This window comes from Magnolia sinica, chromosome 5, assembly GCF_029962835.1.
Source record: "Magnolia sinica isolate HGM2019 chromosome 5, MsV1, whole genome shotgun sequence".
NCBI lineage: Eukaryota > Viridiplantae > Streptophyta > Magnoliopsida > Magnoliales > Magnoliaceae > Magnolia > Magnolia sinica.
Genome location: NC_080577.1, coordinates 113,816,910 through 113,888,998, shown reverse-complemented (window position 1 = coordinate 113,888,998; position 72,089 = coordinate 113,816,910). Strand labels below are relative to the sequence as shown.

The following is a 72,089-nucleotide window of genomic DNA, read 5'->3' as shown; positions in this document are numbered from 1 at the left end:
CGAAGGTTTCAACGGTGAGGGTCACCGTGTGGGACCCAGGAAGGCTTCGATAGTGGTGTCACCGTTCCTACTGTTTCCTGTGGTGTGGTCCACTTGATATTTGGATCTGCCCAACTTTTAGGAACCAGAGCGGATGGACAGCACGGATAAAACACATACAACACGATGGGCCCCACAGAGCTTTGCGCCATCCCATGTAGCCGTTGCTGCAGGCAATCGGCTTACCCCCGTAGCAGTAGAGGTGGTAGGAAACTCGAGAAGGGATTATTAATTAAAATAGTTCATGATATAAGCGCTGACGTGAGAAATTTTGGCTTTTTCCTTACGAAAATCTTATCTACTTTGGGAAATCTTAGCTGCTTCCTGTCCTCTCATTCGACAAGTAACTGATCAAATTTCTTGAACTTAGAATTTCAAAAATTATTATCAAGTTTCTTGCTAGAATTATTTTAATCTATCACCCCATAGTCTTTAATTCACAATCTTACCATGAAAACGCAAGTATTACTATGAAAAGAATCATGCAAATTCAATTAGACACTCTTGGAAGCCTAACAAATATGCCCAATTATTTAAATCTTATGTTTAGCATTAAGATATATTCATTTAGGGCCAAAATCTAGATGACCCACATCTGATTAATTAGGATAACTACAACTTAATAAAAATATATCTAAAGTTAAGATAATTAATGGTTTAGATCTTCACTATCCCACACAATTAAATAAAATTGACCCAATTACTCTTTTAGCCCAAAATTAATGATTATTTATGATGAATAGTAAAAATCATTATTTTCACTAATTAAGAATAAATCATACTATGAACATATCTAATCAAAATCCTAATCATTGCGTACAAAAAATATTACCGCTTAATTCATTTAAAAAATTTCATAATAATCAAAATAAGCTTTACTGCTCCTTAGTGAGTCACTGAATACAAAACTTTTTAAAAAAAAATTAAAAAAAAAAATGTTCGTCTATCGCAAGACATTAAGCTGAGCTCACGTCTCTAATCGTTCGTATTAGACTTGCAAGGCGAGCGCATGAGTTATGCGAATGTCCTTAAAAAGTGTCAGGAACTTAAAGTTGTACCTTTTGGACCATTAGAGCACGATTAAATTAAGGACACTAACATAGGCTAATATCATACTCATATCCGTAAAGCCACAACCCCAATTGATAATCGATGACCGTCGAATTGATCTCTTGTCAGAACCATTAATCGGTGTGTCCAATTTGCAAGGCCATCAAAGCCTTGCGTAGATCATCATTATGGCTAATTAACCTATAGCATGGATGTATCGATCCCTAGTTGGGGTGGCTAACAGTGAAGTGTGGAATTGATAGTGGGGTGTACTAACAAGCTAACAAAAAAAAAACCTACAACGTGCATCGACTCTACACTCCGTATAGACCCCAAAAACTAGAAACAACTTCCCATGGGATTATAATAGTAAACACTTATCCATTAGAGCCATTTACACCACTTTTGGCACTTTATAAACCTAGATTTTGGGAGCCCATCCATTCCATACGAGTTTACCCTGGGTTTTGGGAGAAAGAGGAGAGAAATGGAAAGAGAGAAATAGAGAGAGAGAGAGAGAGAGAGAGAGAGGGAGAGAAAATATGGGTTTGAGTGATTATGTTCTAAGGGGGAGTGATTGCTACAACGCAACCCTAATAGCCACCCAAACCTCCATCGAATCCATCTCTACTCGTGATCGGAGGTAAGAAACGCTTCTTACCTTTCGCTTATATCACCTAATGATAGTTTTTATGAATCTTATATTAGTTTTCTTGCATTCAGTGTCATGACATACATGCATCTGGTCAACTAGTTTATGAAACTGATTGTTTTGTTATGTTATCATTACTTACACTCAATTGTGTTCATAACACGTATAACTTAGGGAATGGTATTACTGAGTTACCTACTCACTCACACCTATGACGGTATTTTAAAACATAAATTAGATGATATTATTGATGCAGGTACTACTGAGATCTCAAATAAGCATGCTTACACCGGCTTGGCACCATCGTTGTGATATTTTAGGAGTGTTGGGCGAAAAAAAGAAAACTTTACATTTTATTCATTTTGGACATGTATATACATTTTGGACATATATATATATATTGGAGTCTGCAGCTGGGGTGAACTCCATGGTTTGGTTTTGTTAAATATATATTGTGGCTCGTGTAGTCTCCATTTAAGTGGATATCATACATTTTTTGAATTTAGTTATCTCTGCTTAACTTTTAATACCGCTGATTTAAAACTACTCTGATTATTGACCACAGGTGAATGTTAACATAACTGTACAAGCACGTGCGAACTTGCCCAAATGCATTTTTACTAGGTTCACGCCTAGGAGCTCAGGATCGGAGTCTCCGTACTCGAGTGTCGAATTTCGGGGCGTGACACAGCGATAGCTTTTCACAGGAGACAAGAGGGCCTTTTGAGAATTGAGGTGTAAGCCCCAGTAAATCAACGATGATGATCATCCCTTGGGCAATCTGATTTGTTCACTTTAATTGGACAGCCATGAACCGATAATAAGGTCATTTCAAAAGAAATTTTGGAGGCATCTGTGGTCCACAACTATATATGCATTGTGCGTTAATTTTAGACTGTTTCCACCGGTGTGGTCCATCTGTAATGAGTTCTATCCTTAAACTTGGGCAGAGGGCATGAATTTAAAACATTTTTCATGTGGACAGCTTGGATCTGCTACAAAATGATCTAGTGGAGCCCACACAGATGTGGAATGGGGTTCAATTGGTGAGTCTCTTGTGCGGGAAGGCCATTTAAGATTTTTTTAATCTTTCTTATTCATATATATATATATATATATATATTCATGAGAGTGGATTATTTTGGCCGTTAAGACCGTTGCCACATCCGTGGTAATGACTCCGGTGAGCTTCCGATGTCATTCACTCCATTCTAACGAGCTCATGAGTTTTTTATTTTATTTTATTTCCAGCCACACTCTTCAACAGAGAAGCTATGATCGTCAAAGGTATGTTTAGGTTAGAATAATAGTAACTTTTGTATAGAAATTTTTTTATGGGAATCAATGGTGGGAGTTTGTGAAAGGGAGGATGGTGCAGTGGTTCTTTTTATGATGATTTTTTATTTTATTTTTTTATTGTGTATGAATGGTTAGAGTTTGTGAAATTGATGAATTTTCTAATAAAAGAATGTTGTAACGTATGAATGTTGAAATAGAAGAATGTAATAATAGATGAATGTTGTATGGTTGATCGTCGATATTCACTATGGATCACTGATAATTACTATGGATCATCGATAGTCACTATGGATTGATGATATTCACTGTGAATCATTGATATTAAGTTACGATCACTGATATTAACTGTGGATCATTCATGTTATGGGTAAAAATAGACTAAGCAGATGTAAGACTCGAAGACTATGGATTGCTTGAGGGCCGAAAAATCACATTGGCTTCAGGTATCAACCTTGGCCTCGGAGGTCAGACTCGACCAAAGACTTTTACCTCAGAGGTCGACCTCGGATACCGACCTCAGCCTCGGGTATTAACATCGACCTACGAGATTAGCCTCAGATATTGACCACCACATCAGAATACAAATATACTTATAATATATTGAGATAAGATCTTTCCGAAATTTTCACCGTGGATCTCGGGAAGATAACTACGACACACCGGGAGGCAGATCTCTTTCGTAATGCACAATTACCATCCAAGAGGCATTGTCATATACATATCTAAGACCAAAAGCCTATAAATACACTCACTGTCATAAGTAAAGACACATTATTCCACTCCCTAAAACCCCATGTTCTACTAGACCTAACTTGTCCACCTAACTTGGGGTCGAGCAGGTACCCAACTCCAAGTTTCAATGCATCACTTATGCAACATAGATAATGATGATTTAATGTTGTCCATGTTAGAGCATAAAACATGAATGAGATTAAGCTAAATCAGCAAATCATACTACAGGGACACTTGAATTTACGCAAGCGGAAGACTGTGATAAGTGTATAAAATGTATAAACCATTGTAGGTCCCTAAAGTATGAACGCATTGCCAGTCAAATAGTTACAAGTATTGTTTTGAAATACAAAATATCAAAAAGTGATGGTCCACTACAAGTATAAGCCCGGGGCTTGACGATCAGAACGATCTATAGAAACCCGCCCGAATCGCATATATGAGAATGCCTCCTCATCATCCTCAAAGTTTGGCTCCGCCTCGCGCCTCGCCATCATCCGAAACTACAACAGGTCTAGTTGGTGTTTAAAACACCGTCCCGTAACATGGGAGTGAGTGATCAACTCAGTGGAATAATAAAGCAAAGGTTAACATGTTATCAATTCAATCAAGCAGAATGATAACGCAATACAACAATTAGGTCCTAAGTACTCTTGTTAATGCAAGAATGATATATAATAATGATACATGCCCTCACTGCGCTCCCTTGGCGACTTCATCTCACGGTCGCGGCATGTCAGTCACTTCCTCAGTGCTCTACTCAACGCCAAACGACACATGCAATGCTGTGCATGAGCGTGATTACCAAGTTCTTATTAGGCCTTTTTATACAGCAGGATTGGAAAATTAAGGTACATCCCTTATATCAATTCTCAAACGATGATCCATTCTAGGGTCGTCAATCCTAGCAGTCACATACGATGTTGCGGTTACAGGTCGCTACAAAGGGCTTGTCACCTCGATGCATGCTTGGTTTATACTCTTGTTTACTACGGTGAGGCTCGTCACCTCAGCGCAGTTTTAGAATATGCTCGAGGTCACTATGAATGGCTCGTCACCTAGACGTATGCCAATAGTTTGAATACAGTGTCCCATACCACCATATTCGGCTCACGAGTTTGGGTTGCTTACTAGTCACTACGGGGAGAATCGTCACCCCAGCATAGGCCAACAGCTCAACCACGGTGTCCCATACCACCATACCTGACTCATGAGTCTTAGCGGATCTAGGTACCAAGGTTAGAGGAGTTTTCCACAGGTAAGTTTGGTACCTTAGATTCAAGCAGTAGCGTCCATACATGGTAAACATACATCGAGTTAATGGGGTTACTTGACGAGCTCGACTGGTATGAGCGCACGTTGACTTGATCGATATGGAGTGCGTAAGCATTCCGCATGGCCTAACCACTGCCGTCAAACGACGTACGACTCAGATTCATCGAACTTATCCATCGTGGCTAATCAATTCGGCCACCCATCGTAAACCATTACCGATTACCTGGACTACATCGTAGCCCTACTCACATTCCAAACAATCGCACTCACATATAATAATCCAAAACAGCATGTGACAACCAGTGTAAATATAAATCTTACTTAAGCATTTAAACAACCACATCATACACATGTTATCACACATAAGCATTTCATCTATAATCACATAGTAGTAAGATAGGCTTCACACAGGAAACTGTAACTACGTATGAGGGGATCGAAAATCCTATCTCAACACCCTCATTAGATACATTACATCAAGCATTTTCTCATTCAGGCATTTTATCAAACACTTAGACTACACATATTACATACATGTAATATATTAGTTATAACACATATTATAGCAAATCCTTCCATATAGGAGTTGTCATACGTACAACAATCAAGTATTCCCAATCAGAAATCATGGCAAGCACAAATCATAATTCCATACTCATTCAGACATTTCAACAAACACATGGAATGCATTTAAAATCAACATAGTTCACATATATGTGTAATATACGGAAACCCTCGTATCTAAGCACATGTGATAGCAATCAAGCCAGTCATAAATCATTACTGACATTGAAAGCCTTGAAAACCATAACCTAAACATTTATAGTCCGCACCTTACGCCGATAAACAAGTATCGAACTCAGTTTGTATACCGAGTATTTGTCTACGGCACAACGGCAATCTACAGTACGAAATAGGTTAGTTATTTCATCACTTACACGATTTAAAACCCTAAAACAAGTTAGGGCTAGGTTTTTCTTACCTAAGAACGAAATCGGAATCGCCCGTATAGCAATATAGGGATTGAGGTTAAGCACGTGGAGCGTCAGGGAAAGATCCCGGCAACTAACTCCCACTCTCACTCATTTCTCTTCCCTTTCTCCTTCTCTTTTCTCTCTCTTTTCTTACTAGGGTTTGGAAATTCATATGTAGTGAGAGAGAAGTGGGTTTGGGCCTTTATATAGGCCCAGGTCTGATGGAAATGGCCCCAAGGCCAAGGTATACTTAGGTTATATCCAAAGGGCATCTCTTTCAGCCCAACGGAGCACTTCTGGTGGCCCTTCTTTTGCGTGCGGTCGGACTTAAGCTCCCTGACATTGGATCTAGGTCAGACTAAGTTTTCAGTCCAATCGGATTCTGATCGGCCAGTGGCGGACGGTTTGATTCACGGTCACGATTGATCAAGGCCACGGTGTCTTGACATGTGTTGAAAATTTTTCCCGATCTAAGGGTGTAATTAGGTCAGATTCCAACGGTCCGAATCCTTAGATTTGGCCTGTAAGTGAAATGACTCAGACTCGACCAAAGACTTTTACCTCAGAGGTCGACCTCGGATACCGACCTCGGATACCGACCTCAGCCTCGGGTATTAGCATCGACCTACGAGGTTAGCCTCAGATATCGACCACCACATCAGAATACAAATATACTTATAATATATTGAGATAAGATCTTTCCGAAATTTTCACCATGGATCTCGGGAAGATAACTACGACTCACCGGGAGGAAGATCTCTTTCGTAATGCACAATTACCATCCAAGAGGCATTGTCATATACATATCTAAGACCAAAAGCCTATAAATACACTCACTGTCATAAGTAAAGACACATTATTCTACTCCCTAAAACCCCATGTTCTACTAGACCTAACTTGTCCACCTAACTTTAGTATCGGAGGGTCTCGTGTAGTAGCTAGGGTATCCGTCTTTGTCTTGTTTTGCAGGTCTCAAGTGATCTAAGGAGGATGTCCATATTTTTGCATAAACAACTGATATTCAATGAGGATCACTGTTATTAATTGTGAATCGTCAATGCTCAATAAACATCGCTAATATTAATTATAAATTGTCAATATTTACTGTGGATCGTCGATATGTATTGTGGATCGTTGATCCAACGAAAACAATCACATGTTTAAATTGTCATAACTCCATTATTACATGTTTAATTTGGGTGAACTTGTACTTGTTGGAAAGATAGTTTAATGAACTTTCAAATGACTTTAGAATTTTCTCATTTAGACTTCATTTGATTGTTCAAAAGTAGACCTAAAGTTCATCAAGAATTGTGGATCACCGATAGACACTATGGATTGTTGATTTGCCGAAAACAGTCATAACTCTCTTGTTACGACTGTTCACTCATTTTTACATTATTCAATTACAACATTTATCATTTTTATCAATTACAACATTTATCCGTTTCACAAACTTCCACCATTCATACCCATAAAAAAACAAAAACAATTATAAATAGAATCACCGCACCAACTTACTTTCACAATCTCTCATTATTATTATTTTAAAAAAAAAAAAACACATATAAAAATTCATTATTATCCTAAGCTTCTTTTTTTTTTTTTGGCCTCCATAGCTTTTTCCGTGGATATTTCATTTTCAGATAGATTTCCATTGTATGACCCGCCTAAGCTTCGATTTACTTAATTATTGGGCATCCGCCTTATCGTAAGCCAGCCGAAGGGATGGACAGGATGAATTTTTCACATACATTGCGGTAAGCACCCCATAGAGCCATACTGGGAAATCCTATCCATCCATCTACCAGTGGATAATAAATTGACGGTGGAAAATAAAATAACTAACATTTAAAATATGCCCCCCGAAAGTAGTGGATGTGATAGCCTCAGGTCTTTTTCCTAAAATATGAGCCGTCCTCAGTGCCACCATATGAGTGGACTTGGTCGATGAATTATTGCATCATCTTGCAAACACAGGCCGCCAATAATCACGTCGTGCACTGCGTGGGGAGTGGCGCGTGCACCCACGAGTATCACGGAAATATGTGGAAAGAGCACGTTAACGGCTTCAGTAGCTATCTCGCATGTGAAGCTACGTCACCAAGTTTTGTGCGCAAATCATGATGTATGTGTTGTATCCAGACCGTTTATCCATTTGGAGAGATCATTTTAAGGAACGATCCAAAAAATGAGACAGATCCAAAGATAAAGTAGACCCCACCAAAGAAAAAAGTGGGGATTAAACACCTACCATTAAATAAATTTTTGGCTCCTCCCGTGAAATGATATCTCCAAATTAATGGACGGTAGGGATAAAACACATACATTATGGTGGGACCCACAGAACTTGGTGACGTCACTTCTAGCGACATAGCTGTGAAGCTGTCAGTTGCTGACCCGCATCCCGTGACTGCTATTAAAAATAAAAAGATCGCGAGTGCGTGCGTGGAGAAATACTTTGAGTCGCGGGCAGAGTGAGATGGATGATACGCAGGCAGTTATAATCACCCAAAATTTGCTAAAAAGTCATATAATTAATTCAACATAAACCGTTCAAAATATGGGTAGCAATTTTCATGTATGAAGAACAAAAGGATACTTTTAGTTGGTTGTCTAACTATTAGATTGGTGAAGAATATTAATTGGACGGTTAAAAAAGAAAGATCCAATGGTCTATTTCAGAAAACAAAGTGCCATGAATCAGAGGCTGGGATTCTTCGACGAATCTAATTTTTAGATTGTAACTCATTGACAGTGGGATCTACAAATCAGTATGTTGTATTTTAACTAATATTTGTATGGTGTATCATTTCTAAGTGACCGCGTATCAAGGTAATACGCAGCCCGAGTATCAAATAACTCCCCGAAGGGGAATGGCCGCATTCCGAATGCAGTGTCATTAACATACTGTCGTGAAGTTCCTGTAATCGGAAATTGTGTGGGGCCCACAGATATGGGCGTGACAAATGGACGCGGATTAGCTACCGAACCCAACATTAGCGAATCTCTATACTAAAGTGACGTCACTGGAGCCCAAAATGATGCATGTGTTGTATCTGCGCCGCCCATTAATTTGTAGAGGTCATTTTAGGACATTATATAAAGAATGAGGCAGATCCAAATCTCAGGTTAATCCTACCGAAGAAAACAGTGGGGACAGTAACGTTCACTGTGGAAACTTTTCTAAGGCCAACCATGATGTTTATTTGAGATCTAATCAATTTACAAGTTAAAAAAATATATAGATTAAGGTAAAATACAAATATAAGCTTGATCGTAAACTTCCGTTGCTCAAAGAAGTTTTAAATGGTAGGATTTCAATCGCCGCTGTTTTCTGTTTTCTGTGGTAGGGTCCACTTGAGATTTGGATCTGCCTCATTCTTTGGTTCATGTCCTTAAAATGATATTTCCAACTAGATGGACGCGTGGATATAACGCATATATTATGGTGGGGTCCACATAACGTGGTGACGCCACTTCAGTAGCCGGACTCGCTACAGTCGAGTTCAGTAGCTAATCCACGTCCGTGACAAATCCAGTCACTCCATGACAAATCCGCTCCTACATCAGATCCACTGTGGTGTTTATATTTTATCCAATCCGTTCATCTTATATGCTTCATCAGGATCAAAGAATTACCCAAAATTTTCAGGATAAAAACTCATGCGGGCCATACCATGTGGGCGTAGCAGTTTTAATTATAATTTGTTTGGAGGGGATCGCGTGAGTGTTTGATCATCCTACTTTTGGGGACCAAGGCCCAAATAAGGGTTTTATAAGTGATGGACGGCATGGATTTCATGCATGTAAAGTCGTTTCTCCCACGTTGGTGAAATAACATCAAGTGTTTTGCCTTGTGACTAATGTAAAATCCTCCCTTCGAGTTTGGGTTATTTGCAAGTACCCAACGGGGAGGTATATACAATTATCCTTTACTTTATGAGAAATTTGTGACCGTGGACCCCACCTTTTATCCCATAGTTTTTTCGAAGCAATTTTTAGTTTGCCATGCTCAATTTCTAATTTGACCACGAAATGATTGAAATTGACCGCGAAGTGAATGAAATAAATTTTCGACCATCGACCCAATAGAATCTTGGAAAATAACCAGATTAGTTGGCTAAATTAGCTTCTCCTACCCCAAAAGCATATGTTGTGCGTTAAGTAATTTATTTAAGTTTAGGAGATATGCTTGTTAAGTAATTAGGCAAAGAAATGAATTAAAAGATAGAAAAATATTTTTATATACTTATATATACATATATTAATAATTATGTATTAAAGAAAAATGTAAGGGAGAAAAAGTTCTCCTCGTAAAAAAAAAAAAAATTTAAAAAAAAAAAAAATTTAAAAAAAACTGACTTTCACCTTCTTATTTTTTTGCACTGTTTGTGCTTTTGTGGGTCCCATCATGAGGTTTGTGTTATATCCAAACCGTCCATCTATTTGGAGAGCTCATATTAAGCCTTGAGACTAAAAATAAGACAAATCTAACAATGAAGTGGACCACACTGCAAAAGGCAGTGGGGAATTGAACGTCTACCATTAAAACCCTTTTAGGGCTTACAGAAGTTTTGGATCATTATAAAATTTGTTTTTTCTCTTCATCCAGGCCTTTGTGACTATATGAATAGATTAGATGGAAAATAAATGTTATGGTGGGCCCTACAAAATTTTTAACGGTGAAAATCAATTTTCCCGCTGCTCTTTGTGGTGTGGTCCAGTTGATCTTTGATATGAATTTTTTTTTTTTTTTTGATAATGCTCCGAAATAATCTCGAAATATGGATGAATGTTGTGGATATAATAAATACATAGCTATGGGCCATGTTACTTTGATCTCTTTTGAGCCGTTCGTACAATTCTCAGTTGGAGGAGCGTCAGCGCCCGTCTTCGAACGGAAGGGAGGGGTATTTTCGTCCTCAGCGTCTAAGTTCGCAAGTTAAGTTTGTATTGCTTCAAAAAAAAAGCCAAAAGATAAAAGGTGGGGCCTACAGCCGCAAATTTCGCTTTACCTTCAGGGAAACGTCCGGTGCTTTGCAGGAGTACTGTAAACTATAGTTCACACCATATACATGGCCCAACCTAAGAGATCTGGACCATGCATATTGGTGGATCCCAATGTAGGTGGCCATGGAGTAGAACGTGGACGCGGGTTTCCTTTTAAGGCTTGAAGTTCCTGCCCTAAGACGCTAGGTGGAGCCCACCATGTTGTTTGTGAGAAATCCACTCTATTGGCCCATTTAAACATTAATGCAACGGCAAAAGCTAACTATCATGCTAAGTTTTTTGTGATTTCACTTCATCTCCATAATAAACGTTGCAAACGGTTTGGATGACATATAAACACCAAGGTGGAATTCAGGAATGCTTTATTGGTAAGAAACTCTTTCTCCAATTTTTTCCCTCATATGGTCCACTTGAATGTTAAATCTGTCCACTTTTGATCGCATGCCTGAAATGATCTCAGAACACGGATAAACAGGGTGGATTTCTCCCAAACGTCACGGTGGACCCCACTTAGAGGAAACCCGCGTCCCTAGAACATCCCACTGATCGGATGATCTGGTACGTCGAACATGGTTAAAAATGGACAGTACAAGCGATTACAATTATATCTTTGTCGCATCTACGAGAAGTTTATATGGGAGCTTGGCATTGGAGATTTTTTTTGTCCTCGGCCCATTTAGATGGGAACCATTGATAGTTTGGACCACTAAGTAATGGGCCCCACTTGTACAAACATAAGATCTGAACGGTGCCAAGCATTAGCTAACAACTAATTCCACTGAATAGTGGGCCCCACCCATCAGCCACATTTGGCTAGTCATGGGTGGTGGCATGCATGTGATCATGCTTCAATGGGGAGCCAATGGCCGCACGATCCCATGCCTTTGTCTGACCGTTGATTTCCACCCTGTAATGTTAGGATTGCGCATCCTAAAGCCACGGTATGTTGGAGATTTGTTGGCCACAAGCTTAGATAGTCATAGTCCTACATCATAGACCCTTACCACCATAAACCATTGTTTTGATTATCTCACAATTCCATCCGCGCCGTCGATTTTTCTGACATTTTTTATTTGGTTGAGACCCAGCGGTGGTGGCCCACTTTGATTTGTTTGAGGATTTGATCTTTGAACCCATGAAAATCGCCAGTCCACCCCACAATGGAGCGTGGATTAGGTGAGGCAGGGGCAACAGCTTAGTGGGTGAGGTCCTAACCGTAGGGCCTTTCCGGTGATTCTGTTGTATATCTACGCCATCAATTCTTTTTTGCCGGCTCATTTTAGGTCATGGTTCAAAAATTAAGGTAGATCCAAATCTCCAATGGACCACACCATAGGAAAACAATGGTGATTGAACGGCCACCATTAAAAACTTCCTATGGCCCACTAATTTTTATTCGCCATCCAACCTGTTGATAGGGTCACACGGAACTAGATGAATGAAGGAAAAAACACAAATAACAACTTGATCCAAAACTTTTGTGGCCCATTAAGTTTTTAATGGTGATGGGTGTTGCACTCCACTTCAATTAAACATCACTATATGTGTGCATGTGTTTCAAATTGGTTATGTGTGTTTTTTTTCTTTTTCACTAGGGTTGATTGAATTCTTGGCACACGCACACACAGCCCCACACACTCCTGCCATAGTGGAATTTCACCACCTATGGGTACTAGAACCCTTGACCCGGTGTTGAAACTCTTTAGCTTGTTCTTTCATCAACGCTTTAAGTTTAGGAGACTTTTCAAATGAACGAGATACACATTCAACTTAAATAAAGGCTAAATGTTGTCGATTCTAGTGAGTAATGGAAAATAATATTTATTACAACTGATAACTTGTGAGACCATTAAATGAATAAACAAAAATGAAAAGAAATAAATATATGATACACTTACTGGAACAAACAATTTGAGGTAGGTATAACCAACAAAATTAGAGCTTGAAAGAATCATGATATAAAATAATTCTACTTCTAAGGTACTATAACAAGAACCACTAGGGAGTGGCTAAACTAAGCTAAGTTAAGAAAATAAAAGAGAAGATAAAAGATTTATTGATGTGTTTAGTGTGAAGCATTGAGCTATTCTTCAATTGCTCTTTTAATAGATCAGGTGGTGAAATTCTCATTTGAGTTTCCTTGTTGCTTTTGGATCTTTCACACCTATGTCACTAGCTTGGATATGGATATTCTTTTAATTGCTCTGGAACTAATGGCTTAGATTGAACAGAAGGATTCCAGCTAAACTCGGACTCTGTAATTTCTCGGATCTTGATTCGTTGCGGGGTGTCCACAGTCCATTATGGATCAGGCTTAGATCTATCGAAATCCCTTTGATCAAGACAACCAAATCTGGGATTGTATCCAGATCAATCTTAGCCGCTTCACGTCTTATGATGACATCTTGCAGAATGGATTTGGCTAGAGGTCACCAAGAGATGTCAGCTAGTCTAGATAGTCTAGATTAGGCCCCGTCTGGCATTTTCGCCATTCGTTGTAGGATGGTTTTAGATGCCAGGAACGATGGATGAACAAGATCCAACACATCCTAACCTCCCATATTCCTAATCGAGATGCGACATAAGAGGCATCTGGGTTTGTCTCTTCCTATCTCTAATTTGTTAGGCAGACTAGATCTTGCTTTCTCTTCGAGTTCTCCCATTGCCTTTGTCCCAACCAATAGATGGCTTGAGATTACCGGATGGAAGTCTCTTCCCCAACTTAGGTCTAGACCCTGACTGGGTTTGGCTTGGACAAGGTTTTGATTTCCAGATGTTATTCTTTCCAATCGCTACCGCTTCTCCGAAAGTGTTTGGAGAAATCTCCCACTGTGGAAGAACTACAAAAGATGGCCACGCCGAGAGAATCATTGTGAGATTTATGATAAAATCTGATCTCTCAGAAGGCCTCTTATAAACGTGCTCAATGTGTTTCTTTATAAATGGGCATGCTGATCTTGGCAACATGTTATGGGATGATTCACCTTTTCAACTGTGTACACGAGGGTTTATACCATCACATTAAACGTGGAATACATAACGCTAAAGGTAAATCAATCGAAGATTTCTTAAGGAGAAAATATGCTTCAAGTATGTACCAAGCACATAATAGTACCAGGTAGCATTTTCTTATTGGCCTGACTTGGCACCAAAAATGGATGTAAACAATGAGAATTTAATTTTTACTATGTGGTTGTGAACGCTGGGAAATCAGCGCCCACGTTGGTTTGGCATTTATGGTAGGTGATTGGGCTAATTTGGATTGTTGATGCGATAGTCTTGGAGTCGCCGCTAGCCATTTAATTCAAAATCCTGCAGTCGGCTAGAACCTGCAGAATATGTAAAGCCAGAGAATCCGAGGACTCTCTTGCTTTAAGTTGACTCCTGATCTGCGATTCGGAATTTTGAGTAAGAGACCTTGGTTCCAAAGAGGGAAGTTGTTAGACATCCTCTCTACCCATACGGATATACGGTTTCTACTTCTTGTGGTCAAATAGTCTTAAGGGATAAAATAATGAGATTGAAATGAGACTAGATAGACTTGGATTTCTAATGTGGCAAGGAATAGAATATCGGCAAGCCGCAGAGCGTACGTTCAGAGAATGTCTATAGGAGTTTTTGAACAGATGTGAGTTTCTGATGTGACATGATCTGGTTTTTCGCTAGGTCACAGAGCATACATTCAATGGTAACTTAGAAAAGCAGGGAGGTTGAGAAGGGAAGTAATGATGCGATAAATGCTAATGATGATAGTTTGATCTTTGGTTTGCACTTGAAGTAGCTTGGATGTTTGGATGCACTATGGTTGAAAAATGATTGACCCAATTAGGATTATAAAAGCAGAGGATAGCTGGAGGAGGCTAGAGGGGGACTGAAAAGATGGGAGCTGGAGAATTTCAAGCACTCCCTCTCACTCTCACTCACTTACTTTCTCTCACTCTCACCCTCCTTTTAGTTGGTATTTGTTGGTAATGGGTTGTTGGTTATTAACGATGCCTTTAAATGAGAAGAACTGAAGGCTATTTATAGCCTTTTGGGATGACATTTTGGTAATTATAGGGTTTATGGTGGGTAAATGCTGACATGACAGCTTGTGATTGGTTAAGGGGAGAGTAATGTCACATGACACTTTCTTATTAGTCTTTAGGTTTTGGTAGTATGATAAATATGGTGAATTCTAGGGGTAATTCTATGGGAAAGTTGACTTTTGGAGGGGGAACAGCTGTGTGCTTAAAGGGCACATTTGTCGAGAGAGTGCGGTAATCGGATTACCGCCAGCAGTAGTTAGACTACCGCTCGGGTACGGTTGCTCCCGCAGTTTGGCCGGTGGGCCTATTTCGGGCCCTGAGAGCGGCTTAAAGTCCGTTTTTGGATATTTGGCTAAAAAATGGCTCGAAATTGGCTCGGAAATGAGTTGGAAATGACCTGAGAAATGGATCGATTTTGGGCATGCTCTGTCTTGGATGATGGCTCGAGTTAAGTTAGAGTTTGTGGTAACTTAATGGCTCAGGTTTGGTTATGGTTTAGATCAAGTTTGGAAAATGACTGCGATTTTGGATAGGGCGTGAGGTTTAGGTTTACTTCCTAAAAATCATTCATGTTTTATCAAGTCACTAGTCTAGGTGGAGTGTCTACAATGGTCCACCTGAATTTTGGATTGTCTCATTTTTTAGACCATGCCAAAAGATGAGTTAACAAAACAAATGGAAGACGTGGATATACAATACATACATCTAGGTGAGCCCCAAGGTTAGTTGGGTGTCACCGACCCTCAATGTATGTGTTGTATATCCATGCCATCCATCCGTTCTTCCAATTCATCTTAGGGAATGGTCTAAAAAACAAAGCAGATGAATATCTCATGTGGACCACACTAAGAATTGAATTCCCACCATTAAAAAATTCTGGGGGTATAAAAGTCCATTTAGGTCTGTTTGACATCATAATAAGTTGGATGGCAAATAAAAATTACGATTGTACCAATGAACTTTTTAATGGTGGGCTTTCAATGAATACTTTTTTTGGTGGTGTGATCCACCTGAGATTTGGATCTGCTTCATTTTCAGGACCAAGCACTAAAATGAGCTGGAAAAATAGATGGACGGCATGGATACACAACACATACATCAAGGTGGGCCCCACAGCCAGGGCCGCATTACCTTGCTGGAGGTCGCACCTAATCGGCGTTCTTCGTCTAGGGCCCTGAGCATGGACCCACCTTGTCCATCATGTTGCCGCACAGAACCACCGTGTTGTTTGTCTAGGGCCCTAGTAAAAGCACACGTTCTTACGTCAGTCCGGTATAACAGCTTAGTATGTGAATTCCTGATCGTGGGCCCACCTTAATATATGTGTTGTATATCCACTCCATCCATCAGTTTTACCAGCTCATTTTAGGATATGTAGCCAAAAAATGAAGCAGATCCAAATCTCAAGTGACCACACCACAAGAAACAATGGTCATTGAACGCCCACCATTAACAGAAAGACGGTCACATACAGCCACTACGTTTAAACTTTTTTATACTACAGTCCTTTCTTCGCCGCCACCATCATGATCGATTGACTGGTGCAATATCAATCCATTTCCACTAATTGGATGCAACGAAAAAATCAAATCAATGAATAGGGGTTGGTAGTTGGTACGTCTCAAATGTACAGGTGTGGCCGAGCAAATGAGTGAACGAGCCTGCTTTTCAGGCAAAGCGATTTCATTTGTGACTGTGAAACTAAACACCATGTCGATTCAAATCTAGTGCAGAAAGCAATATAAAATCAAGCCTAAAACCACTAAACTCACGTGATGTGGCCCACCTGAGTTTTGGAATTGCTTCCGTTGAATCTAGCCACTAATCCTGTCGTCATAAGTCAATGAATGGATTGGATAGCATATACACAACATTGTACACGCCCTAAAATCCACCTGGCTCTTTTCACTGGTCGTGCATCCTCTTCCAACTGATCTCTATGGCGTGGCCCACCCAAGATTCTATTCAGGATGATTTATGGCCCCATATTGTAACATAGAAGACAACATCAAGTGGATGGGTAGGATCTGTTGCAAACTTATTGTGGGCTCCACATGAGCCCTGATATACTACATGTAGTGGTGGTACTTGTACCGTATGAACACCCATCTTTCTAGTATTTAAATAATTTTTTATATGTAAATGGGTTGTTGTGTTGTTGGTAGGTTTTGCTAGGATCCGATCGTCCTCATACTAAAGCATCGTATGGACGGTTGGTATTGTCCTAAATTGCACTTTAAATAATGATTTGGACCGTTTATGTTCTAGGTTTTATATTGCCAACGCAACTGTAAGAAACATTCATTGAAATTGGATTATTTTGTATAAAATCATTAACGAAGTTTGACTATAAGATCATAACCTTTAGATGGTTGTGTCGAGAAGATGAACAGTTCACATCAATATAAGAACACAATCCAAGCGTGGAAGTGTCCCCTCAGTCCAAGGATTGAGCTAACTAATGTTACTGGTGAGGCTAAAAATTGAGGAGATCCAAAAAAGTTGAGTAAATAATGCCACAATAACATATACCATTGAGACCTTCAAAGCCCTACCCTCTTGTACCTAATTTTTTTGTTTGTTTTTAAAAGAACCAATTAGGATATGACATGTGTTGTTGTACGAGAAGTATATAACATGCATAAGATCAGTGAAGATACTTCGATCGCTTGTTGCGGATATAATAGCTAGGATTGGTTGAATAATACATGTCAATGTGACCAAGTAGTGAAAGATGGATTTGAAATTGCGTGGATTATCTACCACAACATCCGATTGGATGTAGAAACCTTGTTGGACGTTTCTAGGCACCTTCGATCGATCAATCGAACTTTGATTGATCTCTCCTAAAAGTGTTGTTTTTGGTCTACAATTTACAACAACTCTAAACCTCTTTTAACCAACTTTATTATGTTTCAATCGAGCTTCTATGGCCGAGAGATGATCAAATAAATGTTTAACTATTAAAGAATGGATCATCTAGAGGTTTGGTTGTTTTAATTCTAAAGTTTGAATCACTTACTTCACTCTTTAATGCTTTATGTCTTCATGTGTCTTCGGTCTTCAGCTTCAAAGGCTTCAACCGACTCACTAACACATTGATCCACGTGATTGCCAAATAAAGTATATAAATAAGTGTACTAACATTGGTTGGATAGTACATGTCAGCGTGGCCGAGCAATAAAAGACGGAACATGATCGAGAGAAAAGCGATTACTGAGACATGTGCTCAAAAAGAGTTTGGAAGGCCGAAGTGATACCGAAGTAGTTGTTATAACTGATCGAACGTGGGTAGAAGAATCTAGATGGCTATCTCAAGTCTATAAATAACAAAAGGATTCAATGAAGCAAAGTACTTCTTATCAACCTAATCAAAAAAATCAATCTATCAATTATCCTTTATATTCCTTAGCATCATTTATCTTTTACGTTCCTTAGTGTAAATGGTAGCCTAATCTTACATTAGGAGTAGCCGTAATCCTTAGTTGTAATCTAAGTATATGCCCATATATTAAACGATTTTTACTAAATACAAGCATTTCTCTTAAAAAGTGCTTTGTAGTTACTCCCTGTAGTCGATTGTAAATGTTTTTCTTTTGTTTTGCTTTAATATCTGAAAGTCATTTCGTATGGAAGCTAAGGTCAATCCATTTTTAGAGGACGACCCTACCATCCGATAATCAACTGATCATTTTAAACAACATCTTACGAGTGACTGAATAGGCGACCGTTCTTCTCAGATCTTGGTCATATATGGTCAATTCTGATGTATTTATCTATTTTGGCACTTGGGGTCAAAGTTGTTCAATTGGAATTGAATCGCACAGTCATTTTTGACATGCCCGCATGATCGAATTCTGCATCCCCCCTGCTTCTCATGGCATGCGGTTAAATTCATACCAATTATTAAATACTTAGGCTGCATATAACACTTAAACAAAGAAAATTTAAAAGATACTAATGTTAGGTTATATTCCAAAATTTTGAATATATATATATATATATATATATTTTGTTTGCTTGTTAATACACCTACTATCAGTTCACACTTCACTGCTAGCCACCCCCAGTAGAGAACATACCAAGACGCCGGTGTTGAAACGAGGTATAATTTTTTACATACACCCATGCACTCACAATACACTAGTTTTTCTCCACAAGGTGTACTCGAACCCGTAACCTTGTTTAAACTCTTGTCACTCTACTCTTGAGACATGATTAGAGACCCGAATTTAAAATGGTTGATGCATCCTAACATTTGATTCAGATACTTGTTTGTTGAAATAAGATAATTGAATGTTTTTTTATTATTAATAGTCTAAATAAATGTCCACTAGCATGAGCATCAAGGAATTAAATAAGCTTAATTTTTAAGCCATGGTCATTATGTGAATAGTTTATTGAAATTACTTGTACGAAACGTATACAATTTTTAAACAATTTCCATGTATTATTTATTATACTCCACCTACGACATCAAAAGTTTTTCTTTTGAACCCAAATCCTCTTTTGATGTTAACTCACATCTACTTTTTTCTTTTAGGTGCAAAGGACCGGCGTAGATTACTTGCGGTCAAATTCCAACAACCTTGACGTAGTCCAATGGAAGTGCATTACTAATTGAGTACTGAGTAAACTGTGGGGTCGACTGTGATTTATTTATTATATCCACTCTGTTCATTCATTTTATTAGATAATTTTAGCCCTTGATTCCAAAAATAAAGCATATCCAACGCTTAAGTGGACCACACCACAGGAAACAATGTGAATTGAAAGTCTTGGGGCCACGGAAGTTTTGGATCAAGCTTACATTTGTTATTTCTCCTTCATCCATGTCTGTGTGACCTTATGGACAGTTTAGATGACAAATAAACATCACTGTGGGCCCTAGCAAGGTTTCAACGGTGGAAATCATTATTCCCACTGTTTCCTATAATATGGTGTGGTCCACTTGAAATTTGGAAATCTTCAATTTTGAACTCCACCCCTAAATGATCTGAAAAGATGGATGAACGGCGTGGATAAACCACATGCATTCACAGTAGGCCCAACAAAGTTTACTTAGCAACACACTTCACTTACTGAAAGCCCATGTGAGGCTTTTTCATTACATCACGTCTCTTATAATACAATCCAAGTACGCATATGTACATACGCACCTCATGGCCACCAAGTGGCCAAATCTGTTGGTTTCAAGCCATTCTTCTTGCCATCTCAAAACAAGCTATTTCACTTGTTTGGTGGGCCGCATTTGCAGAGTGACTTGGCTACGGTGTGTGGGATCCTGACCATAGGGCCCACCTCAATATATGCCTCGTAAATTCACACCGTCTATTTGTTTTACCAGCCTATTTTAAGGCATGGTCCAATAAAAAAATAAAAAAATTTCTTTTGTGGATGTTTGTATAACCTTGTTAATAGGTTAGATGGCTGATAAACATTACAGTGGACTTCAGAAAGTTTTTCACGATGGGTGAAGTTTTTCATGATGGGTGTTTAATGACCACTGTTACTTATGTGGTGTAGTCCACCTGACATTTATATAAACTTTATTTTTGGGACCATGCCCTAAACTAAGATAGATGATATAACTGGGATAAAAATAGATGAATGTCATGGATAAAGTGGGGCACTTGGTTGGGTCCCACCCACATGGCTGGTTCAATTACTGTAGTTTGCACGTGATGAGTAGCCTGATACACGTATGGTAATTTTAAAAGGTGTTTTGAAGCCCGTGCTGCAAAAAATTCCATGGGCCCATCCTGACGTACGTGTGACATCCACTCCATTCATCATTTAGACCTGCAACTGTTACTTACGTGGAAGACAAGGCAGATAATAGTAGGGATGAAAACTTTCTTGGGTCTTACCATTTTATGCCATCTGAGCCGTTCGTAAGGTGAGTCCAACCAGGATCGAGGAAAAAATAAATCTAAATATTAGCCTGACCTGAAACTTCAGTGGGCCCAACAAGATTTCAATGGCAGGAGCATTCCTATCCCCACTTTTCCGTGTGATGTGGCCAACTAGGTATTGAATCAGCTTTATTGTTTAGCTCCCGAGCTAACATCATCTGATGCAAATGATGGACGGAGTGGATGTTAGACATATGTCACGATCGGCCCCACAGATTATTTTGTTGCCCCGGCTTCTTACAACCGCTGGTGTAGATATTTGCATCCAGCGCAATCTAGCCGATAAATTATACGGGAATTGTCGGTGTTAGTTTTTATTAAAAGACGAAAATGTCCCCAACAACCACCGAATGAGACTTCTCATCCAACATGCTTGGCGCGCGTAGCGGCAAAGGGCAGTTTAGACCTCGCCGTATCTGACGTCGCCCACCGACTTTTTTCGGCGAGTGGATTCTCGTTGGAGATCTGTCGGGAAGAGGGAAATGGATTGGTTACTCCCCTGCCATGATGGTCGGTGCTCTGTGGGCCCACAATGATGTATGTGTTTCATCCATGCCGTTCATCCATTTTTAAAGATAACTTTAGTGCTTGATACAAAATATGAGAGGGATATGAATCTCAGACGAACCACAGCACAGGAAAGTGATTGGATATCCACCATTAAAATCCTCCTAAGGCTCACTGTACTGTTTATTTGACATAAAATCTGTTGATTAGGTCATATAGACCTAGATGAAGGGAAAAAACAAAGATCATCTTGATCCAAAACTTTTATAGCCCCCAAAATATTTTTAATGATCAACATTCATTCAACGCTCTTTCCTGTAATGTGATTCACTTGAGATTGACATATATCTCATTTTTGGTATGATACCATAAAATTATCTATAAAAATATATAGACGGCATGGATGAAACATTATACATTATGGTGAGGCCCACAGAGCACCGACCACCAGCCATTGGCTGGTGGCAGGGGGAGTAGCCAATTCGTTTCCCGGGAAGAGGTTGGTGTCAGATCTGGTGCGGAAAAACAGTCGAAAATACCCTCATCAACCAACTTAGAAGTCAGAAGTCAGAGAACAGCTTTTTTCCTTCACGAAAACTCCAAAAGCGCTCACCTACTCTTTGCTAAAAAACTGAAAATGCAAGATATTACACGCGCCATCCTGGTTAGTCTGTGGATAATCAGACCCGTGTATCAGGTGGACCCGCCCTGGAGATGAGAGTAAGTTCATTCGTGGCAGTCATACACATGCATCAAACCTAGGGGTGTACACAAACCGGGCTAGCCCGGTTAGCTCGCTCGACTCGGCCTGACCCGGAACTGAGTTCGGGTCAGGACGGGCCAATTTTCTTAGCCCGAAACTGATTTCAGGCCGAGTTCGGATATGACCCAGTTCGGCCCGACTCGGTCCGAAACCCGACTCAACCCGGCCCGACTTGTCCTGACCCGACCCGGCTCGCCTTTAGGTATATATATTTATTTTTAAAAAAAACCCTACCTATCACTTTCTACTTTCCCTTTTGCTGAAAACGTCCGACCCCACCGTCCCCACCAAACCCTCTCCTCCCCTGCTCGCTCCCTCCTTGCCCGACCCCACCAAATCTCTCTCTCTCTCTCTCTCTCTCTCTCTCTCTCTCTCTCTCGTTCAACCAGCGGCCCTCTCTCTCTTGTCCGACCAGCAGAGGCCGTCCGCCTTTCTCTGCTTGTCCGTCCGTGCAACCACCAGAGGTCGTCCGCCTCTCTTTGCTCGTTCATCCGTGTAACCACCAGAGGTCGTCCGCCTCTCTCTGCTCGTCCGTCCATGCAACCACCAGAGGTCGTCCGCCTCTCTCTGCTCATTCGTCCATCCAACCACCAGAGGACCTCCGCCTCTCTGCTCATCTCGCCTTCCAACCAGCAGAGCTCGCTCGTCCCTCCGTCCAACTGCAACCAATATGATCTCTCTCTCTCTCTCTCTCTGTGTATGATTCCTCTTTCAGTAGATCTGTGTAGATTAGAGTTTTTTTTTTTTAGGTTGCTTGATCTAGTAGATCTGTGTAGATTAGAGATTTTTTTTTTTTATTGATCTTCAGTTTAGATTTGCTCTTAGTGCTAGCTATGGATCGATTTCTCCTCTCCTGCTTTTATATATATATATATGGATGAAATGGATACACAATACATATATCAAGGTGGGCTCCATGGTAACCCTATGGTAGGGGTATCACCATCTTGGGCAGTGCTCTGTGGGCCACACTATGGTGTATATGTTTGATCCATACTGTCCATCCATATTCCAGATCATTTTATGGCATGAAACAATAAAAATAGGTAGATTCAAATCTCAGGTGGACCACACCACAGGAAAATGAAAGGAAAACACAGTATTCATCCAAAACTTTGTTCTCAAGAAGTTCTTAAGGGTGAGTGTTCAAGTACTACTTTTTTTAATGGTGTGCATTTAATTACCATTTTTTTCCCGTGGTGTGGTTTAATTGAGATTTGAATCTACTTTATTTTTTGTCTAATGCCATAAAAATGATCCGTAAATGTGGTTGAACGGTGTGGATAAAACGCATATTACATATATCATAGCAGTTCCCACGTAGCACCGATAAGTAGGGCTTTTAGGGGGCCCCGCTTCCAAAACTCAGGTGGGCCATGGAAGTGACGACAACTGAGAGGGGCGTCCACAGTCGATTTGCACTTAGTTCACCTAATTTTATAATGGCCTGATTTTTATACTAATTAGTAGATTATATGTCACGCCCCAAACCTTGAAATCGGATTCACAGGAATCCCGATTGCCGAATCCGGTGCTGACAGCCTCCGTAGTACCCCATTCTCGGCTCCTAGCGTCCATACGCCAGATTCCGATCCTGAGGTCCTACAAGCAGGTTTTTTTTTTTTGTATACACATTTAACTCGTAATAAGTATAACCACAAGATTACCCGATTCACAAAGGCAACATCATCATCACATATCCACTAATATAATCATTTGGGTACAATGCTGAAAGGAAATACATAATTAAAAACCAAGCTCCGGAAGACCGCCGTACGCTCCAAGCTCAACATTGCTGCAACCTAACATCGCCTGCACGCATCTATCGTGCATAAGCTTATAGAAAGCTTAGAGGGTGGTATAAGTGCGTACAAGGTAAGTGCCAAGTATTCAACATAATGACATCATCATATAAGACCAGAAATACCGGTAATCCATAAATTATACAATATCGGAATAAGCAGAAATATTGATAAGATCATGAATTATCAGAGTAAGCAGGAATATTGACAAGATCATACGATAACAGAGTAAGCGAAAATACGGACAAGTCCATTAGTCAATCAATGTCAGAATATGCAATATAGAACTACTATGCAAATGAGGAATCATAGATAGCTAATTATCAGATGCAGAGGATACAATATACATTCCTAATGAGTAACATAAATAGCATCAGCCGTACCTAAACCATATAAATGCAGAGACACAATAGCCCAAAATGTCATATGCCGCGAATGTTCTGTAATATGCGGTGCGAATGGAATGACCATACTGGAGTGTGAAGTCGAAATGATGGTACATAGTATCGCAGGCTATGGGGTCCATCACAAGGGACTTCTATCCAAACCAGTCCCATACCTAAATTTGGATAGTTAGACTCAATATGGTAAACTCCTGATCTCAAGTTAGTCGCGCGCCTCAACCTAAATCATGGCCATTGCGAAAGCACTCGTAACAAATAGTTGCGCACCACCAACCCGAGTGGATAGTGAATAAATGAATGCATGAATGAGTATGCAACTCCTACTCACTAAATCCACATATCAATACAGTTCATCTCTAGGATCATCACCGGGGTTTTAGTACACTCCAAATGGCACTGCCACTCTCCCAGCCGCACAGTCCAAGTGAGCATAAGAAACCTCACTATCTGCCTTGCCAATAGTCTACCAATACCTACCCAGCACGTCGATAGCGGACCCATTCACGAGCTGGTCAAACTCAGCCTAGTATTACCCCCTACCCTCGGACGAGTAAGGCCACACCCCCTCCCAACCGACCACGACACAGTGGGAGACGCGGCCTCCTGGTATTCGGCACTCGAGCGCTCATGTATCCACTCGATCTCGACGTTGGGATGTCTCCTGACCACGGTGGTTTAGAGATTTTCACCCAGGGACATCTATGACGCCCGTATGCTAGAACCAAATATTTCCGGTGTCCTATTTGGTCATCCACGATATGCCTGTGGAGGCTACGGCCCTGATGTTGCTAGGGCATACAGTAATCATAATGCGAGATGCATGAGTCATACAATCCAGTCATGCATCAGTCCTGCACATACCGCGTGCTCATGTGAGATAACCTCCACCTATCAGGGAGTCTCATAACAACATGCTCAATGACATATGCAATGATCAACCACCTCTCATAATAAGTATGCAGATGATGCGTATGGGCATGTATCATGATGTTATGCTGTCACATACTCATAACCGGTATCCACAACCAGCATCGATAATCGACCTCGACCATGTGGACATTTAACCAACATTGCCCTCAAGGAATGGCCTACATAGAGTCAAACATATAATGGGCCCACGGCCTCACACAAGGGCCTAATATACAACACAATGGGTCTTACTCAAGGGCCACATATACACAACAGGTGGACCCTGCTCATGGGTCTAATACATATCACAATGGGCCTTGCCCATGGGCCTCAAATACAGGACATGTGGGCCCTACACATGGGTCTTGAATACATTAAATGGACCATGCATCATAGGCTTAATACATATCACAATGGCCCTCAACTACGGGTCACATATACATCATGTAGGTCTCGACAATCGGCCTTGGCAATTGAATTCGATACTCAGAATCGACCTCGACAAATCGACACCGATAATCTACATCGATAATTAGCACCGACAATCAGCATCGATAATCAACACCGACGACCGGTCACATAGACAAGACTGGGTCTATAGATGAACATCTGATCAATCATAATATAAAGATCAGCCCTCGGCCATGGTTATATCAAATCTGGTAGCATGGAACCATCCGTCCATGGTAAATGGGGCCCACTTATTTGGGTTAACCCACTAAGAGTGATGAGAATGGGCCTGATAAGGCCTAAGGAAGGGTCACAATGTGGACATCTAACCATCACTGCCCAGCAATGTGGACATTTAACCAACATTGCTCCTAAGGAGTGGTCCACATAGAGTCAAACATAAGGTGGGCCCAAATATCCAACAAGTGGCCTCAAACAGTCATCACAGGTGGGCCTTACACATACAGCACGTGGGCCTACACATCACGGTGGGTCAATACATTGGGCTTTACCATTGGGCCTAATGCAATTCAAGTCGGGCCTCAATAAATGGGTTGGAAACATATCACAATAGGCCACGACATACGGGCCAGAAATACGTCGCAATGGGCTGCACTAATACATCAAGGTGGGCCTCTTTATATGTGCCGCACCAAAAATCATTTCAATAGTTGTAGGTATAACATGTGTATCACTACACCCATGGCCCACGTATGATGATCAGTACTGGTACAAACATATCCATGTAAATCGGCGCCAACCAAACATTGTCCAGCACTATCCCAACATTATGGACGGGGTGGATACAAAATACAAACATCTAGGCGGGCCGCACAAGTGGACGGTGTGGGTGAAGTACACACAGCATGGTGGACCTGTACAGTGTAGACAGGCCCAGCACATGCAGCAAGCGGGCCCTGCGCCATCAAGACGGGTAGATGGTGCGGATATACAATACATTTATCATGGCGGAATCACACATTGAAAAGGGCCTTATATACATCATATTGGGCCTCGACCCATGAGCCCCAAATACATCTAATGGGCCGCATCACAGGGACCTCATATATAATAAGGTGGGCCTTAACAATGGGCCATAAATATGGTAAGTGGGCCACACCACATGGCCACGCGTATATCAAATGAGCCACACTCAAATATAAATGGTGATAATGATTTCCACTACTAAAATTTTCAAGGCCCGCCATAACATTTATTTCTCATCCAATCTAATCATAAGATCTTAAAGATTTCAAAGATAGCCGTTCAATCCTCACCGTGCACTATGGTCTACTTGATAAATAAATCTGTCTTATTTTCGTCCCAAACCTAAAAATCATTTTCCAAAAATGGTTGGACAGTTGGATGAAACACATGCATCATGGTGGGTCCCATGGGGATGGAAGGTATAGATAAGTCACATATTCCATGATGGAGGTCCACAATTGTGGACACAACACATACATAAATGGGTCTTAAGTAAGACCCACCAAAATGTTTACTTTCCACCCAACCTAGGGCTCAACATACTGTCCATCCAAACTGAGGCCAACATGATGTTTATTTTTTATTTTTTTATCCAAACTGGTCATAGGTTCACATGGGCCTAGGGCCCATTGTAATATTTATTTACATCCAACCTGTTGATAAGGTCATACAGACATGGGGCCCGCTACAGCATTTATTTTTCTCCCAACCTAATGATAGGGTCACACGATCATGGGACCTACCGAAATGTTTACTTGCATCCAATCTGTTGATAAAGTCGCATGGGCCAGGGGCCCACTGCAATGTTTACTTACCATACAACCAGTTTATAAGGTCACGTGGGCCTTTGGCCCACTGTAATATTTATTTGTCCACCAAACTTTTGGTATAGTTATGTGGTCCTGGGGTCCACCGTGATGTAGTTCACAAATCCAACCCACTCATTGTGTGTGTCCCACCAATTTAAGGGTCCAAATCGAGTTTCAGGTGGATCCAAGCTGCATGTGGACCCCAGCAGTTGATTCCATGTGGCTTGGCACATCACTGCATGAAAGGTGATGGTGTGGGCCATCCAAGAACTTTTTATGACTAATTTTTTGGAACCAACGCATCATAAAAAGGGGACCTATTAAATGAACGGCATGGATGTAGAACATACATCACGGTAGGGTCCACAATTGGGGCCAAGGGGACCCTCCCTATTTCACGTTGGACGTCCAGACTCCTCTGGACGTCAAAGCATATGCCTGTATATTTATTGTTATTATTTTTTTTTCTTTTTATACTAGGTGGGACCCACATTAACCAGATCTACTCTGTCCATTATAGGTGTCTCATAAAATTAGGGGTCCAAACCAAGTTTCAATCACATCCAAAACTCAGGAAGGCCCCACCAAATGATTTTATATGTTTAGGCATGTTTTCACATGATTTTAGATGGTATGGCCGACCTGAGTTCCGTATACGGCTGATTTTTGACAGGGGGGCCACTGCCCCAAGGGCCCACCCAATGCACGGCGTTGATGTTCGAAACGCATCATGGTGGGGCCCACAGCTGGGCCCTGAGGCCCAGTCCGTTTGTACGCCCGCCAGCACAAGACGTTGGTGCATGCGTCCTTGGGCGGTGTCAGCGATGGCAGCAGCAGCTGCTGCCTAATTTTTTTTTTAATAAGGAATTTTATAGATTTTCTGGGGTAGGGCCCACTTTAGATCGATCCGACCCATCCATTGTATTCTACGGCCCATGATCGACCAAATGATACCAATATGCAATGTGTTTTTAGCGAATAGGAGGGTCAAAGTGAGTTTCAATGGTAATACCGCTATTTCCTATGATATGGCCCGCTTGATTGTCAGATCAGCCTCATCTTTTGGCTCAACGCCTAAAATGGGCTGAGAAGTGAAATGGGCAGCGTGGATTTTATACATACATCAAGGTGGGGCCTGCATGAGCGGCCCACCTCCAAACACTATTCTTCTTCCTCTCTTTTGCTTGTTAGTACACCAGCATGTCAGTACACGCACACCACGTTAGCCACTCCCTGTCCAGCGTCCCCTGGACGTTGGACAACATGAATATAACACAATCATCATGGTGGGTCCCACGTGTAGGTGGCCCACGTGTCACCAGGGTGGGTCCCACATGAACGTGGCCCACCATATTTAAATCAACTTGATATTTGTGTGTTTCCACCACTATAAGGTAGGGTCCACATGACTTGTACGGTTTGAATAAAACATACCTCAAGGTGGGGTTCATCCAAGTGGCCACACATCACAAAAAAAATGAGAAGGAGAAAGAAAGGAGCACCCACCTTTGATCTTCTATTCCTTCTTCTGCCTATGCAATTTAGAACCCCAAGGGAACAATTTCGACGGTTGAGATGATGATCCAAGGGTTGGATTAAGTGGTAGGAAGGGGGCCACACTAGTTTCTCTCCCATGGAATGCCATGGACAGTTCCATGCTTGGGAAAATGAGAGAGAATGAGAGAGAGAGGAGTGAGAAAGAGATGGGTGATGGGAGAGAGGGATGGTGCATGTTGACTTTTGGGTGAAAAAGAATAGGTGTCATGCCTTGTTGGTGAAAAGGGGATGGCTAAGTAAGGTTGTGTACTTAGACTTAATTAATGATTGATGTGACATTTAGGCTAGAGATTCTCTTGAAAATTGCGACGCACGGTATTTTCTCGAACCGAACGTGGGCCCACATTTCCTGGCCTGAGTATCGCCTCGGCGAGCGAGACGCGGCGTCGGAATCGCAGTGACTGCACGGTCGCAAGGGTATAGGTCTCGGGTTGAGCTGACTCTGGAATACGGGATACCACTCGGGGTCGCGCGCAACTGCCAATAAAAGATCGCGGGTTGCCGAAATTCTACCGGGAGGACCACGGAAACCTACGGGACGGTATGGGCTAGAATACGGGTCTTACATTATACATGCACGGTGGCCCCACGCAAATCAATGGTTGATGTCCCCTCTCTAGATTTTTCATGCCTTGTGGGCCACCTGAATGCTAGTTGGACTAGATTTTTGGACCTAAAAAGCAAAAGTGGAAATGCCTACAAGTTGTGTTGCCAGTAGACATGGTGAACATGTTCTTTATCTATTGTTTTTTAAGATCATTTTATGACATGAGCTTAAAATAAGGTAGATCCAAATATAAAGTGAACAATAGCACTAAAAATAATGTAAATTGAACTCGAAGGTTCGAAACTGACCCGAACTCGAAGGTTCGAAACTGGCCCGAAATAAAGTTTGAAACTAGCCCGAAGTAAAGTTTGAAACTGGCCCGAACTCGAAGGTTCGAAAATGGCCCGAACTCGGCCCGAACTCGCCCGATTCCTGCCGAGCCAGGTTCGGGCTGGAGATGTTGGCTGTTGAACGGGCCTGGCCGGGTTGAGCCCAGTTCGACTTGGCCCAACCCGTGTACACCCCTAATCAAACTCGGACTGTTGGCGAGTTTTTCTAACGGTCCGTTTTTAAGTAGAAAAGACCCACTTGTTTAATAGACTGATATCAGATTGCGTACTGAGTTACTCAGTACGCTTTTATCGTACTGAGTTACTCAGTACGCAATCCGCTTCGGACTAACCTGAACTTTGAGGGGAGCTGATTAGCTTTTACCCGGGTCACACCGTAGTGGGTGTTACCCTTACTGTGTGGGGCCAACCTGGATATATGTGTTGTATATTCACACCGTCCAGCCTTTATGTCAGCTCATTTTAGGATGTTATCGCAAAATTTAAACAGATCCAAGTCTTAGGTAGACCATGCCACTGGAAATAGTGGTGAGTTACCATTAAAAACATTTTCTCAACCATAAAAGCGTTGGATTAATCTGTTCTTTGTATTTTCCCTTCATGCAGTTATGTTTGACCTTATCAACGGGTTGGATGGTAAATGAACATTACATATCTGCTTATAGTAAGCCTTGGAAAGTTTTTAATGGTGGGTGTTCAATAACCACTGTTTCCCATGGTGTGGTCCACTTTAGATTTGGATATGCTTAATTTTTGGGACCACTGATTAAAATGGTCTGTAAAAGACGATGGATTTGCATATGCTTAATTTTTCGGACCACTGATTAAAATGGTCTCTAAATGTCGGTTGATGGCCTGAATATATAACACATCATCAAGGTGGCCTACGGTAAGGATGGCGCCTCATTTTCACTCTTCATTTTAAGCATGAAATGGGCAGATCTATACGGGGCCCACTCGGATGCATATATTTATCCATGCCGTCTATCTGTTCTCTTATATCATCTTGACATATCAGATAAAAAATGAGTAAGATCGTACACTCAAGTGGACCACAACATATAGTAAGCTCGGGCTGCATTAAATGCAAGAGTATCTCTGGTGTGGTCCACTTGAGTGTTAGATCTTCTTTATTTTCTGAGCCGATACCTTAAAATAATTTCAGAAAAGGATAGACAATGACGATAAATAGATAAATCATAGTGGGTCCAACACAGATCTGCCCGTTCCTTACTAGAGACGGTCAGTGCCGGACGCAATCCGCTTCCCATATACTATTACCATGTGGGGGCCACCTCATGGGCAGCTTAGGTATTTTACACGCTTGTGCGTTGCATGTGTGGTGCATGCAAAAGCCGCGTTTGGGCATGCAAACCTCTTCATTAACGGAAACGGATTGGCTACTCCCCCTGCCACCAGCCCGGAGGCCGGTGGTTGGTGTTATGTAGGACCCACCATGGTGTATGTATTTCATCCATTCCGTTCATCCATTTTTTATAGGTCATTTCATAAACTGGTTCAAAATAATGCGAGGGATATAAATCTCAGGAGGACCACACCACAGGAAAACAATAGTGACTAGATATCCACCATTAAAATCCTCCTAAGGCCCACTGTACTATTTATTTGATATCCAATCTGTTGATTAGTTCATACAGGCGCAGATGAAAGGAAAAACAAAAATCATCTTGACCAGAAACTTTTATGGCCCCAAAAGGTTTTTAATGGGCGACGCTCATTCAACACTGTTTCTGTAATGTGGTCCACTTGAGATTGGGATATATCTAAATTTTGGTATCATACCATGAAATGATCTGAAAAAATAGATGTACTGCATGAATCAAACTCCTACATCTTGGTGGGGTTCACAGAGTGATGTACGGTGCGTTTGGATGTACGTAGCGCGTACTCGCATCATGCGAGTACAAAACAACCAGAAGAAGGCGATTCGCCTAGAGAGATTGAACGGATGATTTTCTATGTATAGACTTAGATGGAATGTATGATATAGATCCGGACCATTCATTAGATTAGTCTCACGTAAATAATTCCTAATCCAAAATTGAGGATGGTATAGCCATCAAGTGGCCCACATGTAATTAAAATGGATAGATGTAAAGTAGCAGCCACCGATTTGCCCAACTAGAAAACTGATCAAGCTAATTTCGGTTGACAGCATCGTCACATGGAACCCAATCTGATGAATGGCCGGGATCTTATGTATCTTTGCCTGGCCCTTCCAATCTCTCCTAGCGCTTCACTAGAGGGTGAACGAAGGTCTTCCAGCATTTTCACCAAACCACTCGCTTGCGTTTGGGGAAGCGGATTGGATGGTGTACCGCACATTACCTATATGGCTGATGTGGGTACCTGTCGTGCGAAGACGAGCGCTGACATTCCTCGAGCTCGAGTTGTACGAACGGTTCAAAGGAGATCAAAGTTACATGGCCCACACAATGATGTATTTATTATATCCACCCCGTTCATCCATTTAGAAAAATCATTTTAGTCCTAAGCCCAAAAAAGAATCGTATCCGAACCTCAAGTGAATCACACCACAAATAGCAGTGGGACAGTGATTCTCACCGTTAAAACGTTTGCAGGGCTACAATAACTTTTGTTTTCCATCCATTCGGTGATGAAGAGGAAAAACAAATATCTCATTGATCAAAAACTTCTGTGACCCCGGAATAGTTTCAATGGTAAACGTTCAATCCCCCACTACGTTTTGCAACGTGGTCCACTTGATATTTTGATCTGTCTTATTTTTCGGCTCAAACCTTAGGACGAGTTCGTCAAATGGACGGATGGTTTGGAAATAACATATAACTCATGATGGGACCCACAGAACTTGGTGACGTCAACACAGCAGCCATATTGGTGGTTGTGGTACACCAGCCAATCCGCTTCCGCGTTTGGACGGGCAGATCTACACGTACGTGTGCTGCGAAACACAGAGAGAATTTTTTTTATACTCTGGGATTGTGCTATGTATGATACGCAGACACTTTAGTAATTGCACCCATTGCAAACAATTTCTCAAATCAGACTATCCAAATTACAATACCCAGGGCCGATATATCATAAACCAAAAATTATGTTTAGTCGATTATCTAACTATTGGGTTGGTGGACATTTATTGGACGGTTAAAAATGAAAACATTTATTGGACGGTTAAAAATGAAAATATCCCACGGTCCTATTCCCACAAACAAGTGTCCACGAATCAGAGGTTAGGATTTTTCAACGGATCTGATCTTAAGATTGTAACTTGGAAACAGTGGGCTGCACAATCTAATTGTTTTATTTGAGTTAACATATGCTACGTGTACCATTTCTGAGTGCCTGCGTATCAAGCTTCAGACGCAGCCAGAGTATCATATAACTACTCAACTTAAAAGGGCATTATTGTAATTTTAGAACAACACAAACCTTTTAAAACCCCGTTCTTCCTCTCCGCAGAGCCCCTGCAACTCCCCAACAACTTCCTGCATTTCCTCTCTCTTCCCATTCTACCTTTCCCGTCTTCTCCATGGATCCCGTCAATGCATGGGGCAACACCCCTCTCCAAACGATCGACGGTGAGATCTTCGACCTCATCGAGAAGGAGAAGCGCCGGCAATGCCGTGGCATCGAGCTCATCGCTTCCGAGAATTTCACCTCATTCGCCGTCATCGAGGCTCTCGGCAGCCCGTTGACGAACAAGTACTCCGAGGGAATGCCCGGAAACCGCTACTACGGCGGCAATGAGTTCATCGACGAGATCGAGAACCTCTGCCGGGCCCGCGCCCTTCAGGCCTTCCGCCTCGATCCCACGAAGTGGGGCGTCAACGTCCAACCCTACTCCGGCAGCCCCGCCAACTTCGCTGCCTACACTGCCCTCCTCAATCCTCATGATCGGATCATGGGCCTTGATCTGCCGTCTGGAGGCCACCTCACGCACGGCTACTACACGTCCGGGGGGAAGAAGATCTCCGCCACGTCGATCTACTTCGAGAGCCTGCCGTATAAGGTGAGCTCGACGACGGGGTACATCGATTACGATAAGCTGGAGGAGAAGGCGATGGATTTCCGGCCTAAGCTGATAATTTGCGGAGGGAGTGCATACCCACGGGATTGGGATTATGCGAGGCTCAGATCGGTTGCTGATAAGTGCGGGGCCCTTCTGTTGTGTGACATGGCCCACATTAGCGGCCTTGTTGCGGCTCAGGTATGATAGAATTCAACTGGATTTATTATTATTTTTTCTATGTGAATTGGTGTTTCGAATTATATTGGATCATTTTGTGATATGGGCTTTTTTTTTTTTCTTTAAAGAATGAATATCTGAATCTGGGTTTTTTGTGTTTTGGATTCTTGAATTATGGGTTTTTATAATTTGGGTTTTGATTTTATCGAGATCCGAATCTTTGTCTTCTTTTTGTTTGGGGGCTTATTGAGTTCCTGAATTATGGGTTTTCTATGATGGATTATTTGAATTTCTTGTGGCTTACTGTATTTTGATTCTTTGAATTCTAGTGGGTGAATATGGTTTTTCTTCTTTCAAGTGCAGTGGAGATCTGAATCTGGGTTTTGAAGTTTTTGCTGTTTCTTGTTTGATTTACATGAATATGATGAAAGGTTTTATGGGTGTGGTCTGCAGATCTGAATGAGGAATGGGTTGTATTAATAATGTATATGACTGATATCTGGATCTAGGTTTACCATCATATTTGTCGGTGCTGATGTTTGATACAGGTGGGCCCCACCTTTTGTTGATCCATGCAATTCATTTGGTGGGACCCATCGTAGATGGGGGAATGTTGCAATGGACTCCATTCTCAAACAATCGTAGCCATCTGATAGTCAGCCTACAGATAGATGGTTAAAGAGAAAGACAGAGTGGGGTGGCCGGGTTGGCGATCTAGATTAGTGGAAGATGGGAGCCCACGAGGTTAAAGAGACTGTTGCTTCTGTGTCTTTTAACGTTGGATGGCTTGATCTATATGATTTTGAACTATTGACCCCCTATAGGTAGGGCCCAACCTAATGAACAGGTCCTGATGTTGCTCATGTAATGCAAAAAATGATTTTGGATCAATGGCCTAGGGCTCCCCTCCATGGCAGAGACAAAAGTCCAGTCCTTCAGTCCGTTGTCCATGGACTTGTGATTTTAGAGATCTGGTTCTAGTGCCTCTCAGGTCCAGCCTTCCAGGTCTTGACTTCCAAGGTCTTCTTTTTCTTTTTCTTTTTTGTCTTTTCTTTTTTCTTTTTCTTTTTCTTTTTTAACATTTAGCTCCAAGTGGAATTGAGAAAAGGGGTTGTAAATCTGTCATGGATGGTTGGCCTTGCAAGAAGTCTGGGTGGGCTTTATTGGTTTTGCAAGAAGTTGATTTTTAAGAACCTGGCAGCACAACTTTGTTTATAATGATTCTTGGTTGAAAGATGTTTAGCTGGTGGATCAATGTTTTTATTTAGTTAGATATGAAAGCAAGTCGCTCTCTCCAATCTACTGATCTGGACAAGCGGATGTGGGCAATCCAAGGCTTATCAAAGAATAGCAAGGAGATCTACATCTTTGATTAGGGTAGCTGATTGAGGTTTGTGTTAATTATGTGTTTATTGTTGGAAATGTAGTTTCCACCCTTCTTTGTGTTCTCCATTTCTTACATGTCAAATTTGGTGTCTCAGAGCAATCCAATCCTCTTGCATTCCCAAGTGCAGATATAGAAGCGGTTTGGTTGGTTTTGGATTTTCTTAGGGATCGCTTTCTCAATCATGCACATGAAAATGCCATTTTTCATTGGGCGTTTGGGGTGTAGATCAACTGCATGTAGTTGTATTGAAGTTTTCAATATACGTTAGCTTAACAGTGCAAGGTTTTATTAGCCACCTCTAGATCAGCATGCTCTTTTGTACCTAGCACGGGTAATCTGGTGGCTTCTAGGCTAGCCAGATAGAGTGGCGGGAGGGTCAGTTGTTCTCAACTCCTGGAGTTTGTAAGGGCCCATCTGGATGCATCCTCTGAAGGGGCATGTGAGGCCTAAAAACTGTTTTGACCCAAATGTCGGTTGATTTTGTGCATTTGGATGCACTGTGCAAACCCCTTTCTCATCTCCTGCTCGACAAAACAGGTGCAAAAACTCTGAATCAGCCAAGTCCACCAAAAAAGCAGGCTTGAAACCCCTTTTCGAGGAAGTGTGTCCAAATGGGCCATAATTGTTTCTGGTTCTTAATAAATTTGTCACCTTTCAAACAAAAATGCACTCTGGAAATTCCATAATTCGAAGCCCCTTTTCGGGTTTTGTTGTGTAGGAAGCTGCAAACCCGTTTGAGTACTGCGATGTTGTCACGACCACAACTCACAAGAGCCTGAGAGGGCCAAGATCTGGTATGATCTTCTACAGGAAAGGACCCAAGCCTCCCAGGAAGGGCCAGCCAGAGGGTGCTGTCTATGACTACGAGGACAAAATTAACTTTTCTGTTTTCCCATCACTCCAGGGTGGGCCGCACAATCACCAGATAGCTGCATTGGCCGTTGCTTTGAAACAGGCCATTTCTCCTGGATTCAAGGCATACGCCAAGCAGGTTAAGGCCAATGCAGTTGCCCTTGGAAACTACCTGATGAACAAGGGATACAAGCTTGTCACTGATGGAACTGAGAACCACCTCGTTCTATGGGATCTTCGACCTCTCGGCCTGACCGGTATTTTCCTCATGGCATTGCTTGGATTTTGTTGTTTTGTGATGGAAACCTGATTGACGCCATTTGGGATTTGTGTTGCTAATATCAGTTTTTGTCCACAAATGGTACAATTGCAGGCAATAAAGTCGAGAAGCTTTGTGACTTGTGCAACATTACTGTGAACAAGAATGCCGTTTTCGGGGACAGCAGTGCGCTTGCTCCTGGAGGTGTTCGAATCGGTATGAACTTCCCTTATGCTGGGTCATTTGTCCTTTTCCACATCTTTTTTTCTTCAAATTTTCTTCACATATTGAAAAGATGGTAGAATTTGCATGTCCATTTTTAAACAATTCACACTGCTATTATTTTTCCTTATTTTTTGTTATTTATGTTGGTTTACTGATATTTTTATGCTGCACATTTTACTCTAGGAATATGATCCTTGATCTGAAGACAATCCTCGAGTTCCTTGGTTTCACAATCTAGACCATTAATCTGTTGGGCATTCGAATGGACCGCCCAACACAGCCACACAGAAACAGCTATTGATGGAACAATCCTTGCTGGTTGTGATCTGTAGTCTTGTGACTTGTGAGTAGAATGCATAGTAGTAAATGCAGTACAATCCACATTCAATGGAGCACGAAATGTGGATTTATAGGATCTTCTAATCTGGGATATTTTTGGGGGCATCCCATTTTCTTTGGGAGCTCATCAAATCAACTGTCCGGATTGCTGAAGTTTGGCAGCACCTATAGAAACTCAGGGCCTAGGCATATATAGTCAGAGGATCCTGTAAATATTTTTTCAATCACATCTCATGGTGGTTACTGATTTGTGGATGAGGAGCATTTTAGTACATCAGGAATATATGATCCTTGCTATGAGAATATACTATAGTATTCTTGAGTTCTTGCAAGTGCAGTTGACAGTTTGGCAATCTAGATCATTTAGTACAGCCAACCCCAAGAAGCATGGACAAGGCTATGATGATGAAGATGACAACGAGGGTCTCATATATATCCTCATTAGGGCCCAACAAATCAACCGTAATAAGTCCCACTGATAGGAAACTCAGGACCCAACGAGAAATTCACACATTGTTGGCAGATCATACGGCTGATACTCCAAATTAATCTTTTATTTTTATTTTTATTTTTTGGTTTCTGGCTAGCAGACAAAAAGCATTCTGCACAAAGATAGATATTTGTGGCCTCGTGTCTGCCACATACTTTAATCACCAGTCTGGGTCCCAGATTTAGGGCTGTCAACAGGTCGGGTCCTATAGTACCCATACCTGTGCTAACCAGGCCCGGGTGTAGTTCTTGAAGACCCATAGCTGAATCCAATTGGGTTCAGGTACCCATTGGGTCTTTGCATCTAGGTTTCCGGTTGAGTTTGGGACAAATAAGAGATTTACATGGTTGGATTGATTAGATCGGTCATACATGTGCCACTTTAACGCATGCATGGTGTGTAAACAGTGTGTGTGTGTGTGTGTATAAATTTTACTATTAAAACTAACTAGATCTGTCACAGCCCAACTTTAACTTGGTCCATCACATGAACCCAACTAGAACTGATTTTTAATGGGGTCCAAAAGACGAGACCCAAATTCAACCCACTTTCATAATGGTGTTAAAATCGGGCTAGTCCATCAGGTACCCATTGACAGCCCTACACAACCGGAAGATTTTTTTACGCCAAAGTTCTCCTCATCCAATATCAACAGTGGCGTCATCAACTCCATTGACCGGCGCTGGCCAACCTCATGTCCTGCATTGATGTCCGTGCCGACCTCTTCTCTTTAGCCAGTCCATTTTTACCCATCACAAACTCAATTGTCATGGATCCCATTTCGTAGGAAATCCTGACCCGAGGAGAAAAATGAACATTCTCAAATAATCATACCCTTCCTCCGGATCAATCTTTTTGTATTCTTATTATACTTTGGTTTTTCATATATGTGGTCCGGGCCTCTCCAAATTGCCCGAAGATCATGATACTGCAATTGTATTGCATCTCACTACGTAGGTTGGTTTGGCTTGGATGTTGAAACAGGTACCCCTGCAATGACTTCAAGGGGTTTGGTCGAGAAGGATTTTGAGCAGATTGGCGAGTTCCTTCACCAGGCAGTTACCATCACCCTAAATGTTCAAAAGGAGCATGGGAAGCTCCTCAAGGACTTCAACAAGGGCCTTGTCAACAACAAGGACATTGAGAACCTTAAGGCGTCTGTTGAGAAATTCTCTGCCTCTTTCGATATGCCTGGCTTTGACATGTCCGCCATGAAGTACAAGGATTAGAGCGGCCGGTTACCCCCAATCGTTACCATCTATCAAGCTACTCTTGGGTCACAACCTAAAAAATTCCATTTCAATTTCTTCAAGTTTCATTTTTGCATTTTTTTTGGCTGGTTATTTGAGTCCTTTCCTATGTAAAATTCCCCTTTGGGTTTGTTGGAATGCATCCAATTCAACTCATCCCTTGAGAGTGGGGTCCATGTTTAAGTGATACAGATTGTTTGTGGGTGAGATGTTTTCCTCCCTGAGGTAACCCACTTGCGGGGCAATTATCAGAATATAGCTACAATCATTCGATGGGGACGTTTTGCACACTATCACCCCTCCATCCAACCATGATAGGGGCCCACCCACCAGATGAACATCTGGATCACCAAAAGGTGGACCCCATCATTATAGACTGCTGCCTCAAATGAAAATGCAACTAATATCTGATTATAGTGATGATACAGATAGCTGGTTTTTCCTAAGCCCATGCCCGTATGCATTGCATCGCACCGCACGTACACACCCACTTTATGTGCAAGTCTGACAAAAGGGTGCAAGATCCAAGCCGTCCATCAGATGGGCATGGCCATTTAGATGATACTCTAAAATCAAGCTGGTCCATTCCTTTTGGTGGGCTACAATGTTCGGAGCCAGCATACAGCCAAGGCATCTATTTGCTTCAGTCACTTTTGGCCTACCTTACTGGTGGTTTGGCCTGATTTATGGTCCAAGTTATCTTGAAAGTGGGACCGACCTGATGCACAGCTTGGATTCTGTACACGCTAAAACCAGGAAAACCGAGCAGAGTAACAACGTAGAATCAAATGCATACTCGTGGATGTACCATGCTTCAAAATTTCTTATGATAAGACAACTTAAGCATCTCATTTTCAATTCGTGGCTGGCTTGCAAACAGATGATAGTGGAGATGCAGCCGAAGTCCACGTTCTAATGATGATGAAGGTCTACATTCTAATAAAAAAGGTTCAAAGATTGGCTTCTAGGATTTTCCAGTCAGAAATTTTAAGCCGTTTGGTGATAAGATAAATAAAATATCTATGGTTGAAGGACATTATTTCCTAGTTTGATAGCATTATTAGTCATTTTCAAATGTAAGATACGAAGTGATTGTTGTTTAATAAATTAATATTTAAGATTTCTACTCGTAAAACAAATAATTTAAAAATGTCATGTGCGAGTATATGGGTTCTCCTTCATCAGTGCTGTTAGAAAAAAAAAACAATAAAAGCTCTTGCGGCTTGGTTTGATGCGTACCATTCCTACTCCAGAAATAATGATCCAAAAGGCGACACATGAGACTGTACAAACATGCTAAATGGACCCCACACAACTTAGATGTATTCTGTTAATGGGACCCGCGAACAGCAGATAAGGTTTTATTAGTGTCATCCCCTCATAGCTGCTCCTTGTAATGTGGCCCACCTAAGCTTTACATGCAGGTCCGACTTTTGGCCTTGAGACCTAATATTGAAGGGCACATCCAAGGAATGGGGTAGTCTGAAATGCACAATTGACTTGGCCCCACATCAGCCCAGTTCTGAGCACTATCTGACCTCACCTTCCCATGTAGATTATCAATGGGCTAGGGTAGATGACTGAAACAAAATATTAGTGCAAGGAGACTGTTTGGATGCACCAACAAAACCAGGATTTAGAGGCAAAAGCCTTGAACTCTAGTTTTGCAGCCCATATTCACACATGCCACAGATACTGTCTTCAATATCTCCTATTACAAATTGCCTAAGCATGTCAAATTCAAGGATGTATCACATTCCCACCAAAAGCCATTATTCTTAGGGCTTTTTACCTAAATACTCCCAAGATTTCGTGGGAACACTAAAATAACACTACTTTTTAAATATTTTTTAAAAAAGTAGTGTTATTTTTAAACACCTGAAACACTTTTTAAAAAATAAACAATAAAAATTCTATACCTATATTTTCTTTTAACACTACTCTTTGGGTAACTTTTCTTCTACCACTATATTTTTTTTGGACATCCCATGACCTAAAGGGACCCACCAAATGGACGATGTATATATCCAACACATCACGGTGGACCCCACAGAGCTCCACATTCTCTGAGGCTTCTGTCAGGTCCACCTTATAAAACCTTTTTCCCTTGCAAGTAAATAAAATAAAATCCAAACAATGAAATATATAGTTTTTATTCAGTACTTTTTACTATGAGATTGTTACACGTCCAACATTGGTAGTAAAAGACGCTTTATTACCTCTAGTGACGGCAACGAGTGATCTTGCTGCAGCCACGAGTGTAAGGGTTGGCAGGGGTAAGCTTGTATGGCTTGTTTGGCTTGTATTTATCGTCCACGTCGTGGTCCACATCATTGTGGCCATTGCCGTCGGGAGCGGCCGATTCAACGGTGCAGATCTCATGGCTAAGCAACACAAGGCCCACCAGGGCCACAGCCAACAGCCACAATTGAATCTTGTTACCTGCCATCCCTCCCTCTCTCTCTCTCTCTCTCTCTCTCTCTCTCTCTGTTCAAAGATCTATTTATAATCTTACATGGGCCGTTGATTAGGAGTTTAAATAAGGTAATTAACCATATTTAGTAAGGTTTCATAATTGGTTAGAGGGTACGTAAATGGATGGTTGATATTGATTTGGTTGGTCTTTCTTAGTCGGTTTTACTTTTCCATGGCAACGCGAAACTCCTGCACGACTACCCACTGAGCGTGCCAACCTTTCTGTAAGGGAAATGATTTTATTTTCAGGAAATCCACTCCGTCCATCAGGTGCAGTACCCAATTTTTGGCGTTGATGCCAAAATTCATTTTGGTGGCCCGCTATGGGAATTATACCTAAACCCTATAGCATTCGTGTGTTATGGCCCACCTTAATTTTGAAATAGCTCGATTTGTGGGTAATTATTTCATCCTAGTCATACAAGTTAGATGAATGGATTGGATGAAATATAGACGCCACGATGGGCCCTACAAAGAACTAATGGTGGGTGTTTCATTGCAACTATTTCATATGCAGTGACCTACCTGAGTCTTGGTTCTTCATGATTTTTGGAGCCTTGGGTGAACGAGAGGTGGCATACCGGATGAATGGATTGGATCTCATGAAAGTTTCACCTACATGGTAGTAGGTACACTTACCCGAACTGGATTGGGTGGTGACCAAACACCACCCAGATAGGTGGTGTTGGGTGCTGTGGGGCTCACCATGATCTATATGTTTTATATCCATGCCGTCCATCCGTGTTTACAGCTCATTTTAGGCATGAACCCCAAAAGTGAAGCAGAACTGAAGCTCAAGTGACCACACCACAGGAAACAGGGGATAATAACATCCACCGTTGAAAAGCGGACCCTATTCATCTACAACACCTGTTTTAGATGGCATGTAAAACACCAAACTCTAATGGATGTAAAATTAACTCCATCACCAGGTTCTGCTCTTTATCCCAGTCTCCGGGAAAAAAATCATAGAGACACAATGGAAATAGGATTCCAACCGTAGGTTTGTGTGTGGGGCCACTATGGTATTTATCTTTCATCAAACCTATTAAGTTCGTACCGTGTGGCATGTCTAAGTATTCAATCGAGCTGATTTTATGTGTCTTAATTTCACACTGATGATGTCTAACAATGAGAGAAGTTTCATTGTACGGCCATCGTACTTTGATGGGTCTAGTACTATCTATTGGAATGTTAGAATGAAAATATTTTTGAAATTCCTAGATTCTATGGTTTGAAAATTTATAAATCAAGGATAGCATATGTTGGTAGAATAAATTGTGATAGACAATACCAGCATTACCAATCCCAAAAATAAATTCAAATGGAGTGTTAATGAGAGAGCTAGATATAATTATAATGTTAAAGCTCTCAACACTATTTACCGTGTCGTTTTTCCGAATGAATTTAAAAGAATTTGTATATTTAAAATTGAGAAACAAGTGTTGGATATTTTAGAAACCACCAACGAGGAAATTTTATAGCACAATAAAGCATTTTAAAATTCAACTCTTAACCACCCAATTCAAAAATATTAATATGGAAGAGCATTAATCATTTATGAAATTTTATTATATATTGAATGATATTTGCAACTCTACATAAAGTTTAGAAGAAACAATTTTAAAGGCCCATATATGTAGAAAAATTCTCAGGTCCCTACTAAATAGATTTACCTCCAATATAACTTCAATTGGAGAGTGTAGAAACATTAATAGTATGAAAGTATACAAACTTTTAAGTTCTCTATATACATTTGAACTACACTTTAGAGAAACGTCATTCAGTGATTAGAAAAGACTCATTTACCCAAAAAAGTATATCGATAATCTCTCATGTGTGCCATAGTTGAGGTGATATGGCTACTTAAAGATAACTTCAATTGAATAGTGTAGAAATATTAATAGTATGAAAGCATACAAACTTTTAGGTTCCTTATATACATTTGAAGTACACTTTAGAGAAACGCTATTCGGTAATTAGAAAAGACTCATCTGCTCAAAGAAGTAGATCCATAACCTCTCAGATGTGCCACGGTTGTGGAGATATGGGTCACTCGAAGTTTTAAAGTTTTATCTATCCACTTGTCCTGAACCGAATAGGTAAATATATTATGATTGAGAAAACGACACATGAAACGAAGAGTCCTCCTAAAATATCATCAAAAAATAAGTTGTTATCAATTCCTATAAAAATTAACAATCACATGATAGAGGGTATATAAATTACTAAGAGAGTATGAAAACGAGAATAATGTCCTAATGAGAAAACGAGAATAATGTTTAGTAGGAGCAATTACTAAGAGGGTATGAAAAAAAGAGAAAAATTATCTACCAAATATAAATCTCTAAATAGGATTTCACCTAAGAAAGTTGAATCAAGAAAGAAATACTCTATCCTGGTAACAGTCCATGTCCTAAGAAATTTACACCCCGGTGGGTTCCGAAAAAGGATAGGTGACCTTAGTTAGTCTATATGTACTTAATAGATAATTTTGTGGATTAGTCTCATTATCTTTTTGGTTAGTTTAGCTCTAAGTTGCTTCCCTCTTATTTTATTTTGCTAAACTATATTGGCCATAATGCTTATAAGTATATCTTCTTGTGTGACTATTTTATGCATGCACCATTAGTCTTGAATGCTCATATGCATCCTTATTAAATTCCCTTGTTAGTATGTGCTTATTGATGTATTTTATGATTTATAAAATTTTCCATATTTCTGTACTTATTAGCATATCCATGGAATTGGCTCTTTGTCAATTGTCAATTAAAAAATAAAATAAAATTGGAGAATATCAAGATTCGACCAAAACATGTTAAATTATATTTTACATATTTTATTTGGTACATAAATTTGATGGACTCAGGGGGAGCACTTCCGAATGAGCAATGTTGTATCCACATCATGTCTTGTATTTATATTGTAAATCTTTGCAATTTTTTACATGTAATTTTTTAGTTGTTTGGTTTGTCATTGATGATGCACTATAATAGGGCTAGTTTAGGTTTTGTCACGTAATTTACAAAGGGAGAGATTGTTAGTGCTCCAATTTATCAATAATGTGTGTTAGTGTGTCTTCAGTTGATTGAGCCTCCATTACAAGATATTGGAAGACAGAAATCTTAAAGACTTGAAGCATCAAGACTTGAAAACAGAGGTAAATTGAGACAACTTGGTGAAATTAACATTCAACCCCTTAAAGTTTCAAAATAGCCTACATTTAGATGATATATTTTCCCATAGAAAAATTCTTATTTGATCATCTCAAGCCTTAGTCTTAAAACAAACATATTTAACTAGACTCATAGATATTCAAATCTAGTGAAAACTAGAAATCATATTTAGCAGAATTCTAAAGACTATCGATTGAATTAACAATCCTTCGATTTGAGTCGATCGAATCGATAGTCCAATCGAGAACGGCAAAAATATCCAACGAGTTAACTGCTTAATTATTGAATTACTTGATCAAATTAAAGGTGCACTCAATTTAATCGAAACTAATCATTATAAATCTGTTGGAGTTTTTTCTCTGTAAAACAGGCATTCCAATCTTTACAAAACATATGGATTTTTAAAGTTTTTAGAGGCTTTATGCATTCAACTCATATCCCGTGTGCTCTAGAATACCCATCTAGGTGAATCTCCAATTGGAACCAACTATTCCTTAGTTGTAAGATATTCCACCACCATCTCATTATTTTGACATCCTTATAAGAAGATCATTAGAAGGTAGTCAATCGTAAGAGCTAAAGAAGATCCGGATCAAAGATCGGAGGAGTAAAAGAGAAGCCACATTAAGATTGATTGAGCATCTCAAAAAGGCGCTATCAACGAGGCTCATCCAAAATGTGTTAGGTTTTAATTAAAGTCCATCGAGTTTGAAACCCAAACTCAAATAAGTCTTTGTGTAGGATCGTATCCGGCGGGAGTGTATATATATTAGTTCTTGTGTATGACTAATCGAGGGTTATTGGTGAGACTATAGAGCCTTAAAGCTTCCGAGGAAGCCTTTGATGAGAGTGTACATGCGTACTTGTGTAGGACTGTAGTTAACCTATAGAAAACCCTTGAAGTCTCTAAGGGAGCCAATGACACAGGTGTGTACGTGTACATTCTTGTGTAGGACCGCCACCAATATAGGTATGTACGTGTAGGTCCTTGTGAAAAATCTCAGAGATAGTGAAATTCAGAAAACTCGAGTTTGAATTCGTTCTCCGTAAGTGGAGTAGGCAATTTGTCTAACCACTATATATTTTTATATTTGTGATTTTTATGTTGTATGCATTTCTATCTATCTTTGAGATCCGATTTATTTAATTCATATGAATACATTATTAAATTATATGCTTGGCGCTTAATGCATTGAATACACTTGATATATCAATCTCGCCTCATAGACTACTTTGCACATATAATTGAATCTTGTATAGTTTATGATCTTGGATTAAATTAGCCTTGTAGCTTAAATTGCATTAAGTAGTAAATAATTTTAAATAATCCTATTCACCCTACTTCTAGGGCTTTCCTATAATTCTAAGCTCTGCAAGCCAGCACATGTCGTAATATCGTGTTAGATAACCATGCAATTTCATAGGCCTTGTATAAATATTATAGGCCGGGCTTAGGCCAAACTATTTTGGACTATAATGAGCTCAGGCCAAATTTAAGCTTTATGTAGACTAATGCAAGTCAGGCTTAGTCAAATCTTAGCTCAACAACACCCTGATCCATAGCTCAAGTGATAGACTGAGTGAAAGATACCTCATTTCAACACTAAGGTCTTGGTATCTATCCCTAGTGGGGGTGGCTAACAGTGAAGTGTGAACTGACAGTGGGGTGTACTAACAAGCTAACAAAAAAAAAAAAATCTTAGCTCATCTTTAACATGGCTGTTGACACCCCATATGAAAGGTATTTTACGCCCAAATAGGGATTTATTACCCTTCTTTTGCCCTCATCAAAGTATACTTTAGTCATTAACCACCTGAAATCTTCCAAAATTTGAGTTGGGTCCTAAATTACTTGAAGATGTAAGCATTCATTTTTTGGGGGCAGTGGGGCCATCAAATAAACTGCCATGGGTCCCACAAAAAAACCAATATATATATATATATATAATATTGTCGCCCATCTCCCTGATAGCCTCTTCCAACCCCTGCTTGCTTAAGTTAAGACCATGTAAAGCCAATCGTTGCTTGTGTTATCTGCGCAAGCACTCTAACTCTAGTAGGTGTCATTTACTCATTTGTCTTAAAAAGCTTCTATCATATTATCATACTTTTCAAAAAAATAGAAACTCGGTCTTGTATATGGCAAGAGATTCTAAAAGATTTATTAGCTTGCGCAGCTTGAATTAACAATCATATCTTCATATTATTTCCAAAACACTCATCTATATAATCTTGGGGCACTGGGGAATATCAATAAAGCCTCTTTATTAGCTCATCCATGATACGAATGAGAAACCAATTACTCTGTTTTCTACTCTGTTTTCATTTAGAACAGAATGTAAAAAGAATTTATGGAAGTAAAGATTAGTTTCTTATCATTCAATGAGTGAGCTTTTTTTTTTTTTTTTTTTTTTAAAAAAAGCTCAGCGAGCAGGCCTTTTTTGGATTAATTTGAGGAGAATCTTTTCTATGATCAAACTCGAATTATGTTATGTATGACAAAGCCCTTTCCTGACGAGGGATGCTTATGTTTTTCATCTGACTTATAGCAGAAAGATTATGTAGAGTGATCAACCTTTTAAAATGCAATCTCTTCTCATGCAACTGCAAAACTAGGTAAAATCATGATTTAAGGCAGGTAGGCCAAACAGTCAAATTATTTTGAAATACGAAAATTTTACATTAGGAAAAGGTAAATTTTCAATTACAAAAACTTACAATCATGGTGACTTCTCCAGCCAAACGTAACCTTACATTAAGACCATATACCAAATAAACATTGGAAAAAAATTACAAATAATAAAGGGTAACTCCAACACTCCTATTAGAGGACTTATATTCATCCAACGATGATGTAATAGAGGCCCAAATATCTCTATCAAATCTCAACCACTCATTAGTTCTGGTGCGTATCCTCGTGACAACCGTAGCCCTTTCTGCAGACACGGGTAGATGTTCTGGCGTGTTTTGGCTTGTACACGTCGTCGGCATCTTCATCGACAATGCCGGGGGTCGCTGCTTCAACGGTGCAGCATTCGTTGTTGAGCAAAACAAGGCCCACCAGAACCAGGCCTACCAGCCACAATTGCAACTTATATTGTGCCATTTCTCTCCTATGCTTTTGTTTTTTTGGTACTTTTTGCAATCTACATGGGTGATGGTGGTCCACTTATATAAGTCTTAATGATCCATATTTAGTATTGTTTTAGAGGTGGTTTTTTTAAAACCTCTTATTAGATGAAACTTGGTCGTGGGTAAGCCTGATGGATGGTTGATATTGATTCCGATGGTGTTGCTTTTACTCGGTACAGTCACTGTTTATAGGTAATTGCAACGGATTATTTCTAATTTGAGTAAGTTTAAAATGGACCACAATCGTCTAAAAGACCTAAGTTCATTGGGACCCACTATTTTGTATATGTAAAATCCACTCCGTCCATCAGGTTCTATCCTTGATGCTAGGACCTGGGACCAAAAATCTGCCAGAGCCACAGTTCAGATCATCCACACCAGATGGAACAATGGGGAAGAGATGACAACTATAGGTTTGTTTGTCGGGCCACCTTGGCAACGGTGGGTGTTATTATCCTCACTGTTTCCTGTGGTGTGGTCCACTTGAACTTAGGATCTGCATCGTTTTTTGGCTACTGCCTTAAAATGGTCTGGCAAAACGGGTAGATGGCATGCATATAAAACACATACATTATGGTAGTGGGCCCCACAGAGTGCATAACACCACCTAGCTAGGTGGAGTTGGGGTCACTTCCCAATCCGTTTCCAATTCAGTGTACCTTGCCCGATGAATGGCTGGAAATTTGACACGTGTGCCTTCCCATATTGCAAGTCACGGTATAGAGGAAGCACAGGCATAGTAGACAAGGTTTCAGTTAAAAAGGTTATAGCAAGTGGGGCCCATGGTCCATTAAATATGACAATGTGTGCCTTGTGCATATGTGCCTCCATGCATATTCAAACACCTCACATGTATTATGTGCGCCACAATTCAACTTCAAGAACCCGTGTTTGCCTCGTATGCTACACGTCACTATCCATTTTTAAGCATTCCACGTATGTTGTTGGAAATATGTTAATGACTGTTAAGAAAAAAAAAATTTAATGATTTTGTTAAATAATAAATTTGAAAATAAATTTTAAATTTATAGAATATTCATGTTTAAAAACAAACAAAGAAAACGATAATTTTTTTCATATATTCTTAGAAATAAAGTTTTCTGAGAAATGCTATTTTCTTTCCTATGATTTCGACCAATCTAAGCAGGCCCTTAGTAGCCTGTTCATAATCATGACACAGAAATACCATTTCCCATGAAACTGGCTTTTCAATGTTTGGGAAGCCTTTCTTTGTGAGACCTTGTGATAAATATATTTTACTATTTACTTTTTTTTGTTGAAAAATCATTAAATTTACTTTTTCACCTCTATCTCTAAGAAAATCATTTAAAATAGCCAAAGGAAAATGAGCTTTTTGAAAGCTAAATCAGAAGCTGCCATCATACACCTTTAATAGCTTCGCATTCACAACATTTGCCACTGTAACTCCTAACACAATGTAATTCACATGGCTTGGATGATGCCATTACAACGTCACGTGGCAAATGTACTCCAGACGAGATTTTGTTCTCGTGGTCTGGATAATGCCATTACAGTATCACATGCACCAGCGTGCCATTTTATACTCGTGACACCTATCATTACAACATCACATGAGCCAACATATTTTTTGGTACTTTAACCCCGCATGTAGTGATCCTTATAATGGCGTGAAGATGAAAATTGTCATTATAGGTTAAGTGATTTGAATAATACCACCATAGTTTCATGTGCACTTGTTAAATATGAGTACTTATAGTCAAAAGAACAACATTGTCATTTCATATAGGTAATTTTTAATTTTCAGCACCAGCCCCACATCTAATACAGATGCGTGATGCCTTCTCACATGTGCCTTTGTCCATCTTAAATTGCTCTGTATATACCATATATGCCGATGTATGTAAGTGTTACCCTCTAGTTTGAAGTGGCTACATGTCAAATGTGCCTAAGTGTCTCTTATGCTAATATGACGCATATGCCTTTCTCATTCTCCAATTGTTCCATGTATGCCATACGTGCTAATGTGCATGAATGATGCCCTCGAACTTTAAATGCCCACATGTAAAGCGGCATATACGACTCTTGTGCCACGTTTGCTACCATACAGCTTCAAGCACTTCACACGTGTGCCACGTGTGTCACAATTTACCTTCATATACACTGCATGTAATGTGTGCCACATGTCCAGCTGTTCATTTTCTAGCGTCTCATAAGTACAAAATGAATTAATCTAACACATGCCAATGGCTAGTTGGATTTTTTTTTATCTAAAAAAACTTTTGTTTTGCGAAATGACAAATTTGAAAATAGGTTTAAGGTATTCCCAAAAAAAAAAAAAAAAAAAATCTTATGATAAAACAAATAGGAAAAACAAAGTTTTGTTTCCTAAGAAATAGTATTTTCTTTTATGTGCTTTTCACAAATCCAAATAGGCCCAAAATTCAACCCATTAATAAGGCTTGCTTGGATTCATGGAATTCGGTAAATTTTCAAAAAATGTATTCCATGTTTGCCTATCAAAACATTGTCCAGTTCAGCATGACAAATGGCATAAATCTTAAAATTTTCACAATAGTACATTGAAAAACACACTAAATGATATTGTAGTGAGATTTTCAATATATTGGTAGATTTTATATATTGCGATTTATCTCGAAAAGTAGCAACTCGGGCTTGTTTGGTGCGTGGTATTAGATGGGATTAGGTGGTATGTAATTGCATTTGGACCCATGCAAATTCCATCTGCCATTTAAAAACAATGGAAAGATCCTAATATCATGAACGAATGGTAAATATTGCAGGATTTTTTGTGGATTTGAAAATCCACTATACCTGTGGGCCACCGTCAATGCATGTGTTTTATTCACACCATCCATTCATATGTGTCATTTACAAGTGACATTCAAGTTGTGACTGGCATCAGTTGTGAAGTGTAATCCATTGATTACAGTTTCACAGTCCAAACACAAGCCTCACTTATATTTCCCAAAGGAAAGATTTTGATCCTAAAGGTAGAATTGGACAGTTAAAATACAATGGTATTTCCAAACATGTAATCATTGTGCAATAATAATGTTAATTCCATCTAATGCAATTCCATCTCATTCAATCTCACCATTCAAAGAAGAATTTGTCATGCAAGAACATGATTTCTCAACAATATCCTGAAAAAACCTTCAAATTTTGAAAATATCCCGAGAAATTCTTTGGCTGAGAAAGATTTGTCACCATATAATCCTGGCCTTTTTATATCAATCAAGCCGGGATACTTTCATCAGCAGAACAGGATTCATATAGACATCCCTAATTAATTGGGGTAAAGCTTAATTAGATGAAATTTTACGGAGTACTCAGTCATTGCAACTATAGATTATCTTCCATAAAAATACATAGGAATCCGTACATGTCGGGTCCACATTTCAACACTCTATAGACCATTAATCTGATGGGCCTCATGTAATCATGGATGGGGATGCATTAAAATTCTCCCAAATCAGAAAATCCTAACCTTTCCATCAGTAAATTTATGTTGAACATAGTCTACTACTATATTGTTTTTCTTAACTCCAAGTTATTATCCTCCAATCTAGGAGACTTTTGAGACACTCCCTGTCCAAGGTGGGCCCCATATAGAGCTGTTCACGAGTCGAGTTAGCTCAGTCAGCTAGCTCGACTCGATTAGGACAAGCTCGATTCGTCCCCGCTTGAAATTCGATTCAGATGGTATTGAGCTAGTTTTTGGAGTTTGAAAATTTTTCGAGTTGTGTTCTCGAATCAACTCGGATCAAACTTCAACTCGAATTGGCTTGGTGATTCAACAAAGTGTTGTTTCGGGTGCGTACATTCTCCACGGGATCAGCTGGTGGTGAGAAAAGAATGAATACAAAATAAATTAGAACTAAAATTTTAAAAAAACTATAAGACTACCCTCATATCTTAATTTTGATGTTATTCACTAAGTATTTGATAAAATATCTAGAAAGTGTTATTACTATTTTGCATTATGTGAAAAATTAAAGATGCACTTTATTTGTTTGAGAAATTGCGGCACAAGCTTGAACTAGCATGAATTGCTGACCGAATTCAGCCGATCTGGCCAGTCAAGCTCGAGAACTGAGCCTAGCCAAGTTGATTAGCTACTGGTGGAGCCGAGCCTAACTGTGCCAAGCACTTCTCGGTTCAACTCGTGTACAGAGGGCCCACATATAAGTAACAACTGGAAACAAGATGGAATAGGTTCACAAGAACAGGAAATCGAAGGTAAGCCAATACAACACATGTAACAGTCACAGATGGCTAGAGTATTCTAATTATGCAACATCATATTAATCTCACCGTCCATTTTGTGGCCTCTTGATGGACAGGCAGGGTCCATCCAATGTGCTGGACCATATGGATGGTCCAATCCATTGTTTTAACTGTCCATATAACAACATAGATTTCATGATCCTACGAAAAAATCAGTGCCCATCAAGCCATTGGTTAAAAAGAAATTATTTACACATTTTGAATTGTCTTCCATTAGTCATTCTGCAATGAAAATTTATTAAACTTGAAATGGACGGTCAGATTTTCTATCCGAACAGAACATTACATCTGCACCATAGAAATTCCAGGCTCTTGTCCAAGCCCAACTTATCTATAAATACAAATAAAAACAATAGCATTTAAAAACAAAACAAAAAAAAAGGTAAGAAATTCCAAATGATAAATAGATCTCTCCAGCACTAGCATTAGGGTGCTTTTATTCATCCAACAATGATAGTAGAGCCCCATTTATCCAATCAAATCTCCACCGCTCATTAGTGGGCCTATTCATGTCCACAACCGTCGGCTTTGTTGCAGAAAGTAGCAGGTTTGGGCTGGTTGGGCTTGTACAGGTCTTCAGCATCGTTGTCCACAACCACACCGTCCGGGGTTGCCGATTCAACGGTCTGGCATTCATGGCTAAGCAAAACGAGGCCCACCAGGGCTAGGCCCACCAACCACAATTGCAATTTGTTGTGTGCCATTTCTCTTCTTTCTTCTCTTTTTTTCTCTCTTTTGTTTTTGTATTTCCTTTTTTGCATACTACAAAGATGACAATGGTCTATTTATATAGGTTTTGGCTGTCCATACTTAGTAAGTTTTAGAGTTAGTTTTAACCGTCGACTAGAGAAAAGTGGTGGCCGTGGAATACGTAAGATGGACGGTTGATATTGATTTGGTTGGTTTTACTTTTACTTGGTACACGCACTTTTATAGCTAATGGCAACGGCTTATTGCTTAATTGTTTTTGCGTCTGTCGCGACTTAGGTTCTAGCGTGTGTCACGGGTCACTAGGGCCCACATGCTGAGATGGTCCGGTTCTTTGAACCGTCCATATTCTCTTTTCTGTGGTAAATAAGCTGTGATCTCTTAATCGTGCTTCAGTGACGATCTTAACCTTTGATTTAACTTGAATGCTGGCCGTTGAAAATTTTCTCATTGCTCTAAATTCATCTACATATCGTGATTCCCGGAATCATCCGTTCAGCTTATTTTCTTATGGTGATTCTTATGGAACATAGTCCACAACATGGGCGGTTCCGATCACCGGAAACTCAGCATGTGGACCCCAGTGGAGAACGACTGGCGCTGAATTCTGCGTCGTGACAGAGTCAAAACGGACTCGAGGAATTATAGGATACGCGACTGTAGACGGGTTTTCAATTCTAACGGGTGGGTCTCCCAACGTCGTTATCCTGATTCCAGACTATTGTTCCATTACATCCAACTGTAGCTGGATCGTGTCCCATTAATCTCCCAGATTGGAACATCCTAACCACTAGTCTTTGGTCTCTTTTTTTTGGGATAGCCCATCCACGGTGGGACATGACAAAATAGCGGTCTGGATTAGCAGGGCATATTCTGCACTTGTCAGAACTGAAAAAGCGCTCATAGAATTGCCATTCGTAAGAAGATGATTAAAGCTGTCTGGGCCATCATACCAATGGCTCAGATTTATCCAAATACTGATCCACACAGAATGGCCGATTTTTTGGCTCGCCAATGGCCCTGATTTTCGATTTACGTAGAAAATAGTCCAAAAAAATAAAAATAAAAAATTCTAAATATGCTTTCATTGAGATTTGAACTCAAGACCTCCCGCTTACTAAACGGGTGCTCTAACCAACTGAGCTATGAAAGCTCTGTTGACTTTGTTTACATATTTTCAATATTATTTAATAGTCATGTATAGTACAACTGTTACTAAGGATGCACACTGGTCGGTTCAGTCCAGTTTAGGGTGAAACCAGAACTGAACCATTCCTAATAGTTTCAGAAAAATCGGAACTGGAATTGGACCATTTGCACCCTAGAATCAGATCGTAAAAACCGATTCAATTCCGAATCAGTTCTACGGTTTTGGGCTTTTTATAATCAAGCCCAATTGCATGTTTTCTTTATAATCCTACCCATGTCCATTCGTGTTGTGATCCATTTGATGAATGGTCTAGATATTGTGTAAGGTGTGCAACAAAAAATTCATGAAAGCAATCAAAGGGCGAGAGAGAGAGAGAGAGAGAACCAACGAGCGAGAGAGAGGAGCATCGAGCAGTGGCCGGTGGGTGGAAGGTGGTTGTCCTCTATGTGTGTGTGTGTGTGTGTGTGTGTGTGTGAGTGAGTGAGAGAGAGAGAGAGAGAGAGAGAGAGAGAGAGAGAGAAGAATGGAATGGGGGCAGCATAAAGAGAATGAAGAGTTAGGGGCAGCATAAAGAGAATGAAGAGCTAGGGTTTTTTAATTTTTAAAATATACGGTTCGATTCTAGGTTCAGTTCCAAAACCGATTCCACCGTTCGGCTCCGCGATTTGGCTCTATGGTTCAATTTGGTTCTACATAACCCTAAACCGAGAATCGAACTAAACTAATTGGTTCTTTGATTTTCGAAACCGAAAGCGATGCACTTTAGAACCAGACCAAACCGTACTGTTTGGTCAGTTCCGGTCCGGTTTACCAGTTCTACCTGTTCCGTGTGCACCCTAACTGTTACAATCCACCATAGAGAGTATAAGACTTCAAAATCAAATACATTGGCTATAATTTAGAAGGTTAGTTATTTTTCACTTTAGTCGTTCATTTCATGTTCCCAAAAGTTAAACATAGAGGTCAATCAATACACCTTGCATAGGGCTGTCAATGGGCATGGATTGTTTAGGAAAAATTGAAATTTTGAATAGGTTTGTCCTAAGGAATTCAATATCCCATCATAACCCAAGCCATGGCTACATGACTGTAGACAAATAGATTTCTTTTTAAATTTTTTATTTTTCTACATTTCTCACAACTTCTAAAATTTTCTTTAGATGAAAATGCTCTACATTGAGCCTTGTATTAATAAAAGCCTCCATACCTTCTTTATATGTGAACATTTTTTATCACTAATCTTTGACTAAATTTTCTTTTACCAATGTACTCCAGCAATTTTTCGTGCTTTCCAACTTTTTTCTGGTCATCTTTTGTGTTTTTTTAATTATTCTCTTTAAAATAAACTACCACCTTAGAAAATTGGGTTTTAAGTTCATTTGGAAAGAAAATGAAATTAAAAAAATAATGTAAATATTCCACTATTGAAAGATAGGTGTTTTTTCTTTCTTTAAAAAATATTCACAAGCTATACTTTGGACCCAATTTTGATAAATTAAATGGTGTCTAAATGAGATGATTCTAATCATATTTAAAAGTTCGTCGAATTATCTTTTAAATTTGCCTAAGATCTAATCTAACCTCTAACAATGGAGTTATGACTATTTTCATGAGATTGTGCAATACTGAAAATGAACACGAACTCTAGCATAGACTTTGGACCCATTTTAAAAGGTCAAATAGTGCCCCAAATGAGACTATTGTAGTCTTGCTTGAGAGCTTGTCGAATTATCTTTCCAAACGAGCTCAAGATATCCCTAATTCAACCTACAATGAGAGTTATGACCATTTTTTGTGAGATTGTAAGATGCTATAAATAGCATCGAACAGTTTGTGAACATCATCATAAACGATTGAGTCACTTTTAAAATGTCAAATGATGTCCAAATGAGATGATTTTATTCACATTTGAAAAGTTATCGAATTATCTTTCCAACAAGTCTAAGATCACCATAATTTGACCTGTAAAGAGGGATTTAAGATCGTTTTCATGGGGATCATGCAATTCTAGAAATGAATGCAGAAGAAAGCACGTACCGAACATGAATACAAGCGCGGTCCTACGAAAACGATCATAACTCCCTTGCCCGCATTCACATTTGGTTTCAACATCATGTGATCCCACAAAAATTATCATAACTCACTTGTTACAAGTCAAATCGGAATGATCTTAGGCTCATTGGGAAGATAATTTAACAAGCTTTCAAACAAAACTCGAATTATTTCATTTAGACACCATTTGACCTTTTAAAAGTTATCAAAAGTCCATAATGACCTTCATAAATTATTTTGTTTCTAATATTGTGTTGTCCCACAAAAACAATTATCCCTCATTACGAGTTAGATTGGGGTGATCTTGGGCTCTCTTGATAAATAATTCGACAGTCTTTCAAATGAGATTAAAATAATTTCATTTGAACATCATTTGACCTTTTAAAATTGAAACGAAAATTATACTGACATTCACGTTCATATCTAGCATCATGCAATCCTACAAAAATGACCATAACTCCCTTATTATAGGTTAGATCAGGATCATCTTAAGTTCATTGGAAAGATAATTCAATAACCTTTTAAATGTGACTGAAATTATTTCATTTAGATATCATTTGACCTTTCAAAATTGGGCCAAAAGTCTAATTCATGAATAATTCACATTTGTTATTGGATTTTGGCCAAGTTTTGAAAAGTCAAATGGTGTCCAAATGAGATAATTCTATTTTGGTATGATCAAGCGATGTTGGAAACGCAACAATCACGTTCACTTTCAATGCACAATTGCGTTTTCTTTCAGTACACATTGATTTAGGGTTCAATACACTATCACATTTGCTTTCAATACACCACTATATTCACTTTTGATGCGTTGTTGTGTTCGCTTTTAGCACACACTCGTGTTCACATTCGTAATCATTTTCAATATCATATAATCCCATAAAATGGTTATAAATTCTTTATTACAAGTCGGATTGGGGCAATCTTGGGCTTGTCAGAAAGATAATTTGATCACATTTAAATGAAATTAAAATCATCTCATTTGAATATCAACATTTCAAAATATGGCCTAAATTTCAAAGAGAACACAAATTGTTTGTCATTATGGACTTTGGGCCTGATTTTGAAATAAAATGGTGTCCAAATGGTATAATAATTGTTATATTTGAAAGCTCATTGAATTATTTTTCCACTAAGCCCAAGATCAACCCGATCCAACCTATTAATGAGAGAATTATGGTCGTTTTAGTGGGATCGCATAATGCTAGAAACAAAACAAAATAGTTTGTGAATGTCATCGTAGACTTTAGGCCCACTTTTGAAAGTCAAATGGTGTCTAAATAAGATGATTTTAATCATATTTGAAACTTTATCAAATTATTTTTCTAACAAGCCCACGATCACTCTTGTCCAAGTTATAATGAGGGAGCTATGACCATTTTCGTGGGATCGCGTGATGTTAAAGCTGAATACAAGTACACTCATGTTCTAAACATAAACATGAGTGTATATCGAACACAATCCGCTTTCGATATACAATTACTTTTGTGTTCATTTTCAGCATTGCGCAATCCCACAGAAACTATCATAACCTCCTCGTTACAAGTCAGATCGGTGTGATCTTGGGCTCATTAAAAAGATAATTTAGTAACGTTTCAAATGGGACCGAAATCGTCTCATTTAAACATCATTTAACATCTCAAAAGTGAGTCCAAAGTCCATGATGACATTTCCAAACTATTTTGTCCTGCTTTCAGCATTGCGTGATCATACAAAAATGATCATAACTCTCTTGTTGCAAGTTTGATTGGAATAATCTTCAACTCATGGAAAGATAATTCAACGAGCTTTCAGGTGGGACTAGAGTCATCTCATTTGGACACAATTAATTTGATCTTTCAAAAATGAGCCCAAAGTCTATGTTAGCCCTCGCATTCATTTTCAACATCATGCAATCTCATGAAAATTGTCATAACTCCCTTATTATAGGTTCTATCGAGGTGATTATGGACTTGTTGGAAAGATAATTTGACAATCTTTTAAATGGGATTAGAATTATCTCATTTGAACATCATTTGATCTTTTAAAACTACGCTTAAAGTCCAACTTGCAAATAATTTTTAAAGAAAGAAGAAGAACCCATCTTCTTTCGAAAAAAGCTTAGAAAATAGTAAATTTTTTACAATGCTTTTTCATCTCATTTCCTTTTCAAATAAATTTTGAATTCACTTTTTCGAAGTGGTAGTTTCTTCCAAAGTGAATAATTAGAAAACACGAAAGATTACCAGAGAATAGTCACAAAAACATAAGAAATGTAGTGGTACAAGAAAGTTTAAGTATCTGTTTGATTTTCTAAAGTAAACGTAATTGCATTGTAAATAGGTAATAATTATTTCCATATGTAATTACGGCATCGTTTTCTAGAATTGATTTGACTCCTACTTTTCTCAACTCTAAAATCGAGGATGCTGCTAAATATTTGTGGGGCCCACCATTATGTATGTGGATTATCCACACCGTCCATCCATTATGCCAACTGAATTTAGGGCATGAGCCAAAAAATGAGCCAAATTTAAAGTTCAAGTGGACCACGCCACAAGAAAAAAGGAATCGAACACCCACCGTTAAAAACTTCTTGGGGCCACTTCAACGTTGGATCTACCTCATTTTTTAGCTCATGCCTCAAAATGTCATAGTAAAGCAAATGGACAACACGGATATGTCATATACATCATTGTGGGGCCCACAAATTTAACTTCATCCTTTTAGACCATTTTCCCAAGCAGAAGTATCTACCTATTTCTAAACAGGATGAAATTGTAATAAATAGGTATTTACGAGGCATTTACAATGAATTTGAAAAATCAAATAGGCCCTAAATGTAGAAAAGAAGGTAAATGAATGGCCTTTGTAAACACAAAGCTTGATATATGACTTTTTCATCTAAAGAATTTTAAATATTACATAGAGGTGCAGAAAAATAAAAATTTTAAAATAAATATTATTTTTGTACTCTTACAAAATTTTGGGTACATTTACGTAGAAGACTCGTTGTAAAATGATTTGGCGAGAAACAGGTTATGTGCACCCAAGTTCCATTTAGGGGATCCCTATTCATGTCCAAAACTAGGTCTCATATATGTACATGATCTCTATCCAAAGGTCATCGTGGGAGGGGGTGCCCCTGGGTCAAGTTAGCTTGAAGCGGGTTTGGGCCAAGTCATTGGCTTGTTGGTGAATTGGCCCAACCGCTCTTGAAGCGGGCTTGGGCCAAGTTATTGGCTTATTGGTGAATTGGCCCAACCGGCGCCTGAAGTGGGTTTGGGCCAAGTTAGAGCTGCAACTTGGATTTAGATTAACCCAGACCCAACTGACCCAATCCGACCTTCAGTGCCATTGCCCTCAGGTTAGGTTAGGTTTGCAAAACTGTAATCTAATTTGAAATTGGTGGGGTGCAGGTTTAGCAAATTTGGGTAGGAATAGCTCAAGTAGGGCATAATCACATGGGTTGATTTAAGGGTCAGTACAAAGACACGTGTCACATTGGCAAATATAGGTTAGGCTAAACTGTCCAATGCAACTAAGAGCACTGGAGCATTTCTCATATTATTCAATGGTATTAGAAACATACACTGCTGTTATTTTAATGATAATCACACCTAGGTTCATGAAATAAAATAAATAATTTAAAAAATTCTGCACGATCGTGGCCGCTGATCCATCTTGATAAAGGCCCACTTGGCTGTATGTACAAATTATCTTTGATTATTTATCTGACAAGCCTGGCCGTCGATCGCCAAATATTTAAATATCACACGGCCGTCTGATTAATAGCCATCAAATGAACGGCTCAAAGCAAAAATGGCCAACGGTCCATGTTTATCTGGTAAAAATCAGCCCGCTAGGATCATCCATAGGTGAAAGTTTCTATAATCTGCACGATCTGGATTCATGTATCATGTGGGCCCCAATTCGAGTTGAAAAACAGATGCCATTTTAATGTGTGGATGATGATGAACTGAGTTCGCTCCTTGCTCTTGCAGTCTGCACAATACAACAAAACAATAACTCTCGTTAACATATTCCCAGTATATCATACATGATACAAGATAAGAGATGGTAATGGGCCTGGATGGCCCATCTGGGGTGGGCCCACATCCATTTTGCTTACATGGTCATTTCCAGGCCCGTGTTTAAGCCCATATCAACAAAGAGTTGGGATCTTCTTAGTGGGGCCCACAATGAACCCTGGCTCAGGCTACTTATTGTTGGTTGATGGGCCTGGGCCTTTTTTTAGTCCCAAAGGGACATGGATTGTGCATGGGCCAGGGTTTTAAGATCGACGGGCAGATGAATGCCGGCCCATTGCCACCTACAGACATTAGATCATTTGATTCTACCATGTTGGCCACTGAATTTTTCCAAACTTTGTCAAGCTCATCGAACACGACGCTGATCGTCGGCCGCCCTTTGCTTGATTTAGCGACGCAAAGAACAGCAACTTTCAAGATGGCTTCAAAATCTTCCATGTTAAGCTGTCCATTAAGTTGTGGGTCCACAAAATCCGACAGCGGGCGTCTTTTCATGAACACATCCTTTGCCTGCACAAACATCAGCAACATTAAAACACCCATACATGTGCTCGCACATGTGCACGTACGTGTGTGGGCCCACTATACACAACAACACCAAAAGATATAGGGATTGCAATGGCCCATGTTGTCCTTTTCATGAATTGGACATAAAGATCAGGCCTGGGGATGGCCCATTTATCGATTGGGCCTTCGGGCATAAAGATCAGGCCTGTTATGGCCCATTTATCGATTGGGCCCTCAAGTCCCAGTCCATATTGTCATTAACGGGCCTAGGCCCACTTCAGGCCAGCCCAAAACAGATGTTGTCCGGGTAATGATCATTGATGGTAATTACCAAACTTTCGATCAGTGTCTGGCCCACCATGATGTGTGAGTCACATCCATCCCCTCTATTAGATTCAGTTATAAATGTTAGGCATAGTTCCAAAAATCTAGCCTGACCCATAATTCAGGTGGGCCACACTAAAGGAAACAATGAGGGACGTTGGGAAACTTCAAGATGGAATTTGCGGTCCAACATGTTGCCTACATGCAATCAAACCATTAATTATGTGTGTCCCACCAGGATAAGGGACGCAGAAAAACCGAGGGCATCCGAGAAAATAAGGTGGGCCACACCATGTGAATGTATACATTTTATGTATAATTGCAAATCACTCCTTGTGATCATCCCACCTGAGTTTCCAACTGGGATGGTTCTTCGCATTTAAGGAGAAAATGAGGTGGAGAACCAGATTCACTGTGTGGATTGTACCTACACATCAAAGGTAGGCCCAAAAGAACTCGAACCCTATCTGATCATCCCCCATGTAGCCAAACCGTTCATGGGCCTGAACCCAGGCCCAGATCTAAATGATGGGCCTTTAAGTCAGGCCAAAGCCCATTTTGATTGACAAAAATTACATGGAGGGGCATGTATGTATGGTACACACCTTCCTCGTCAGATGATCACGTGCGTCGAGATCCAGTTCGATGACCCGCCGACCCGATAGGATCTGCAGCACGACGATCCCGAAGCTATAGACGTCGCTGGCGCTCGTGAGCTTGGCGTTGATCATGTACTCAGGGTCCATATATCCAATGGTCCCTCTCACGTCCGTGAATACCTTGCTTTCCTGCATCCCTAGAATCTTTGCCAGCCCAAAATCTGATAGCTTCGGCGTCATGTCCTCCGTCAGTAGAATGTTCGTGAGCTGCACACGTAGATATGATCCATCCATCAACATTCATTCGTGAATCTGGACTGTCCATCTGAAGGGCCCCACTGTGGATGGCTGACTGATCTTATTTTGAGTCCGTTTCAAGGCTACAGATCAGATGGCTAGGATTGATCCATCAGTATGTCTTTTTGTACTGTGGGCTATCTAAAGTAGGGCCCACCAGATGGGCGGTCTGGATTGCGAAGCAAGATTGTTCCATAACTCAATCGGAATTCTACGGTCAGATGCAGGAGGATACGTATCCTCTGGTCCTGAGATTGTACGAGTGGGTCTGCTGACGAATGATCCAGACCGTTCACATGATGCGCAATGGCATGGATGCACCCTACATAAAGACTTCTCAGATTACGAGTTCCTAACCACCGAATCATTTATCTTTTTCCCAGTTGACTGTTGGCCACTCTATCCTATTACCGATCGTTTAAGACAAGGACCGTCCCCTATTTTGGGGATTTTCTAGTTCCATCCTTGGCAAGGCCTATCAAATCGATGGTCTCGATCTTTTAAGGATGGGCCCCACTCGTACCAACCCCGGGCCTGAAGATACAATACATATCCTCACCGTAGAACTCAAACTACTCCATTCATAGGGTGTGATCAACGGTTGTCGTTACCTTGATGTCTCTATGGACAATGCAACCGTCAGGATAACCGTGGAGAAATCTTAATGCAAGGGCACAGTCCCTCAAGATCCTGACTCTCTCATCCCATGAAAGTACATTGTCATTCCCTGCATGTCCATGTACCATACCAGTTAGAACTTGGAAATGATTATGAAGATGAAAGAAGATCCTGGGTAGCAATGGGCCCTTCCCAAGCCCAACTCGTTTACCTTTCAAATCAAAATCTCAGGCCCACTTACGGGCCCACCATCCATCAATGAACCTGAACCTAACCCGATATTCTTACTACCAAAAGGTTGGACCCAGACACATAAAAATCGGGCCGGGTCCATCGGAAGCCCTTCCAGGAACTTTTGGGCTTTTATGGGTTTAGACCGGCCCATTTATGTACTGGGCCTATATCAGGCAGAAGATAGGCCCATTGTCATCCAAGCATGAAATGTTAGTGTAACCGAAATGTTGAGCCGTTACGTAGTAGATGCTGGGCTAGATTTCCATATGCACAGTACTCATAGACCAAGAACTGTTCTCCACGGTCAACACAGCATCCGAAGAGGCAAACCAGATTTGGATGGCGGATCCTCGACAGCCCATCAACTTCCCTCGTGAAGGAATCCGAGTTTTTGCTCTTGTATATTTGCTTGATTGCCACAACCTGCCCACTTGGAAGAATGCCTTTGTAGACGCGGCCCGCGCTTCCTGCACCCAAGCTCTCCCTCTGGTTGCCGAAGTTCATCGCATTTTCAATCTCCACCCGGGAGAATCTATACAGCCCTGACCATGCATTTATTCCTTTCCCTTGTAGATTCAAAGACAAAGACAGGTTATCCTTGTGCTTATGCTGTTAATCCAATATCTAAATAGGGAGTTCTGATCAGGTGGGCCCAAACCGTCGCGTTGGCCCAATTATGAGATGCGCCAGTGTAAGTTGATGGATAAAGAAATTGGGCAAATGGGCCTTGTTAATCACATGTATGTGTGTATGATTTGGATGGGCCCAGTTTTGGGCCAGCCAAACTAGACGGTGGGCCGACACTGATCAACGGATGATCTGAGTGATGAGTACCGTGGGCGCGTTTAGTGGGCTTGTTCTTCCTGGTCACGTACTTAATTAGCATGATGATTAGCAGCAACCCTACCGCCGCCATCGTTATCGCTAATATAGCTTTGGCCACGGCATCTGATGAGCCATTTGAGTTTCTATGAGTAATTATTTCTACTATAAATGCGTGATCATGTTCTAAATTTTTTATAGATTGGGTGTTTTTTGAATATTTTGATCATCTGATTGGTGGGCCAGCCATCGATATGGACCATCCAACCAATGGGTCACCTAAAGCTGCACTGGAAAATCAGAGACTGAAAGAGTGAAATACAGATCCCATAGCTGCAAGTCCTTTGCATGGTAAAGAGGACGAAATCATGGAAGAGACGAAGTTTGGTCCAAGAAAATGGAATTTCAGCTATGACCCACGAAATGTGGGGTCCAGTTCTAAGTAGCAAACATTTATAACTATTAAGAACCAAGTCCATTGAATAACTCAGGGACAGGTTCTTTCCAAGTAAATAGGATTAATGTAAGACTTGCCACATATTCATTCTTAGCACGGTTAGACCAAAAGAAGCCCAAATGAAAACGAAAGTGATCCAACAAAACTATACCTAGTCCTATGTAAGGCATGACGTAATTGAATCTTGGGCATGTTTGGGTTAAAGAAATCCATTTCGGATATAGAGAAATTATGTGGACCATAAATCAGTCATAACTTTTGATATAGGCATTGTCACAAAATGCATAACCTATCAATCTTTATGTAACAATAGTTTCGCGGTTAAATTACCTACAAAGTAGGTCGTGCACATTCGTTTTATAGAAAAGCGAACACTTCTAGTTCATATTATGACTTTAGGAAATTTTACTATTTTTAGTAATTTTCTTTTTTTGTCTTATTTCCTTATTTTTAGAATTTTATGATTTTCATTTTTTAAAGGAAATAGTCCCTAATAATGCTAGGAATGTTCCAATAAAATAAATTTATTTGGACTTTCTATTTTTTGGCAAATTTTGCTATAAAAAAGTTTTACTATTTTGAGCAACTTTCGAATTATGTTTAGAATTTTGCTATTTTGGGTAGGTTTCAAATTAGGATTTTGAGTCATATATACAAGTGATATAATCGAAAATTTTTAAATTACTATTCAATAAAATATTCAAATTTTCTCTCTTATTTTCTCCTAGATTCAAAAACTCTCTTTATGCATGCGCAGTTTTAATCACATGAGTAAGGTTATGATCTTTCTCTCATTATTTCACACTCTTCCCTGCATCAGTGTTCTTGGTTGCACCAAAATTTCTTGAAATGTCATAAAATTTTGCACTAAATTAGATTGATAATGAAAATTTCAAGATATTTTGTGCAACCAAACACACCCTAAAATATAAATGATATAAAAATAATGTGAGTTGAGTTATGGAGTTTTAATGAGTTATTGTCAAGCTTTACTAAGTTTTCTTGACCCAAGTCTTAAGTCTTTTCTTGAATTTTGACTGAGTCGTCACCAAGTTGAGTTTTTTCCCGAGTCTATGGAAATCTTATCAACTTGAACTAACTCAGTTGAGTCAATTCAAGGAAGTCATTTACCCAAGTGGCATGGCCATAGCGGCAAGTGGTAAAATTCAAGGAAATTCAATCACTCTTTCGGTTAAAGCAATTTCACTTACACTTGATCCTGAAGTAGCGAGTATCTGTCAAGTAAAACAGAATCAAATCAGCAGAAATTCAATTTCCGATAAATAAGATATTCCTAGGCAAAATGCAGAAAAAAATGAAGCCCCGATCTACATCAACGGCTTTTCTTACCTTGTCGATCCAAAGCAGGCAAACACCTATAGAAGTCATTTACCCAAGTGGCATTTCCAATTTTAGAAACGGCGATCGCCACGACAATCGCAACTGGACATATCTCCATCTCAATACTGTTGTGCTCCACGTTTAGATGCATGAGAAGGTTCTTGGTCGTGTCCTCAATCCCTTTCGCACACCTCGAACAAGTGTCATTGAAAGAAGGAGTATCGAATTGAGAGCAGGTCTTTAGGAGAGCTTGATAATTTTCATTGAAGTTTTTTACTAAATATGATAATGTGAGGTTGGAGCATGCACTGGAGCCTAGATATAGATGTTCAAAGCCACATGATTTGATGGATATGGAGTTGTAGTTGGGGTCGGAAGAGTCGCAAGCTAGCCATTGGTTACTGTCAATGAAGAGAGGGCCAAGGCCAGTGCCAGTTCCGTTGACATGGAGAGCTAGAGCTTGAGAGAGTGTGTTGAGAGAATTCCCACAGCAGCGGTTGGTCGTGACGCCGCCCCACTCCTTGATTTTCTCTCGGTGGTGGAGGCATTCGCCGGATGGTTCGTATGGGTACTTGCTGAAATCCAGATCGCAAGCTGTAGAAGGTGGAAGGTGGTTAGATATAATCGGACTGAGTTGACTCGGACAATTGTGTTTTCTTCTCGTTTTTATTTTTTATGAAATCAGCAAAGAAAAATCATCACCGTCTCATACGATCGACTCAGCTGAGTCGACTCACCACACTCTAGTCAGTCAATCAGCTTGACTAGCATTTCTAACCAAGATCCAGGCCGTTCATCAGGTGAGATCATGGTTTTTAGATTTGGAGACTTGGATCGACTTGTTCACTCTCGAGTTGAGTCGTGACTTGACTGAGTCGAGGGCGACTCGAGAGAGAGGGAGGGCAGCTTGTAGTATTATGGCAAACTTGGCCCTGACCCACCAACACGACCTGGACCTAGGTTCTAGTCAACTCATTTTCTATATAAGTTGAGTTCCGGTTGTGTTTTTTCAATTCATTTTTTTTTAAGATGAATTTAAACTGAGTTGACTCTGACAATTCAAGTCTCTTCTCATTTTTCTTTTCAAAAAGTGAGTAAAGATAAATCATCACCATACCCCTCACCTAAGTCAACTTACTACACTCTAGTCAGCCAACCGGCTTGACCAGAATTTCTTACCAGGATCAAGGACGTTCATCAGGTGAGATTTGATTTTTAGACTTGTAGACTTGGATAACTTGTTCACTCCCAAGTTGAGTTGGGTGGGGGTCCGTACTCTTGCTTGGGGGGTAGACTCTCAAGAGTTTCAACTCCCGGTCAAGGGTTCGAGTGCCCATAGGTGGTGAAATTCCACTAGCGTAAGTGTGTTGGGTGTGTGTGCGTGTGGAAAAAAAAAAAAAAGTTGAATAGGGAGGTAGACTCTCAGGAGTTTCAACACCCGGTCAAGGGTTCAAGTACCCATAGGTAGTGAAATCCCACTACGGCCTGAGTGTCTGGGGGTGTGTGCGTGTGAAAAAAAAAAAAAAAAAAAAAGTTGAGTCATGACTTAGTTGAGTTTAGGGTGACTTGAGGGAGATGGATGGCAGCTTATAGTATCATGGCAAATTCGATCCTAATCTACCAACACCAACACGATCTAAACCAGGGTTTTGGTCAACTTATTTTCTGTATGAGTTAAGTTCAGGTTGTATTTTGTAATTAAAAAAATAAAAAATGAAAAATGAATGAATTTGAACTAAGTTGGCTTAGACAATTCAAATCTCTTGTCGTCTTTCTTTTCAAGAAATAAGTGAAGAAAATCATCACCATTCCCCACATCCAACTTTGATGAGCCAACTCACTACACTCTAGTCAGCCAATAAGCTTGACTAGAATTTCTTACCAAGATCCAAGCCAGTCATCAAGTGAGATAATGGTTTTTAGACTCAAAAGACTTGGATCGACTTGTTAACTCCCAAGTCATGCCATGACTTGCCTGAGTCTAGGGTGACTCGAGAGAGAGGGAGGGAGCTCGTAGTATTATGACAAATTTGACCCCTGACCTACCAACACAGCTTGGACTGAGGGTTCAAGTCAACTTATTTTTGATATGAGTTGAGTTTAGGTTATGTTTCGTCAATCCAAAATTTAATAAATAAATATAAGTTATTTAAATTGAACTTAACAAATTATGAATATAGTTGACCCTTGCCTTCATATTGAATGCTAATTATATGTGTATTGTATATTATAATATAAATTTAAGAAAAAATAAATAAATTTGATCATCAAGTACAATTATAGTAAGAGGTTTATTTTAAATTAATTAATATTTATAAATACATATGATTAATAATTTTATAGTTTTATATAAAACGATGATATTTTTATTTTAAATTTATTTTTTATAAATTTATGTAAATGAGTAAGTTAAATTTGAGTTGCCTCACATACAAATAGGTTCTTGGGTTGGGGTTGAAATTTTCAACCTATTTAATTAATAAGTTGAATCAGGTTCAACCTTCGACCCAAACCGGCCTAACCCGATCCAAACCGACTCATTGTCACTCTTAAACGAACCGGATCGGGTAGAGCCGAATTGGAGTTGACTCGCCCAAGCTGCACCCTCTGACTTAGACGAGTCATAAGACAGTGTGTGAGGTGCACGCCCGAGTTTCCACTCGTGAGAGAGACAGAGAGAGAGAGAGAGAGGGAGGGAGTCATGTGAGTGTGAGAGAGAGAGAGTCGTGTGAGAGAGAGAGAGGGACCTGATGGTCTCCTGATGGAGCTGATGATTTGCAAGAAAAGGGAAAGAAGGAGAAATAATCTTGCTTTCATCTTCGTTTGTCATTGCATTGCTCTCTCTATCGTACGAACAGAAGAAAAAAATTCCAACGGCTCTGATTTTACAAAAGAGAAGCACCGAGTGGAAAAGTTATATACGTTGCTCGTCGTGACCATCGAGAGAACAGTGGTGTCGTTAGCTTCGTCGCACGATGGATATTCTTATTTTGTATAGACAGGTTCCTCTTCAACTTCTGTAGGACAAGCTTATAATACAATCGTTTTGTGGGCCCCACTGTGAGTTTTTCATGATATCTACTCCGTCCATCATGTCGGCCCTCTCATTAAATACTTGGATCCCACAAAATCAGACCTATCCAAAACTTAGGAATCCCACACCATGTAAACTAATTCCGACAACAATGAAAATCACGTGGTGTGGTCCATATCAGTTGTTAGAACGAACTAATGTTATGGTTACCCATTCATCCATGTTGTATGTGTCTTATTAATGGATTGGATGTCATATAAAAGACACAATGGGTCCCACAAAAAATTGGGGAGTTTTAATGGTGGGCGTTCACATCCCAACTGTACCATTCGTGTGATCCATATGTGTTTTAGATCATCTTGATTTTTGGTATTATGGATGAACCTAAATGGGCTCACCTTAGGGACGGAGTGGATGTGATCTCTACATCACAGTGGACCCCACACTCAACATTGTAAGATAAGCTTGTTCTACAATAGCTGTACAGAAACCGGTCTCGTGAAAGAGAGCATAAACAAAAGGAAAAGAATGCTTTTATGTGTCTGTTCGCAGCTTCACGCCTTAGTAATCATCGGATGTATCTCATACAATCGCAGGCCGAGGGTTTGTACAGTACCCTCAACCTTTTAGTTTTACAAGAGAGCCCATGGTTCAGTCATCAGAGCCGTTGATAGCATGGACCAAGGTCCTAATTCTTCAATAGGTGGGCGGCACATGGACCATTAGCAAAACAAAGTATAGCCATGGCTTACATTCAAAAAAGAAAAAAGGTGGCCAAGTTCTGATGGATGAATCTTCCATTTGGGTTTTTTATGCTGTGTAGGCCATAGAAAGTGAGGCCCGACAATTCAACGGTTTGGATCACTGAAACCTTGGCCCGCCGTTCATAAATGAAAAATCCAAGCGGATTGTAAAGAGTCTGCGCTGAGCATTGCATGGTACCTCGTCATTCACGACCCGCTCGTCGTGGCATGGATGAGAAGTGATGTAATGAGCTAGTGTATAGAAAGCTTCCCGTGCACCTAGTTCCATTTGAACCTTTTTTCACTTAAATTACATATCTTAACCGTCCAATATGTCTATTACGAAATTCATAGACTACCTTGGAAGATCGTACTGATTAGATGATATGTACTTGCCATTTGGTGAGATTCAGAAATGAATGGTAGTTTGTAGAATATTGATCCAATAGTGGATATTTCGGTCCATAGATTTCTGAATTTTTCTTTTAATTAACAGAATAAGAGTTAATCAAACGTAATGGACGGTCCAGATAGGATATTCCAATGCTAAAAATTCCAAACTCAACTAGATGCATAGGAAGGCTTCCAAACAATGATCGCACTGTAGTCTGTAGATTATCTCTCTTTATGAAAATATGTACATCGGCCAGCATATTGTGGAGCACATGCACATTATATAACTGAATATGTAAGAAGTGAATAGATAATCCAAACCGTCCATGCCATTTCCATTGCTGTGGATGGGCTGTAATTCAGAAATCACAGGGATCAGAAAAACAATAACTATCTGATTGTGTCTATTAAATGGGTGATTGAAAAAGAAAATTAGATCTCTTAGGTCAAGATAGGAATGTCTATTGATAATATGATGAAGAATTTTGATGATATGGCCCACCCATAGTAGGACCGTCTTATGCGATTTCAATTGAGATATGTGTTACTTTGACCGATTATCCTACAGGTAAATAGACAAGGCGGACACTGAGTTTTTGTCCAAATAGCCCCTAACGTGATGTGGTGGGAGTTTGTACCGACCATTGAACCACATTTGAGTTTATGTAATCTTGAAATTACTTTTCCATTTTTAAATGATTGAAATGCTTCTTTGTCAAGACTACCCCTCCCGCCGCGACTCTTATCTTAAAAGGAAAAACATCCTTTAAAAAAGTGACATGCCCTGTCAAAAATTAAAATTCAGCTCATTCATTGGTCAATACGATACATTCATTTTAATTAGACAGTTGTTAACGAATATGAGAAGATTTTTTATTATTTGTTTGAATTTATCTATGTCTCACAACTACACCAACATTGTGTGTTAATTATGAAATATGTTTCTCCCATGCGGTATGTTTGTTTTAAGTTTTGCCCACAAACTTAGGCCCATGACATGAAATTAAAACACTTTACATGTGAATAGGATAGATTTGCTTCAAGACAGCACAATGGGCCCTACATAAGATGTGGATGATCTGTGGGTCCCACCTGTTTGATGTCAGCAGGTTCTGTAGGCACCGTGATGTACGTGTTATCTGCACCGTCCATTTGGACGGTGCTGTGAGGGACACCACGATAAGTGCATGTTATCTACACCGTCCATTTGACAGTGGACCCACTTATGATGTAAGTGTTCCATTCGTCTGTCCATTTGGACGTTGGATGTTGTTTTTCTTTTTAAACTTTATATTTATATGTATATAATAATAATGTATTATATTATATGGGTGGGGCCCACCTGATATGGAAGTGGATTGGCTGGAATATCTCCCACCAGCCACCATGATGTATGTAAAGTATATCCACACTGTCCACCAGCAAAGGACGGTGGGACTCCACCTGACGTATGTGTTTTATTCATACCGTCCATCTGTTTGATGGAGTGGGCCCACCCCACACGTGTGACACGTGTGGGCAAGTGAGACCCACCTTGATTATGTAATGTATTCCACACTATCCGTCTACCGTGGAGTAGACCTTGATGTTATGTATTTCCAGCCACGTTGTCCATTTCGTTTGCTGAATTGGTGTGCCCCACCATGATGTATGTGTTGTATTCTCACCGTCCATTTGACGGTGAGACCCACTTTGATGTACTTCACAGCCATGTCGTTTATCTGTTTTGGCTGCCACGTGAGGCCCAGATGATGTGTATGAAGCCCATTTAGAATGTGCAAGGCCCACCCCGATATGATAAGGCCCTTGTGTGAGGCTCATCATGATGTATTTATGGCCTTTAAATTAGGCCCATGTGATGTATTTATGGCCCATTGATGCGGCCCACTTAATGTATATTTGAGGCCCATATATGGTGTATATCAGGCCCAAGTGGTGAGGCTCGATGTAATGTATGAGGCCCATTGGTGCCTGACTTAATGAATACAAGGCTCATTATGATGTATATTAAGCGCTTATCGTGCGGCCCATTGTGACGTGTATTAGGCTCATAACGCATGGCTCATTTGATATATTCGAGACTCAGATACGTGGCCCATTTGATGCATACGAGACACATGTGTAGGGCCCACATGTTGTATTTGAGACCCATGAGCAAGGCCCACTTGTTGTGTATATGAGGTCCATTGGTGCGGCCCATTGATACGGCCCACTTGTTATATTTGAGGCCCATGGGTTGCAGCCCATCATGATGCGTATTAGGCTCATGTGATGCGGCCCACCACGATGTGTATTAGGACTATGTGATGCGGCCCATGGTGTTGTGTATGTAGCCCTTGCATGAGGCCCATTGTGATGTATATTAGGCCTTTGTCGAGGCCATGGGCCCACTTTATGTTTGGCTCTGTGTGGGCCGCTACTTGGGAAGCAATGTTGGTTGAATGTCCACATTGATGGGCAATCATGATTAAATGTCTATATTGTGACCTTCTCTTAGGCCATTTGTTAGGCCGATTACCAATTCCAATTATCGAAGTTGATTCCGATTGTCGAGGCCGATTTCGATTATCGAGACTGATTCCAATTGCCGAGACCAACTGTCGAGACTGATTATCAACCCTATTGCATAGGCCGATTATTGATGCCGATT

General features: G+C 40.1%; 2 protein-coding genes and 1 non-coding gene across 3 annotated transcripts; 1 reads left to right on the top strand and 2 right to left on the bottom strand.

Annotated features, from left to right (window-relative positions):
• The first annotated feature begins 33,527 nt into the window (after nucleotides 1–33,527).
• On the top strand, nucleotides 33,528–39,240 carry LOC131246805 (serine hydroxymethyltransferase 4-like). Its single transcript, XM_058247219.1, has 4 exons — nucleotides 33,528–34,272; nucleotides 36,357–36,747; nucleotides 36,864–36,965; nucleotides 38,788–39,240. The coding sequence occupies exons 1-4, from the start codon at nucleotides 33,595–33,597 to the stop codon at nucleotides 39,030–39,032; spliced, it is 1,416 nt and encodes a 471-aa protein (XP_058103202.1). The 5' UTR covers nucleotides 33,528–33,594; the 3' UTR covers nucleotides 39,033–39,240.
• Nucleotides 39,241–53,913: 14,673 nt separating this feature from the next.
• TRNAT-AGU (transfer RNA threonine (anticodon AGU)) lies at nucleotides 53,914–53,987 on the bottom strand. Its single transcript has one exon. It is a non-coding gene; the product is annotated as a tRNA-Thr (tRNA).
• A 5,988-nt stretch (nucleotides 53,988–59,975) lies between these two features.
• LOC131247165 (probable serine/threonine-protein kinase PBL28) lies at nucleotides 59,976–66,467 on the bottom strand. The gene is made up of 9 exons (XM_058247597.1): nucleotides 66,449–66,467; nucleotides 65,279–65,863; nucleotides 65,140–65,163; nucleotides 63,484–63,597; nucleotides 62,889–63,215; nucleotides 62,409–62,524; nucleotides 61,507–61,767; nucleotides 60,380–60,580; nucleotides 59,976–60,023 (listed from the first exon to the last, which is right to left on the bottom strand). The coding sequence occupies exons 1-9, from the start codon at nucleotides 66,465–66,467 to the stop codon at nucleotides 59,976–59,978; spliced, it is 1,695 nt and encodes a 564-aa protein (XP_058103580.1).
• Between the last annotated feature and the right edge of the window lie 5,622 nt (nucleotides 66,468–72,089).

What these genes read in the sequence shown, in the direction of transcription:
- LOC131246805 (XM_058247219.1), top strand. Translation starts at nt 33,595, where the DNA reads ATGGATCCCGTCAATGCATGGGGCAACACCCCTCTCCAAACGATCGAC. An exon ending in TCGACCTCTCGGCCTGACCG is followed by an intron (nt 36,748 to 36,863) that starts GTATTTTCCTCA and finishes GTACAATTGCAG; the next exon opens with GCAATAAAGTCGAGAAGCTT. An exon ending in TCCTGGAGGTGTTCGAATCG is followed by an intron (nt 36,966 to 38,787) that starts GTATGAACTTCC and finishes ATGTTGAAACAG; the next exon opens with GTACCCCTGCAATGACTTCA.
- LOC131247165 (XM_058247597.1), bottom strand. An exon ending in GCCCACTAAACGCGCCCACG is followed by an intron (nt 63,216 to 63,483) that starts GTACTCATCACT and finishes TGAATCTACAAG; the next exon opens with GGAAAGGAATAAATGCATGG. An exon ending in AAAATTCAGTGGCCAACATG is followed by an intron (nt 60,024 to 60,379) that starts GTAGAATCAAAT and finishes TGTATTGTGCAG; the next exon opens with ACTGCAAGAGCAAGGAGCGA.